At 33.3% G+C, this 72,089-nt stretch overlaps 3 long non-coding RNA genes across 4 annotated transcripts; all 3 read left to right on the forward strand.

Annotated features, from left to right (window-relative positions):
- The first annotated feature begins 7,165 nt into the window (after nt 1-7,165).
- Nucleotides 7,166-13,155, forward strand: LOC148781528 (uncharacterized). The gene is made up of 2 exons (XR_016057629.1): nt 7,166-11,053; nt 12,734-13,155. It is a non-coding gene; the product is annotated as an uncharacterized LOC148781528 (long non-coding RNA).
- A 10,320-nt stretch (nt 13,156-23,475) lies between these two features.
- On the forward strand, nt 23,476-29,363 carry LOC18435855 (uncharacterized). The gene is made up of 2 exons (XR_016057627.1): nt 23,476-25,668; nt 28,407-29,363. It is a non-coding gene; the product is annotated as an uncharacterized LOC18435855 (long non-coding RNA).
- Nucleotides 29,364-43,595: 14,232 nt separating this feature from the next.
- LOC148781529 (uncharacterized) lies at nt 43,596-52,431 on the forward strand. Of its 2 annotated transcripts, none has more exons than XR_016057630.1 (2): nt 43,596-46,375; nt 50,845-52,431. It is a non-coding gene; the product is annotated as an uncharacterized LOC148781529 (long non-coding RNA). The 2 variants fall into 2 exon arrangements; XR_016057631.1 differs by lacking the exon at nt 50,845-52,431 and adding an exon at nt 46,502-46,603.
- The last annotated feature ends 19,658 nt before the right edge of the window (nt 52,432-72,089 follow it).

Here is a 72,089-nt window from a genome sequence, read left to right on the forward strand (position 1 = left end):
TTATTTTTTATTTTTTATTTTTGTGGTTTTTTGGGCCATTGGTTTCCCTTGATAGCGTAATCAGATATTGGAAGCATAGGATGACCCATAGTGGATTATAGCTAATAGACCAGTCCAATGTTCCCAGCATTAGACTACTATTTCATCCTAGTTTTGATTATTTTGGTTTAAAACTTCAAATATGTAAAAAAGCTTACTATAATCACTTAACTCCTATTCATGTCGATTTATCAGTGTAATTAATAGGACCACCTGATCCATCCACTCTATATCATTTTAGGTAGGTTCCACCTTTTCTCTATTGTCACTGCAGAAAATCTTCCCTGAAAAATTTTCTTATGCATTTCATTAAAAATAAAAAATCACTAATATATGATTCATGTATGGGGTAATGATCTTATTCTATTTCTTATAATGAGAAATCTATGGTTAACAATGATGTAATATTCCACAGATTCTTTGACAATGGAAGCACAATTTGACCCATTATAGGGGGATATTTTTCCCATTTTTGTGTTTTCGAGAGTTATACAAATTTATGGTTTGCCTTATATAGTTGGTCCTACTTTGTTGAGCTTATGGAGCATGGACAAATTTCAATATTGAATATCTTAATGTATATCGTTGAAATATAGAATCAATGAAACAGAGATTATATCTTTGAAGCCAAACATAATTATACCAATAACCGTGGCCCTAAGTAGCGACCTTTCATTTGTCTAGTGGACCTTTTTTTTTGTATTGCATTATGGTATGTGATTATCAACACTTAATCTAATTAATCAAGCCCAAATATTTAATGTTTTTCATTGATAGAGGTAGATATCTCATTCTTCCATACAATGTAGAATATCAAGTTATTAGCATTTGATTTCTAATATTTCAGAGAGATTAAACCAGCAATGGTTAAGATACAATGTTTAAAAATGACTGACTATGTACAATACACTAAAAAATCAAACATATTGGAAGAATTAGTCAATCAAGTTATAGAAGCATTCAATTGCTATTATGATCTATGCATTAAATAAATTCTTACATGGTAAGAACAATAATAAAGAGGGAGCTAAGAAAAATAATAAAGAGGGAGCTGAATTACATGGGAAAACTGTTCCCAACGTGCGATGAAGTTTGGATGGTGATGAGGGTAGGCGAAATCACTGTTCATTTTCGCCTATAGGAGTTTTGCAGTATCTTTCAATTACATGTTCTATAAATTTTGTATGTGTGTTTACTGTGACATATTTTTTTTGAATTAATACAAAGCATTATGATCTCTTTTACTTATAACATGCATCACGATATGGTGATATTGAAAAAAAATGTCAAGTCACCCAAGTCAAAGATAACCACGACATAAAGTAAAGGGGGTTGTATACAATGAGACCATCCGATGTGAAATCCGATAGCTTGGGAGTGGCATGAAGTTTGAGAAAAATTCTTTTGAACTTTGAGCATGGTCAATAGAATAAATGCAACCACCCAATTTCACATCCAATGGTAAAAGATTATTTATGACCACCTTGTACCAAAGGTAAATGGTCTCATTATATTCTTTCCCAAAAGTAAAGTACGACTTGGCTGTATATAGACGAAAATCTTCCCCTCATGACGAATCTTTCTTTCATGACAAATTGAAGATGGATCGATTGCCTAAGGTAGGGCATAATTTGGGAAATTTTTTAAGGGGCCATTTTATGGGAATTTATAGCTGAAAAGGAATATGATGACTTTTGAGGGAAGTATCCCAGACTTTGAGCCTATTTTTTTTTATTTTTATTTTTGGAGAAGTTCAAAGATCTTATTAAAAGTTCAAAGGGGTTACAGGGAAATTATGGAAATACAACATCAAAAACTACTAAGTTGGTTAGGGATGTGCCATTCTTCGATAGAGTATGGGGAAACTATGGAAATACAACATCAGAAACCACTAAGTTGGTTAGGGATGTGCCATTCTTCGATAGAGTATCTATCAAAACATGGGCCTCCCGATACACTTGAGCAAAGGAAAAAGAAAAGGAAAGATAGAAAAAACTTGAAGCAAGAAGGAACGCAATTTCCAAAGAACCTTCTTCTCCCTCTTACACCAGTTGATAACATTTAAAGAGTCCCCTTCCCCAATACAAATTGTCCCAATGTGTTTCCCACCGAAGAGCTTAAGGCCCTGAAGAAGAGCAAAGAACTCAGCATAATTTGCAGATTTCTCCCCCGAAGGACCTGCATAAGTGAACATAATTTTGCCTTCCCAATCCCTCACAACACCTCCAAAACCCTCTGAGCCCAGATTCCCTAAGGAGCTACCATCAAAATTCAACTTAAAAGTTCCCCTAGGAGGGGAAGACCGTAAGCTTCTTGGCTTGCAATTGCAGACCCCCAAATGTAGGAGGTTAAAAAAATTACACCTCATATCAGTTTCAACAATATCTTTCTCCATTTTCGAGATCGATAAATACATCAATATAGCATGAAGAATTTTATCCAAGATTCTAATAGGAGGCAAACAAATAGTTTGGAGGTTATTAAGAGCAAGATCATGCATAAAGTTTGAATATGGTTTGAAATCACATAAGGAAGGTAGAGGAACTTCTAAGTTAGAGATCCCTTTGAATATGCATTATCTCATTAATCTGAATGTGGTTAACATAAGGCTGAAAGGAAGGTGGGTGTCTCTAATGGCTAGTTGTTTTCAATTAAACTTTGATAGTAGCTTTTGGGAAATCCAGGATTGATCGGTATTGGAGGAGCTCTTCATTAAAGTGTGATCTTTTGCTTTGTTCATCCAATTGGAAGAGTTGTTTGTATTAGTGATGGTCATGTGATCTTTTGCTTTGCTCGTCCATGTTGATGTGTCTCAACAAATCACGTTGAATTGACGACACTTGTGCAAAGACTTTAATTGATAGTGGACAAATTTGGTGGGGTTTTTTAAAAATCGAAGGGGACTCCCAAAAATATAATTACTTGCTGTAAAAGGAAGTGACGCCACCATGGGAATTGCGATCCATGTGATTATAGGTTATGGATCGTGCCAGAGGTCTCCTTAAAACATGGCTAATGATATGGCAGATGGATTAGCTAAGCTTGGGCTTCTCTTTTGTATTTATAAGTTTCTGATTCTTTGTTTATTTGAAGAGCTGTAACCTTTGATTGAGATTAATAAAATTATGTACTCTTGTTATTAAATAAAGAAAAATGAACACCCACACTTAATCATAATGAATGGGTGCATGCTTCTATGGCCAAACGTGGCGGACAAAATAAATACTTCCATGTTCACCCTGGAGGGGTGGGAAACGGGTCGGTTCGACCCGTGGACCCACTGGTTGGCCCGATTAGATCCAAGTCTAGCCTCACAAAATGGACTCGACGAGTTGGGGAAGGATCTATTTGACCTTGACCAGAACTAGGTTTGGTCCGGAGCTTATGCCCTATGGATCAAGTACAATCTAACCAGACTTACTCGGTATATATAAGATATTTTAAAATGGAAAAAGTTTATATAAAGATACAACCTTATAATGTAGAACTACGGATGCACCTCAAAAATCTGTTGGAAAAGGTAGTTTTAATGTTGAAAAACCCTTTGATTGATCATCTCGACATCGAGATCTATGACCATGAGAAATAAAAAGATTTTAAGTTTAAAAAATAATGCATTTTACAACATATTTTCTACACCATCCATTTTCAAGATTTTCATATGCTTATAGATCTACTTGATTTTAACCATTTTTGAAATTTAAAATTTTATAATTAGATATAAAAATAGATTTTGAGATAATCCTAAAGACATTTTACATCAAAATTATATACCATGACAAAATTTGAAAATCCACCTAACCTCTACATCTACGGATGCATTGATATGCCAACTGTACCCTTTTAAAATATGTATATAAACTTTATATTATATAAATAACCAATTTTTTATTATTCTACTTCTAGATTCATACTAGATGCAACCTGAGAAGTCAGGTCCAGGTCCAAATCACTTGGACTTGACTCCAACCCAGGACTAACATACACTTAGTCGGGTTGGGCCCGAGTTAGGATCGACCCAAATCCCTCCCAACCGTTTACAACCCTATCACCAATTGCATGTATCAATCCTTGAAGGCCACTTTTAATGCGCAGTTCTTGAATAGTCCTTCAATTTATGGGACAGTTGTCCGTTAAATTGAATTACTATTTAAATGGTGGTGGTGCATAGGACCATAACCCACAAGACTTTTAATTTTTTTTTTGCCAGTTTTGGGCTCCGCATTTGCCAAAGATATAATTTTTTTTGAGAAGATGACCGAATTTAACCTTTTCTTCACAACAATGGTTTCAATGTCCTGTATCATCGTCGTCATCTGAGCTTTATAAAAACTATTCAAACTATTTGAAGTGGACGAACCCATTTGTAACATTAAAAATTACAAATTCGGTTCAATACATCAAGTATCAAACAAGAGACTAATTGGTGATAATAGAAATCCAATGAGCACAAAATATAAAAATTATGGGACTATTTTTGGTTCAAAAAAATAAAATGGATAACTATGATAATTTCCCATATACATAATTATAGATCTCTATTATATATTTTATAAATATGTATACAATGAGACCCATTATTTTTATTACAAGATTGTATGAATTCCTACTCAATAGATGTCAAATTGGATGATTTGGCTTAGTCACGAAGTTGAAGATTTGTTTTTTTTTTTTAAACTTAAAGTCTTTTAAATGACACTCTTACCATTGCCAATTTGAAATCAAGACAAGAGTGATTATGTCCTCCTTATGCAAAAAATAAATGGTCTCTTTGTATACTTTTCTATATTTTATTCTATTATATTTTTATTACATGGGGTTGGTTCTAGATCTACGTCTGGTCCCCCATGTTAATATTGGGTTGGGTCCTAGTGAGGTCCGATGCGACTTGTGTACGCCCTATGTTAAATGAAATTTATCAAAATACACTTGAACTGTCTACATTTCACTTAAGGTGTGATAAATTTTAAAACTCGTTTTGATGTGTCATTTGTCATGCGATTTAAAATTAAAGAATAATGGGCAATTTGTAATAAGATAAATTAAAAAGAATAAGATGTTAAATAGTTCAAATGTGAGGAATAATTTGGTAAATTTCCCAAATAAGGACAATATGCAATTCACTTGCGTGCTATACATGGTTTATCAACAATCTTTTACCATGCAAGCTGGTTCTCTTCTAGTGTATAGAAGTCCCCCTTCTCTTATAGTTGATTAAACAATCTGAGTTTATTTTTCCAAAACCTTATTTCATTAATACTTTCTTTTATTTTTCCTTTTCAGTGATATGATTGGAGACCTAATTGAATGGAACATTTAGGGAAAAATATGGAGTAAGTTCAAGTCAATTTGCATATCATACAAGGTGGTTTCACTGCATACAAGTTTGTTATCTTTTTCGAAATAAAGAGGAAAAAAAAAAAAATGTACTTCATACGATGTGAAATTGTTTGTGGGAATAGGATGGCCTACTATTAGCAATTCCCTTTTATCTTATGGATAATTTCATTAATGAAATAATGGTCAAATAAAAAAGAAAGAAAATAATATGAATGAAAAATTAGGTAAAAGGGACAAATATTTTAGGGCCCTAAACAATCAAAGTAAGGCACGCCTTCAAATAGTGTTGAAAGATATGTTTTTTAGTACTGAAAATCTTTGTAATGACCTTAAAATTATTTTCATCTATAATTATAAGATTTAAAAATAGTATAGATCGAGTAGATCTACTTGAAAATCTTAAAATGTACGGTCCAAAAAATGCATTACAAGGCGCACTATTTCCAATTCTCAAAATCTATTTTTTCTTATGTCCAAACTTATTGAGATTGAGATGATCGACTTAAGAATTTTTTGGCATCAAAACAATCTCCCTAGTGAATTTTGAGCCGTCTTTAATTTGATTATTTAAGGCCTCACCCTTATATAAACTTTTTCGATTATTTTATAGCTCATAACTGTGTTCCCTTTAATTTGATACGGTGCTTCTATTTGATTCATTCGCTTTCATTTCTGAAATTCTACCTTATTTTCAGGTTAATGATATGAATGGAATATTAGGTTAGCGGAACACATTTAGGTGCCCATCTTATCCTATTGAAGCCTTATACTATACGAGTAAAGTGCACCTCTGAATTTTGCCCGAAGATGTAGTTTGTGTAGAAAACTTTGTGATGACATGAAAATCGACTATCAACCCTAATTATAAAATTTAAAATTTAAAAAATTATAAAATTTAAAATTTAAAAAATAGTGCAGATTATGAAAGTCCTACAAACACTTGGAAATCTTGAAAATAGAAGGTCAAGATAAATTATTACAAGTTACATCATTTTTATGACTTGAAATCTTTTTTTTTTGTGTGATATCCATATATCTTAAAATTGATAATATCAATTTGAGAATTTTCAAAAATCAAAACACTTTTTCTTAGTGGTTTTTTGAGGTGCGCCTTACTTTTTAAAAACCTTTATTTAAAGGAAAACGTTTATAGAGAGCCAAGGCTCTAAACAATCAAATTAGAGCCCACCTCAAAAATTTCACTAGATGAAGTTGTTTTGATGCCCAAATACTCTCAAGTTGATCATCTCGACATCAAGATACATGGACAAGAGAAAAAAATGGATTTCAAGTTTTGAAAATAGTGCATCTTGTAACCCATTTTTGGACCGTCAATTTTCAAGATTTTCAAAGATCTGTTCAATCTACACTGTTATTGAAACTTCAAATTTTATAATTAAATATGAAAATATATTTTAAATCTATCACAAAGATTTCCAGTATTGAAACCTTATTTCTCGATACTATTTGAAGGTGTGCTTTACTTTGATTGTTTAGAGCCTCAGATCTATACAAACGCCACCCCAAACCTTTTCCTCTGTGTAATATAGTGATTTAACAGTTCTGATACATTGGCTAAAGTAAACAAGCCCCTTAAACATCTGCTAATCACCATAACTGAAAAAGGAAACCACACCAAATGGACGTCTCTCCTTAAAGATTGTGATGTTAGTTTGGGCGTAGTTAACGAACTGCCAAGTGAGGCAGAATGGTTGAGAAGACCCGGTCATGCGTGTGAGGCCCCAAACATGTATAAAAGGGCCTCCATGCACCCTATCCATATCACCAATTATATCTCTCCTCCTTTTCTCATTCTTTTACTCAAAGTTGAAAGAATTTCTCTGCGAATATTGAAGATTTGATGTTTTCATGCTTTCCACAGGCTTTCTTGAACATGGTATTCAGACAGGCCCTCCTCGAGTTAGTTTACGGAGATGCATTGTTGAGTAACAGGTTTAAGAAAGCTGTGGAAAAAAATGAAAACGATCATGATACCGTGTTGCATATTTGAAAGTGAATGAAATTTTTTCGGAAGGTTGGCCTTTTCTCATTCTTCCCCTTATCCAACCCTCTATTTTTGATGGAGGGCTAAGATTACCCCAATCACAATGTCACGTCTCTACACTTTTATTTTTAATGTTTTTTCTATAAACTATCTTTCCACCTTATTTTGTATGTCCAATATTTTATTAAACACGCACTGGCGAAAAAAATAAAAAAATTATTTTCAATAAAATAAAATGACCAAAATACCCCTAAAAAATTCAAGGGGTATTTTGGTCATTATATGTTATCAAAAACTTATTTTTAATATGTTTTTTTTATAGGTGAGCTCCAATGAGAAGATGACAAGTACCAAATTTCATATTCATATAATTTGTATAAAAAAAAACTAAAAATAAAATACTTTGAGACGTTGGAGTTAAGATCAAACGATGATTGACTGTCTTGATCAAAATTGGACGGTGGGATGGTAGGGAAAGTATATGTCTTCTATGCTGTAGAAGAAGTATAGAAACATTTCTTATTAGAGATTACATATCCTTAAAAATTACGTCTAAAAATCCATCTCAAAAATAGATTTTTAAGAAAGGGACTCATTTTTACATGGGCTGTTGTTTTGCCAAATGATCGTGACGGGCATGCTCATGTAGAAGCATAGTGTGCATTAATTCCCTCGGGCAAAAGAGATATTTTGAAATATTTTTATACGAAAATTTGAGATCTACATGAGAATCATTAGATGGTTATTTTTAAAAGAAATTAAATTTGGAGTTCCTCATCACTCTTGCTCTCCAAAAGTTTCAATTCTTCTGTATTTAAGGTTGGTCTCTAGGCTCAAGAGGTCATGTCCCCGAAATTCAAGGTCTTAAAAATACTCATAATATGAGTTCTACCTGAGACCAAATGGACAATAAGCTCCTCCAGGACCAGCATATCTTTTATTTCCATCGGGAGCAAACTGTATATTAACTCGCTCGGGCAAAAGCCATTAAAGTTGGGCAAATATAAGAGCGATTTAAATTGAAGATCGAGGAAAAGAGTAAATTTCGAGGAATATGGGGATTCCATCCACCAAAAGGTTCCATTCATTGTTGTAAGATTATGTCTTTTGCCTTAAAAGGTTTTTATTTGTTAGACTAAATATGGGTTGGTTTCTTAACATGATTGGGGTTAACATATTCTATGACCTTCCTTTCATTTTCATTTTGTAAGTAAATTGGCATGGCTTCCATTTTGTAAGTAAATTGGCAGCACGCTGTCCCTCTAGATGGCCGGTCGATGCTCCCGACTTTCGGCGTGAAGTGGCGCTGGACTTGGTGTCCGAGTCCCACGCCCATGCGCTTGAGTCGAAGTACACCTTAGCTTTTGACATCTGAGAATGTTCTTTAATGTTGAAAAAAAAAAAAAAAAATATTTAATCTCATAAATAGTGCATTTTGCTACATATTATCTAGACAGTCCATTTTCAAGATTTTCATGCGTTTATAGATCTACCTGGTTTTAACCATTTGTAAGTTTAAAATGTTATAATTAGATACAAAAATACCTTTCAGATAATCCTAAAAACTCTTTATACCAAAATTACATGTTATGATAAAATTTAGCGCTATCACTTAATTGGATTATTTAAGGTTGCGACCTTAATAGAATGTCTTATCCCCTTCCATCACCGTCTAATACCTAACCTTAAACATTCCCCCCCTCCATCCCAACGACAGCGACCAGTTACACAAAAAATTACATGTTATGATAAAAACTCGTTGTCGTCGTCTTCACCCTTTCATCACTGTCCAGTAGCTGGGATGGACAATGAGTTGGAAAGTGATGGGGGAATGCTAGTCCCACAAAGCAAGTCATTAATCTGGAGGTCTTATCCCCTTCCATCACCGTCCAGTCGCTGGGATGGACAGTAATGACCCCTGTTAACAATATTGTTCCAAATGTTACAAAATAAAAATGAAAAAAAAGAAAGACAAGCATTAGATTATTACTAGGGAAAATTACAAAAAACTCCTCAAAAGATATTATCTATACAACTTACCCCCATCGAAACCTTTTCTCTCATTTTTTTTCCCACAATAAGCTTTCTATGCAAAATTCCCCCAAAATAAAAAGTACTTTTTTTAGATGAAAATGCCGTTCCCATATAAAAAAATCAATTTTGTGTGATTTGACGCCTCACAAGTTCTACTGCCGGAGCGCCTTTTGCCACTGTCAGAGAGATGTGTCTCACAAGTTCTATTGCCGGAGCATCCTTTGCAACTGTCGAAGCGGTATTGCTGGAGCGCCATTGGCTACTACCGAAACGCTGTGTCGCACAGGTTCTACTAACGGAGAGAGAGACGTGTGAGAGAGAGGCGTGTGCAATAGTATTAAGGGTAGTTTAGTCTTTTTATTTTATTTTATTTAGGTTGGGGGTTGTTTGCATAAAAAATTTGTTATAGGAAAAAAACTGAGAAAAAAAGTTAGATTGAGAGTAAGTTGCACAAATAGTGTAGTCTTCGGGTTTTTTTTGTAATTTTTCCTTATTGGGTTCAAATCCTATTGCCACTGCCCCATTCATACTAATACTAATACTAATACTGCCACTACCACTGCCCTTGTGTCCTCCGAAAGGTTACCGACTCTTATTGAATTCTCTTCGTTTCTCCTCCTCATTTCAGTTCCAGCCTTTCCAACCCCACCAGCTTTTGGTGGGGCGACATAAATGCCCTTCGTGGACCCATCTTGTGCAGGGAAGGTGGGTCCTTCGGTTGCTGAGACCTGTCAATGAAGGAGTTGGTAGGTGGGTTATTATACAAATCCTACTACTTCATGGAAGATATCATCCTTTCAGGAATTTGATGGAGGTAGGTTTAACTTTAAAAGAAAAAAAAAAAAAAAAGCAAACTTTATGGAGGATGCAAAACTACGAGCATTTTATTCAACGGTAGTTTAGAATTAATGCAAAAACAACAGAGTTATTCTATCATAAATGAAAAAAACCACAGTAGAAATAGGTTGCAGATCCCCATTTGCCACAGGCAATATTAATCCAGTAACATCAGCATGATACTATTTGTGAACTGCAACCAAAAGAACAAAAAAATCAATAGTTCCCACCAGAACTAGCACAATCTTCTCTTTCATGCTTTATTTGAAGTTTGTGATAACACCTTGTCATATGCATGGGAGGATTTAATCAATAAACATAACTTCTTTCTTGGTAGATATAATCTTAACTATCGCTAATAATGGAAATCACTTGGACCACCAAGTAGTAGCTCATCAATTTGTGTTTCCATCTCATTAATGTATATCCTCTCTTCCATTGCCTGCTAATCCTTCATAATGCCCAACGTTTAGGGCACGTTTGACGATTGGAACTTAAGTGAGAGGGCATCCCAACATCCAACCCACTCTTGTAGTTCTAAGTTCTGTTAGATTGTATTTTAAGGTGTGAGAAGTCCTTATCCCTCAACAATGGTGATCGCGGGGATCACACACCGCAAGAATATATATATATATATATATATATATATATATATTTTCCATCAATTCACGCACTCACATCATCCTTCTTATTTTGTTTTCCCTCTCTTGCCTCTCCAACGTCACCCTACGTCCCTCTTTCTCTGTGCCTCTCATTGAAGATCATTCTCCTCACTCGAGGGTTTCTTGCCTTCATCAGGTATTGATTTCTTGCCTTTATCTTCCCCGTTATTGTGTTGAAGCTACGAATACATTGAGTTTCTTTTATTTTTTTTTAGGGTTACTCCCATAACCCCAAATCTACAAAAAAATATTTTATTTTTGATTTGTCTATTTTTTTTCTGATTAAGCTCAGAGAAGATTAATCATAAATCTACAAAGAGCATTTATAGTTGATTTTTCTTTTTTTTTTTCTTTCCCAGTTGTTCAATTTTGATTTGTCTTTTTTTTTTTTTTTGATTAACCTCAGAGAAGATTAATCCTTATCTTTACCCCTCATGTTGCTGGTTCAAACTCTTACGAAGTTATGGTGAGTGCTTGGTGTAAGATGTAAAAACTATGTAACCTCAATATGAAAATCCGTTTTGGGACTCAGGACTTCCCCAAGTTGATTAAGCTTGGCTCGTTCAGGGGTCATGTTAGTGGATTTATAGGCTTCTTTATTTTGCTTATTTGTTTCTTCTTTTAATTAGCCACTCATGGCTCATCTATTTATTTGAATTCAATCGATTTATTGTTAGTATTTAGGAATTAGTAGATTTATTGGCTTCTTCTTATGGTTACATAGATATTTTCAATGGTTTTTATGGTATTTTAATGTTGTGGATTCATAAATTTTTTAATTTATTTTATGATCCTCTATATTTCTTATCTTTGATGCCATGCAATTGTTTTGGTTGATTATTTTGCTAGAGGTGATGGATATAAAAGTCTATCAAAAATTGTTTGACAATGTTTAAATCTTAATAAATTATCTACAAATTACGTTAACCTAAATTTTTTTGGTGTGTGCCCCTTAGTGGGTCGTTCCTAAATAAAATACAAAAGAATAAAAATGACCAAATTTTCCATATAAAATTTTCATGAGTATTTAAACATTTTTTATTTTTTTTAGAAATACTTCATTTATATGTGAGTTGGATTGATGTTCACATGCTCCAAAATTCAAATGAAGATGATTTGTAGAAAAATTCTTAAATTTCAAATATTATTAGATAACAGTGACCAAGATAGACTTTGGATAGTGATAAGCCATGAGCAAAATGCTGTAGAAATTCACTTGTAAGTATTTGTAAGTATTTTCTATGTACGCATGGTAAAAATATTAAGGGAAACTTAGATTACTTTCTTTAGAAATTTAAAATTAGCTCCAATATTCCATATTTTTGTTTATGTTCTGCCTTTTTAGGAGCTCGTCTAGTATTTCAGTTTTGTCTTTTTTTCTATATAACATATTGAGATCAAATTTTTGTGTTTTTTATTACCATAAAGCATCTCTAAAAAATAATTAAACTAAGATAAAATGACCTAAATATATGTACAAACTGTAGGGGCATTTTAGTTATTTTAGTTTTTTATTTATTTAGAGTTACTAATTTTATATTTTCTATAAGTGTGGATTGGTGAGAAGCATAGACATTCAAAATTCAAGATTAATTTTATAAATAAAAAAATAAAATCAAAATATCCAAAAAAAGTGGGTTGTGAGTGTAGCATATGAAATAGTGAGGGCAATATTTAAAGAGGAAAATTTATCTAAGGTTGGTGCACCTCTAAAATACAGTCCGAAAAGAGTGTTATGAAATTGAAAAACGTTTCAATTGATCATTTTCATCGTTAAAGCCTTACCAGTGGTAAACATTTGCCTAATGTTTTGAAGGAGCTAAAATTTTCTAAATGACTATCGAGACTCGGCCCAGCTGCAGTTGGAATCATGTTCGATACTGGCTCATGGTGCAGACAACATCCTAGGTGTAGGGGAGATCGGAGCAAGAGGTCACGCCTTGAAGATGCCCGTCCTAGGCTGCAGACGCTGCAACAAACACACCATTGCAATCTCTGTTGACACCATCAACTCCTGTTAGACCTGGGTTCTGCAAAGAAGCCTCCCTAATTAATCATAACCTGAGTCCGAATTTTCAATTGTAGGCTTTCAAATAAACTATAGCACAAGAATGGCCGAAGTTGTAAAGGTGAGTAGGTGCCATAACGTTTAGAGTTCTATTTCTATCGACTTCTAGAGTTAAACATTATTATTTTGTCAAAAATAATAATAACTACTATAGGTTGTGATTTTGTGCTCATGCTTACTGTAACAGGTATGCTAATGAGAAAAAATAACTGCAAGGAATCCATTAATCCCTAGGAAATTAGAATGTAACATGCAAACAAAGGAGCAATCATATGAGTCAAATATTTGATAAGTAATTTCTAATTTTGCCCCTTCATCAAAATTAAAGTAGTTTTTTAAAAAACACTTATGTGATAAACCAGAACTTTCAAATACCAATATTGCTCTTTAAACACTTCACAAGACATTCACTTACATAGATTCCAATGTTTCGCGAGTGAATTGTTTAATGAGATGGCGTGAAAACATACAAATTTCATATAAGTGTTTAAAGTGAAATATTGGTATTTGAAATCACCGTTATCTTTTGAAAATTAAACGCCATCGACATAGTGGAATTCAAACGTTTAACATGGTGATTTAGGGAGTTATTAGTGTTTGAAAATACCAATACTGGTAATTCATTTAGTGGAATACTATTATTTGAAAATCCCAAGACTCTAATAATCTATTTAGTGAGATATTGGCGTCAAAAAATACCAATATATTTAGACAGACGTAATAATAGTAACTGCATATATTTGCACCATTCATTATCAGAATTGAAGGTGGATACTCTGAGTTACATGGAACACACAAAGTCCATTGTGGTGCACCATATAGCTAAATGCGCATCTTGAGTATTAGTGTTTTAAAACCTGGCAATTTCCAATTCAAATCGTTGATTTGGGTGGAAATTAGTCGGAATGAAACTAGTTTTTGGGATAGCATGGGTTCAGGCCTCACTTTCCCTAAATCCCTTATATATTATTTTTTAATATTTTATTTAGGTGTAATTTGGTCATATGTACACACACTTCAAATTTTAGATAAATATGATTAGTACAATAATTATAAAAATTCAAATACTACCGGACAACTGTGACAATATGATTAACTTTGGACGGTGATGAGGTATTAGTGAAGTACTGTAGAACTTCACTTATAGGCGTTTTGTAGTGTCTTCCTATATAGTGCCAAGGCCCTAAACAATCAAATTAGAACCTACCTAAAAAATTTCACTAGAAGAGGTTGTTTTGATGCTCAAATATCTTCAAATTGATTTATCTCAAAATCAAGATGCACGGACATAAGAAAAAATTGTATTTCAAATTTTGGAAATAGTGTATTTTGTAACTCATTTTTAAACTATCAATTTTCAAGATTTTCATAGATCTGTCGATATACACCATTTTTTAAGATTTAAAATTTATAAATAAAGGTGAAAATATATATTAAGGCTATCACAAAGATTCCCAGTATTAAATAACATTTCTCGACACCATTTGAAGGTAGGCTTTAATTTGATTGTTTTAGAGCCTAGACTCTATATAAACCGCACCCAAAAAAAAAAAAAAATTTTTATATATATATATTTATATATATATATGAGCAATGATTTAATGTAATGGTTGTATCATAGTATAATGCAACGACACTTCTAGAAAACCATGTTTGTGGTATTTGTATGACCTCAAATTTTGCACACACTCTCTCTTCATCTCAATAATCAATCTCCAAAAAACAAAGAGTTCAATTTGGACCATTCATTTTGTGAATTTCAAGATCTTAGCCTTTATAGACTCAAAATCATTTTTAATTTTTAGCATTGTTCATCTAATGATAATAAAATCATCCAAAAAAATTGGAAATGAAGAAATCCTTCTAAGGCCTAGATCTAAGCATCTCACCAAAATGAACAGCCTATGTTAATTGGGATAAAAAAATACTTTCTAGGTTGTGTTTTGAATTTTTTCTTTTTTTGTGATTGTTCATTAGAATGAAAAGAGTGTATATTTCAAAAGTTGGCATAGGCAAATCCATAGGGAAAATGTTTTGATAGGTCTGCAACCCTATCAAAATAAGTAAAGCTTAATCTCAAAACTTATTTAAAATTCCAATTTTTGTCAGAAAACCTTCAAAATCGATAATCTTGGCCTTGATCATTTGGTTGTAAAAAAATTAGGATATTAAGCCTTAAAAATAGTATATATTGTAACACACTATTTAGGCTTTTCATTTTATCCTAAAAATAAATGTTCATAGATCTGCAAGATCCCTCCATTTTTTAAGCTCCAAATTTCACAATCAGTAGTGAAAATTGATTTTAGACCCATGATAGAGATTTCTCATGCTCGAAGTATGTTTTGAACAAAGTTTTGAGGTGGGGCATCACCTTTTTTTCGGCTCAGGCCTTGTAGAAACTCCAGTGTTCCATGGAGAAACTTGTTCAACGCAATGTGTGATGAAACCTTTAACATTTTCTCTAAGTTTGAAAATTGCCCTTACAAACTGCAAAATATCCACGTTTTTCAAAGCACTCTCACTCAAAGTTAAAACTAATGAGCTCATAATGGAGCTTTCACGTTCTACTATTGAGCAGATTGGTTTTTTTTTTTGGTAGATAGGTGGGGATTTTAGGCCCCTGCCCGTTTTAAGAAATAACTTTTCAAGGACAGCCTTATCAAGCCGGGTTTAGTGACCCGACTCATTGGGTCTATGGTCTGGGTTCCTCTCTTGGAACTAGTTAGGTCTAAGCACATAAGTACGACTTTATAGTTTCTTGACATAGTTTTTAGGAACCGGCAGGGCTAGGGCACCCAGTATGTTGCTAGCTTTAGTTTGGGGATTTGGATCCTCTCCTGAACTAGTTGGGTCCAAATAGATAAGTATCGACTTCATAGTTTCATTGGTCGAGTCTGGTTCTAGGTCAGTTAGTCCCATCCTCCCGCCAAAGGTGTGTTGGGTTTATGTGGCCTTTAAAGGCCTTATAAGTGTGTAATGAAAAATATTTACTATAGTAGAACATAAATTCAGTGGGAGTGTGGTCCCTCGAAGACCATACTAAGCAAATGATATTTGAGGATAATGGACTGTGCTTGACGATCTAAGCTAGTCGGTTGGAGAACCCAAAGTACCTGGGCATAAAAAATAAATCGATAAGGGTTTTTGGGTTAACCCTTGATGATGTCAGAGCCTATGCCTAGATGAGTGAGCCGAGAGATTGTATGTGTGATGGTAGGCTTACAGAGATGGTGGCCAAAACCTCATCCTTGTTCCATCACACGGTATGCATATAGATAGATCGTTCGGAAAAGCTAGATATCCACTTTTGGGTGAAGCATAAGCACGTGCGAGAGATACCCCTATGCGCCATAGAGCTGTGGTCGCATCAGGTCGTGGTGACCTTGACTTGTCTCTAGGGGAAGACCTGTAATCCACAAACTAGGATTGCGACTCTTTGGCTCATCTACCAGACTTTGGTAACCCACTAATGAGCCCCTATTTGAACTGTGGGTCATGGGAAACACTGAGTTGGTTAGATAAAACAAGTGTGGTCTGTAGTCCACAGTTGAAGGTGGAGTACCCCGTGATCGTTGATTGAATTTCTGAACCATATAGATCCACTTTCCATCATATAAATTTAATTGCATTTCCTCGAGAAAAGATTACATAGCGCTTTCTTTCATTGATATCAGATCTAATTTTACTTGATTGGCATTAGGAGTCTTTTCTTATTTTTTTTTGAGAATATAAAATAATGGCTGCTCGTACCTTCATCTCTGAAATCCTGAAAATCGAAAGGTTTGATGGGACCAACTTTGCTTCGTGGAAAAGAAAAATCAAATTTGTGCTCTATGAAGAAAACTTGTATGAGGTACTCTTTAATGACCGATCTCATCGTCCAACTGACGACTCATCTCAAATAATAAAAAATGAGTACGCCAACTGGAAGAGGAGGAACTTGAGATGCAAACAAATTATTTTATGTGCCATGACTGACTCGTATGCTTTTGAGTACGAGTCAATCTATATTGCAAGTGAGATTTTTGATAAACTTGAAATAGAGTATGATGAACCCTCTCTCATGAAGCAAACTATGGTTATGAGAAGGTACAATGATTTAAAAATGGTAGAAGGTACCAAGTTTGTAGATCATGCGCAAGTGTTTTATGCGCTAGTAAGAGATTTGGAAGATATAGTCAAGAAGCCGAATGAATCTATCATTTAATGAATTCTCTTCTTAATTCATGGGAGACATTCGTATCTTCCATCTCTGCTAGAAGAAAGGCCCTAAAATTGGAGGAACTCATCACGACCATTAAATCTGAAGAAGAAATGAGGAGTTCAAGGCAAACCCCAAGGGATGCTGTGCATATGGTAAAATATCAACCATCTTTTAAATTTAAGAAAGGAAAGGGAAGAAATACTTTTGAGAAGAAAAGATATTTTAAGAGAAGAGATTTTGAAAATAAGGGAGCAAATAGAGAGACTCTAACTTGTTTTATTTGCAAGAAGGTGGGCCACATAGCCAATAATTGTCGGTCCAACAAATCTAGTGGAACTAACAAGGAATTGGCATGTGTGGTTTTCAAGTCCATGCTAGTTGACCCCAAGGAAGCTTCTTAGTGTCTTGACGGGGGCTACGGCTCATGTCACAAACACCAAGGAAGGTTACCGTTCTTTCACTCACATGGCGCCATGACAACAGCTTATTTATATGGGAGGAAATCAGAAGACTAATGTACTTGGAGTTGAAGATTTTGAGGTGAAACTAAATAGTGGGAGTACCTTGATCCTGAAACAAGCACTTTATGCTCCTGATATGATAGTATTTGGTTTCAATTCCTAAGATGTCTATGGCTGGACTCATAACCACTTTCATTGGGGAGAAATTGGTGGTCAAGAAGGAGAAAGATGTGATCATGACTGGATGACTTGTGGACGGGCTATTTACCGTTGAAATATAAAAGAATGTTACCTATGTCTAGTCCCGTAATGAATTAGATGCTACCCTATGGCATATGAGGTTAGGATGCATTAATATCAAACGAATGGAAAGATTAAAAAGAGACGGGATTCTTCATAATTATAAGGGAGATTTATCGAAAGTGTGCGAGTCTTGTGTGCAAAAAAAACTATTAAGAAAAAATACCACCAGGGCAAAAAGAGCTACCAGCGTATTGAAAATCATTCATAGTGACATATGTGGACCTATGAATGTGACCACCAAAAGTGGAAAAAGATATTTTATCTCTTCTATAGATGACCACTCACGATATGGCCATGTGTACCTTATTCATGTAAAATCAGAAGCCCTAGAAAAATTCAAAGAATATGAAGCCCAAGTAGAGAATCAAACCAACCTGAAAATTAAAGTCTTTAGAGCCGATAGAAAGGAGAATATTCATCTAACATTTTCAAAGAATTGTGCATTGAAAATGGGATCATCCATTAGTGCATCATGCCTTACACTCCTGAACAAAATGGAGTAGCTGAGAGAAAGAATATGACCTTAGTGTAAATGGTAACGAGTATGATGGGGATGCAAATCTCTCATGGGAGTTTTGGGGAGAAGCCGTATTAACAGCATGTTACATCCTTAACCGGACTCCCACAAAAGCTGACCCACTTACTCCTCATAAAATTTTCACAAGATGTACTCCTTGCCTAGAACACCTGAAAGTTTGGGGTTGCTCCGCCCATATCCTTATCTCACATCAAATTAGAACCAAATTGCAATCCAAAACTATCAAATCTATTTTCATTGGTTACCCAGATCATGGTAAGGGGTATCGATTCTACAATTTTAAAACTGATACGGTTGTTGAAAGCCGCGATGCTTACTTCTTTGAAGAAGGGTCAATAGAAAACAAACCAACTTTTATGAGGAGGCAAAAAACAAGGATGTAGTTCGAGACTTTGAACCTGAAACTTCTAAACCAATCTAACCTGTTTCTGAACTCCGTAAAGAAAGTGAACCTTTACCTGAATCAAGACGAAGTAACCGAGTCAGTAGACCATCTTTTTACTTAGAACATTTTGTCTACCTTGGAGAACGTTTTGATAAGATTGGGGAAGATCCAGATTCAGAACCTAGAACTCACCGTGAAGCCTTGACCTGTCTTGAGAGGGAATATTGGGTAGAAGCCATGAAAGATGCGTATGCTTCCATTAACCAAAACAATGCATGAGAATTAGTACCCTTATTTGAAAAAAGTAAGGCCATTGGTTGTATGTGGATTTTCAAGAAAAAGTTCAACTCTAAAGGGAAAATAGAAAAATACAAAGCTAGGTTGGTTGCAAAGGGTTTCACCTAGAAAGAAGGGATAGATTATGAGGAAACGTTTTCCCCTATTGCCAAATTTCCATCTATTCGAATCCTTATAACTGTAGTAGCCCATTTTGACTTTGAGGTTCATCAAATGGATGTTAAAACAATCTTTCTAAATAGGGATTTAGAAGAAGAAATTTACATGACCCAACATGAGAGAAAGTGAGGAAGAGAGAATGTAAGGCCTTCAAAGGCCAAGTGGAAGATGTTGGGTTTATGTGGCCTTTAAAGGCCTTATAAGTGTGTAATGAAAAACATTTATTATAGTAGAACATAAATTTAATGGGAGTGTGGTCCCTCGAAGACCATACTAAGCAAATGATATTTACAGATAACGAGTTGTGTTTGACGATCTAGGCTAGTCGGTTGGAAGCATAAAAAATAAACCAAGAAGGGTTTTTGGGTTAGCCCTTGATGATGTCAGAGCTTATACCTAGATGAGTGAGTTGAGCGTCAGTATGACCCTTATGTGTGATGGTAGGCCTACAGAGACGCGGGCCAAAACCTCATCCTTGTTCCATTACATGGCATGCATATAGATAGATCGTTCAGGAACGCTAGATATTCACCTTTGGGTGAAGCATATGCATGTGCAAGAGATACCCCTATGCGCCATAGAGCTGTAGTCACATCAAATTGTAGTGACCTTGACTTGTCTCCAGGGGTGGACCTGTAATCCACAGACTGAGATTGTGACTCCTTGGCTCATCGACCAGACTTTGGTAACTCGCTAATGAGTCCTTGCTTGGATTGTGGGTCATGAGAAACACTGAGTCGGTTCGATAAAGCAAATGTGGTATGTAGTCCACAGTTGAAGGTAGAATACCCCTTGATCGTTGAATGAATTCTTGAACCATATGGGTCCACTTCTCATCATAATAGTTTAATTGTATTTTCTAGGCAAAAGATTACATAGGTCTTTCTTTCAAGGTGCACACACATATATATAATTTTTTTTAATGTTACCTTGGGACCTAGCGAGAATGAAACTATAGATGTCAATATTGTGGTGTGCTCCACACTGACGCCTCTGCCTAGAGCCCATTCCATACGTTTATTTTATAATTTTAATTATGGAAAATTATAGAATGAGACCATTTACCTTTGATACATGGTGGTCACATTAATCTTGATCATTAATCTTGATCATTGGATGTAAAATTGGGCAGCCGCAATTATTTCATTGACGAAACTCAAACTTTGTGACACATCCAAGCTCTCAAATTCACATCAAATGGTTCTTAAGAATTGCGACCACCTTGTATAAAAGGTAAATGGTCACATTGTATACAATTCCTTTTGCCATACAATCCCATCCTCCTTTATACTAGATTAGAAGAATATGATGCTTCTTCAATCAGGAGCATACTTTTGCATGATGTGAAATTGTTCACAGGAATAAGACATCCATAGTATGATCAATGTTGTCAACACTTGGCTTCGGCCGAAGAGGCTGAAGCCTTCGGATTTTAAGCTTAAATCAAAGGGAAGCGAAGCTTGGTGCTATCGCTTCAGTCAGATTCAGGTTGCTTCGGCTGGATTTAGGTGTGCTTTAGGCCAATTCGGCCAAAGCAAAGAAAAATCTATATAAACGTGTATATATATATATATATATATATATATATATATATATATATATATATATATATATATATATATATATATATATATATATATATATATATATATACATATATATATATATATATATACATATATATATATATATATATATATATATATATATATATATATGTATATATATATATATATGTAAATATATATATATATATATATATATATATATATATGTATATGTATATATATATATATATATATGTATTTATTTATTTAAAAAGTCAGAAGTCTTCTCCCAAATCGGCCGAAGAACCGAATTGCTTCTTTTTTCTGACCAAACCAAAAAAAGCTCTGAAGCGAATATGATAACATTCACCATACTATCATGACTTCTATTTTTTCTTTTTTTGTATAGAGATATTACTGAAAAATAGATGAAGGATACGATATTTATGAGTCCTAGGATGTATATGTTGATATGGATCCTCTCTTTATGATCTATTTTTTAGATGAATTTTAGACTTAATTTTTTAGATATATAAAATCTCTAACATGAAGATCATTAATATGTAAAATAAATAAATAAATTGATAAATAAATAATTTTGAAGGCTGAGTTTTTTTGAAGAAAATTTAAGGGGCCGCTGATTTTTATATTTTTTGAAGGTCCACCATTTTATCTCCATTTTTTGAGATGGATGTATGATGCGTCGGGGAGATGCAAATGTAGGAGTGCGTCCCCCGCGCATAAAATTCCTCTCCATATATGAACAGGATATTCAAGGAAAACTGAGAAATATGGAGTAAGATCAAGTTATTTGCATGTGATAAGAGGGCGTTTGTCGACATACAAGGCTGCTGTCTTTTGTAGTGATTGGAAGCCCTTCCTCTTTTATAGTTTTTCACAAGCTGGTGATTACTAATTAAATTTCAAATTGGATGATTTTGGGTGAGTAATAAAATCTGATAACTTTTTTTTTAAACTTTGTGTGTATTCAATGACATTCTTATAACTACCCATTTGAAATTTAAGGGACATGTATGATTGTGACCTCCATTTACAAAAGATAAATGATCTCTTTGTTCATGGGCATACTTCATATGATGGTCGTAAAATCATTAATGGGGATAGGACTCCATACCATGTCATTGACACTACTCTTTTAATTTTTGGATGATGATGTGAATGGAAACATTAGTGAACAAGTCAATTTCTTTTGGGTGTGGTTTCTATAAGGTTACAACATTAAACAATCCAATTAAGGCGCACCTCCAAATTTTATCATAACATGTAATTTTGGAGTAAAAACTTCTTAGGACTATCTCAAAATCTATTTTCATATCTAATTATAAAATTTTAAACTCTAAAAATGGTTAAAATCAAGTAGATCTATAAACATATGAAAATCTTGAAAATGGACGGTCTAGATAATGTGTAGCAAGGTGCACGATTTCTGGGACCCAAAATATTATTATTATTATTATTTTTATATTCATACATCTTGTTATTGCGATGATCAATTAAAGGGTTTTTCAACATTAAAATAATATTTTCCGATATATTTTTGAGGTGCATCTGTAATTCTACATTTTAAGGTTGCAACCTTATATAAACTTTATCCATTTCTTTTTACAGATAATCACAATATTCTTTTATTTATTAAGCGCTTTTATTTGATGCTCGACCCTTGCTCGAGCCGAGTTACTCGGGCGAGCTCGTGTAACTTGCCTGAGTACAATTCAAGTTAAAAAAATAAAAAAACAACACAAAACATATTTTATATGTATTATAGCCTTCGCTTTATGACATTGAGTGTTAAACGACCTTATGGTCAGGTCCGCTGCCCTCCTCGATTTTTAACACCAATTTTTCTTTAAAAAAATAAAAAGAAAATGAAAAGGTTAACAAAAGAAAGTAAAAAATAAACACAAAACATATTTTATATGGTATTATTGCCTTCGCTTTTATGACATTGAGTGTTAAATGATCTGATGGCCACGTCCGCTGCCCTCCCCGACTTTTAATACTCATTTTTCTTTAAAAAAATAAAAAGGTTAACAAAAGAACGCAGATGACTAAGGAATGATTCAAACCCTCACCGTCATGGGGTATAAGAATACACACAAACCAATATTTATTTGAATGTTCATGTAAAAAATTGGCACATTATTACATATAACATATTAATAATGTGTGTGCACTGTGCAGTGTACTTGGAGCAAACTCGCCTAGTCCATAGGGCGAGGCTGAGTTATCAGCCGAGTCTGAGTAGTCCTGACCGAGTCTCGAAACAACGTGCTTTAATCTAATACATTCACCATGATAAATTAGTTAGCATTTGACAACTTACAAAGCTACATCCTAGACTCAATGCCTACCGAGAGTAAGGTCCTCTTCGTGATGACTCCCCCCAAATTAAAAGAAAAAGAAAAAAACAAAAAAAAACAACTAAAGAAAGACTTCCCTCCATATAGGGGCCCTCAAATATGTGGCTAATTCACAAAACCGAAAGAAGCGGCTTCAAATGGACTTCCCTCCCTAAAAATGGTGATGTTTGTTTGGGGGCAGTTTTGAAAACTGCCACGCGAGGAGGAATGAATGAGTTTGAGTTAGGAGTAGGCCGGGTCATGGGGCTGCTTATTGCTTAATTCCACCCCAAAACATTTATAAAAGGCCCCTCTCTGCACCCTCTTCATCTCCCCTCCTTTTCTCATTCTTTCTTTTCATCCCTTTCTCTCTTTGTTTTCTTTCTATATCTCTGTTCTCTATCTCCATTTCATTTCAGGGTCCAGGTTTTGTTTTGGAAATTTAGGAATGTGGAAGACTTGATGTTTTCATGCTTTCCACAGGCTTTCTTGAAGATGGTACTCAGACGACCCCTCTTCGAGTTAGTTCTCAAAGTTGCGATGTTGAGCAACAGGTTCAAGAAATCTGTGGAAAAACATGGAAACAATCATAATGTTGCCTTCATGTGTTCAAAAGCACATATAATTTAATTGGGTTTTGGCATTCAATTATTCATAACTCAAAGGTTATTGTCAATGGTGTGATTGCATAATCGCCCCGTTTGGATCTATAAATGGAAAAGGCAATCCATGTGCCTTTGCATGCCATCCATTCAGCCCAAATCTAAGGCAGTTCTATAATTGCAGCTAAATTTTGGGACTTCCAAATGAATCCTTATATAAAATACAAATATGTGTGTGTTAGAGAGAGGACCCATTGTGATAATTCAATTATTGTTTGAATGTGAGGTTATGGTAATCTCTACTATCTATCTTATTTGAATAGTGTAGATTTACACATTGATCTAGTAAAATAATATAAATTTTACCTTTTTATGTTTATTTTTTTATATAACTGAATTTGTACCTGGAAATTAGACTTAACAAGGGGCGAGTTTAAATAACGCAGTCAAGTACCAGTAGACTCAAATCAAGTTTTCAAACCATGATGTAGCCAAAAATCCCAACTTTCATCAAGGGAAATAAGACTTCCTAATAGCATTTTAATGTCCTTTAATTTAGGTATGCACTTCATTTTATAATGGTGCTGTACTTAATATTTAATCTAAAATTAAAGGGTGGGACGCATTATTGTTGTGCTTAATGTTCGTTAATTGGATACTATGTTTAATCTCCACAATCCTTCTTGAAAATGTTAGGTGGATGTCCATTGTGCATCGCATAGCATATACTATGCAAATTCTATTTTTTGCTCTCTTTTTGGGAGTTCTTTCAAGATAATACGCTTAGGGTGCAGTTGGCATACGGACGTATCCGTAGCTGTAGAGGTAAGGTGCACTTATCCGTAGCTGTAGAGGTAAGGTGCACTTTCAAATTTTATCATGGTATATAATTTTGATGTAAAATGTTATTAGGATTATCTCAAAATCTATTTTTATATCTAATTTTACAGTTTTAAAATTTAAAAACGGTTAAAATCAAGTAGATGTATAAACATACGAAAATCTTAAAAATGGACGGCGTAGATAATATGTTGTAAAATGCACTATTTTTGAGACTTAAAATCTTTTTTTTTTTAGTCATACATGTCCATGTCGAGATGATCAATCAAAAGGTTTTTCAACATTAAAACTATGTTTTCTGATGGATTTTTGAGGTGCGTATATAGTTCTACATTATAAGGTTGCATCCTTATGTAAACTTTTTCCTTTTTGAAATATAATTTCTTGAAACTGACCAATGCAATTTTTTGGAATATCGTGTTAACAAATACCCCTATTCTCTAGGTCTAGATATGCATCGTGATCTCTATCTTTTAAGGAAATTTGAATCTTCTACCATTGGGTAACCAGTGGCCCGCATAAATCGGTATAGAAAGACTTGCCCTTTCCTCATCTCTCATCGACATTATCTACCTCATCCAAATGCATATATCCTTATTTAACCGACTTTTCATCTCTTTCTCCACATGTATTTAATTTTGAATTTTTTTTTTCTAAAAGGTTTTCTATCTAGTATACATTCCTTATCATATAAGCCTCGACTGTGCAGTTTCCATTGTTACATCCAGTCTTGAATCGATTTTTTTTCTCCATCTTAAGTTGGATTTGGGCTGTACCCGAATCGAGCTCTCTTTGATATTACCACCAAGGCTTCAACTCATTCTCCTAAGTATTATGTGGGGATTTTGATTTAACTCTTTGGTGACAATGGAAACACCTTATCCAATGGAGATAATGAAGTCCAAGACCTCATCATGGGGCTCGGCAATACTACCAAGGCCCCAAAGTGAAGAAGAAGAAAAATTGCAGTCTTATTACTCCGAGGTACAATTTCTGTCTCTGTATATATCAATGGAAAAAAGTAAAATAACAGAAGTAAAAGTCAAACAAAACAAAAAGCAGCATAAAAAGTTCAGCTGATAAAATATAGATTTAGAAAAATTTGATTGACAATTAGAAGTATTTTAGAAAAAACCCTAGAAAAATAAAATGATTAAAATAGGGAAAATGATAAGAAAAGCTCACAAATCATTGTATAAAAAAAAAAAAAAAAATTTCTCCATGATTTTATTTTTGAAGTTTTTAAATGCCTCGAGTTTTGCATAATACACTTCAAGAGAGGTTGATGGTGTTTTTGTTTTTGATTTCTCTTATTAAAATAATCATTGAATCTCTACTTTCTTAATATGTGAAATCTTGTTTATACATCAATTTTTTACTCTATAGATAGCTATCATGAATGATCTTGATTTTCGATACTGCTTAAAACCATGAGATGGTCTGAGCCTTTTTTTAATGTCCCAATCCCGAGTCACACAGTCCGACTCGGGGTATTTCCCAGGTTTTTCCTCCGGAATAGCTAAGGTACAGACCAAGCCAGTAGGTGCAATTATACCTTGGCTTGAGTTCGAGGAAAATAATTAATATTAAGGATTGTATATTATGAGACTATTTATTTTTGTTACAAAGAGGTTACAATTACTTTTAATATTAGTTATAAAATGAGATGTGATGTTGATTACTTGGGCCGAGTCCAAGTAACTCATATTAGTGCAAAGTAGTAAAGAAATAGATTTTTAAAAAAATCAACTTGTGACGGGGGTATTCTTGAAATAATCTAAAAAAATATGAGAAAAATATAAAAATGAATATTTATAGTCAAACCATTTTTCAATCTTTTCCAAAATAATAGAAAACATATCCTAAATGAATTCCCTATTTTTTAAGTTTATTTATGATTTTTTATTGAATTTGTTTTAATATCTCCCTGAGTTGTGGGCTCAGCAAGTGCTTGAGCCCGAGTAACTAGGCCAAGTGGTTTCTACTCGGGTGATTTTTCAATCGCTGCTTATAACTACCACTTTTAAAATTAGCCCTAATTTAAAATTTGACGGATACAGATTTAAAACTTGACTTAATTTGAAATCTCACGGTAGAATTTCACGGATAAAAAAGTGTTCAAAAAATCAACTCAGCTAAAGTATGACTCGTACTCTATAGTCTGGATTTGGCTGAGGCGATTTAATCGGGTGACTTGCCTGAGTCTAGCTCTTCTTTTTTCTTAAAAGAAAATAGAGAAAAAATGTTGTTAGATATATATATATATCCGTTATAGTTTCTATCGAATAGTTTATGTTATTACCACCATATCCGTTTTTTTTTTATGTCAAAATCACGGTATCCATTTTTTCATGTCAAAACAAAAATTTTAAAAAAAGATAACTTCACCTTTTTTCAACAACCAAATTCAAAATATTAAAAAACACCAATTTTGGTTCTTGAAAATTCAAAATATTAAAAAAACACCAATTTTGGTTCTTGAAAATTTAAAATCAATTTGAGACCCTAAATTTAGGAAAAATCTCAAGGATTATGAACTTATCAAAACAACCCTTAAAAAAATCTAAGGGATTATGAACTTATCAAAAAGTAAAATACCTTAGCAGGAACCCTGGCAGGGGAAGAGAGAGAGTTAAAAAAAAATAAAAACCAATTTTACCCATCTAATGTAGAGATAGAGGTAGACAGAGAGGGAGAGAGTTAAAAAAAACTATTTTTACCCATATAATGTTGAGAGAGAGGTAGAGAGAGGAAGGTGGAGAGAGGAACCATTTTTACATGTTGAAATAGAGAGAGAGAGGTAGAGAGAGGAAGGTGGAGAGAGGATTTTGGTTATTCAAAAATTGAAATTGGCACTGTTGAAATACTTTGAAAAAAGTCATATTTTTTTAAAATTTCTATTTTGACATGAAAAAAAATGGACACGGTGATAATAACCGAAACTATGTGGTAAAAAGCCATAATAAGGAGCCATAATAACAAAAACTATAAAGGTAGAGAGAGGAAGGTGGAGAGAGGAACCATTTTTACCTGTTGAAATAGAGAGAGAGAGGTAGAAAGAGGACGGGGATATTGGTTATTCAAAAATCGAAATTGGCACCGTTGAAATACTTTGAAAAAAGTCATATTTTTTTAAAATTTCTATTTTGACAGGAAAAAAAATGGACACGGTGATAATAATCGAAACTATTTGATAAAAAACCATAATAAGGAGCCATAATAACAAAAACTATAACGTGTATATATATATATAATTTTCCATATCATGAGTGCCATATCCATATTGAAGCTTGCGAGCGGGCGTGTTGAATAGTATCATTTTCTAGTATACCGTCCATAAAGGAACCTATTTCGAAGAGGTCTCGACATCCATTCTCGGGGCCGACATTTTATTTTGAACTAAAAAAAAGACTTTGGAACTATTAAAAAATGATGGCTTTAAAAAGTGACAGGCGTAGGCATTCGAACCCTCAACCAGGTTTAAAAAATGATGTACAACCTTTGGCCCGGCCAAGTTTTGGAACCATAGATATGATATCTTGGTACAGTTGTCTTTAATATTATATTTTTAATGTGTTGTTTACAATCCCAAATTTCAATGCTCCTTACAATTTTGAAATATAGCGTGACTATGAAACCAGCATATCATGATGAGATACAATCACAAATATGGAAATTCTGCAAAACCTTATATTGAAATTTGTGTTTTCTTGATTTAACAGATCCTAAGGAATTTAATCATGCCATGTTGGGGAAATAAAGAAATGGCATGTTCAAGATACATGGTTAGTATTAGGTCTGACCCAATATTCAGACTCTTCCCACGTCATTCTCTCACGAATGATTGTGTATTGATGAACATAGTCTTTAAAGTGAAGACATATGTGGGTCGAGGAGGTATCGGTTCTGAAACTCGAGACGGTAAGAGATCGAACCGAGTGTGGCCATGGAAGATCGCCATCCCTTTGGATGTTCTAGTTCTGAGAGACTCTGCTAAAGGATTCATCTATTTCTTAATTGACAAGTTCATATACATGGACATTCTCCAGAAGATCATAGCCTCCCTAGTATGTCAAGTCATGGTTCAACTGAGGGTGACCTCGAAGGACTTCTCCTGTTCGCACCTTGAACCAGCCATTGATGTAGCATTGGAGGTATTTCTGTCTGTAGAGATTGAATAATCTGAGGACCCAGAGGAGAAAGATTGAGAGGGAGATTGAAGAATCTGAGGATCCAGAGGAGAAAGATAATGTGTGTGTGCCTGTCTGAGGTTGGTGTTCAGTATGATGATGATGCATGGGAGGTGCCATGTAACCATATTTATCACATTGATTGCATTTTGCATTTTGAAGTGGCGAGACTCCCATGATTTATGTCCAGTGTGCCGATCTTTGTGATAAATGATTGCATTTTGAAGTGGTTAGAGTCCCATGATTTATGTCCACTGTGCCGATCTTTATTTATTAAATAACAAGTCAAGGTAAGAGCAAATACTTGTATATACTGATGAAACTTTCTGAATTTGTTTTTGAGCAAATACTGTCCTATAATTATAAGAATTGTCCCTTAGGACTTGTTTTTAACGGTTAGAAAATCTGAGTCAAGCGCCCGATTTTGTACAGGAAACAAACTTGAATAAATAATTTTTTATTCTTTTCCATTATTTCTATGTTTTTTCCTACCTGTGGTATTCTTCCTTTGCTTTTCGATAATATGTCAGAGGCAATTTTATGCTTTATTTCTCATACTCATAGGATGTTCACGCTACTTTACTTGTTTACGAGTCGATGAAGTACACAATCAGTGGATTCCATATATGGAAATCATGTTTGCCACAACTGTGGACATGACTTTCGTTTTTAGAACTCAGAAGTTCAAAAGAAACCAGTTGCAACCCAATCTCTTGAAAAATTGTGACTGATAAAACTGGTGATAATAGAATTGTGTTAGTCTGTTAACAGTGATACATGTTAACAAAATTGTGTTGAGAAGAAGCAGATTCTTCTATGAATAGTGACATTGAAGTAACCAATTTCCAAGGCTCTTTAGATTTCTTATAAAAGACTCGAATATCTTGTTCAATTACACTATATTTGTAATTGTCTTTCTCACTTTCTCTCTCAAATCTATGCTTGTAAATATAAAAGTTAATTCTCTAATACTCTTTGGTTGTTGCTGTTCGAGTGCATTTAAAAACAAGTGAAATAAATTAGATCTCCTATTGTTTTGTGTACCAGGGATAAATCTGCCGTAAAGCTTGGTTGGTCACCGAGATCAATCTAATAAAGGGGCAAATATTATTTTGGGATAGTGTCATTCACTGATTAGGGGGGAAATGTTATTTTGGGAGTGTAATAATCCTTCACTTCTTCATTTTTTTCTCGGCAATTCAGCTCTAGTTCACTCACCTTTCAATGGAGCAAATATGATTATATTTTGGAACAAATGGGCACATATATGATTATATTTTGGAATTATTTGGTTTATAGATCTGGGAATGACTATTGACTTTATATGCTCTAATCTAAGAGCAAAGCTGGCAATGGCCGGTCAGTCTAGCCCGGCCCTAACAAATTATGACTTAGGACAAAATATGGCCTGAGAGGGCCAAGCCAGGCCCGGCCCTCCAAGATCATGGGTTTTGGCTGGGCCTAGGCCATGGCCGACCAAATTCAGCCTGGCCCAGACCTTTCTTTGTTTCTTCTATTTTTTCGGGCCGGTTGGGCTCCAGCTGCCCCCGTGGGGACCATGGCCGGGCTGGAGCCAGGACTAGCTGTCCCCGGGCCTGGCTCATTGCAAGCCCCTATCTAATAGTTATCAAATTAATCGAGAGAACGATAAAACCGTAAACATTTCTCATGAGTGGAGAATAATATCTCTCTTATCTCACCAAAGCATATGGTTTACAAACTGGGAGCTACGCTCCTCTCATCTCATCAAACCATATGGGTTGCAAACTGGGAGCTATGTTAGCCAGAATTCAGGATATTCACATGTTACCAAAAGCATGCGAGCCTAGTGTAATATGACAAACAAGTGTGGTGCAACCTAGTGTTTAAAACATCGGACTAGAGGGTTAGACCGGTTACCCACCAGTTCCAAGTTTAAATTGGCTAACTCTGTGAACCAGATCAAGAGTTCATGGTGTTATAAAAAGCATTGAATGTTGATGGAGGAAAAATGGATAATTAAAGTAAAACACTTACAATCAAAATCAAACATTTGATATCATATCTATAAGCTATAGATCAAAATAAAAAATTAAAATTAAAATAAAACGATAAATTCAAAGTCAAAATGGAAAAGAAAACTCAATTGTTCATCTTTGAATTCCATGTCATAGGAGCTATGGATCCCAAAAATGATTTATATCTTATAGAGTGTTTGAAAATATCAAAATCATGATATCTAGAGAGAAAACGATAAAAATAATTGGAAATGGTAAAAAAAAGAAAAGAAGAAGAAGCAAAAGGCAATCATGTAGTTTGATGTTTAGGAACATTCTGGGGCAAATTTGGACAAATTTGGTGAAACATTGAGGAAGAAATTGATGGTTTTTTTTCTCAATTTTAAAAGTCTTAGGGAACTTGTACCTTTGATTTCTTCTATTTTGCTCTCTACATGGGAAAAAGTAATCGCATATATAGCAAAGGGCTCAAACCTAATATTTTGACACTAATTTCACAATTTTTGATGAAAAAAAAAGAGAGAACCATTGAAAATGATAAATTTTTGCCTCTCTTTCTCTCTTCTTTTTTTTTTTTTTTTGTTTTAATCACCCAATTCATGAGGAACTTGGGCGGGTTGGAACTGAATGAGATTTTTTAACAATTGATGCAACGAAAGAACAAACGTTATAAGTACCGTGCTTTCTATAGTAGTACAAGATTCAAAACCTACCATTTGCAAAAAGATTCAAAACCCACAATATGCAATTATTTTTCCTTTTTCGGTTTTTTTAATGAAAAATAACCTCCCCCCATTTGCAATTATCTTCCGTCTCGTTTAAACTTTAAGACTAATAGCAAGTAGAGAGGGTGCTTGTACTACTAAAGTAGTATCTATATTTGTTATTGATATCCCGTTAAAATTCGGTTAAACCTCATAACCAAACAGGCTCTAAAGTGACTTCTATCATATTATAGCCACTTCTCATATATCATAACGGAAAAGAATTAGTTTCTTTGGGCACTTGGCAAAATTGGCCCACCTATGGGAGTGATTCTGTTAGGTAACCCGGGTCAACTGTGAGAACTGGGGTGATTAAGCCTAACCTGGACCTTTATAAAGAGGGGCTCCATGTGCTCTCTCCATACAACCATCCCTCTTCATTTTGTTATGAAGTTCGAAGTTTTTTACTTGAAAGTTTTGAAGATAGAAGATTTGATGTTTTCATGCTTTTTACAGGCTTTCTTGAACATGGTACACAGACAGGCCCTCTTCGTCGAGGTTGGCTCTCGAAGATGTGATGCTGAGTAACAGGTTCAAGAAATCCGTGGAGAAACATGGAAACAATCATAATGCTGCAGCGCTCGTTCGATGGTGATTTTATAAGAACGTCGGCATGGTTGATGGGGTGCATGAAATATGTCTCATTTTAGTAAATTTTGGTTGGTTGCTAAGAGAGATTCATATAGGATAAAGATGTCAAATTCCCACATATTTACCCAACTCTCGGTATTTTCATTTCCACTATGTACATTGGATTTCAAAATTAGTTGTGAAATTTATGAAGGTACATGCAGGAGTGGATCTTCATAAATTTGGGTGGGTGTTTACACAAAAGCCATTAGTGGAGAAAATATAGTAGCGAGTTTATTTCAAGAATATATAGGGAATGGCGTTTTATTTCTCGGGATATATTTGGTCATAATAAAGTTATAAGGCGTTATTGTAAATGTTTTTCCTCTCCTTCGTATTTTTATATCTAAATATTTAAGGGAAAGTATAGAATTAGATCATTACCATTGATACAATTGGTCACATTAATCTTGACCATTGGATGTGAAATTGGGTGGCTGCAATTATTCCACTTACTAAGCTCAAATTTCAAACGAAGTTTCTCAAACTTTGTGATGCATTCAAGCTATCAATTTCACATCAAATAGTTGTAAGGAATTGTGACCACCTTGTATCAAAAGTAAATAGCCTCATTGAATATGAAATATAATTGTTATTGATGTGATCTTGATTTTGAGAAATATACTTAATGTTCATTTTTCATATAAGATAATTATCGATGGGGTTTGTTTTTAGGGCTTGCTTTCTATACTTCTCCTCCCTATTCAACTATTTATTTTGAATGGACAGTTGAGCTGACCCCAATCACAATGTCACACTTCTACACAGATTTAATTTTAATTTTTTTCTACAAAATATTTTGATATTAAATTTGAACTTTCACTCATCTCTTAAATCTCTTAAAATCGCACTTTTAAAAAGTATAAAAAAATATTCTCAATAAAAAAAATGACCAAAACTCTTTCAGGATATTTTGGTTATTATAATTTATTGAAGATATTTTTTTAATATTGCTTTCAAGTGCTCCATTGCAATGATGGTACAACTAAAACTAAAATACTCTAAGGCATTGCAATAATGCTACAACTAAAACTAAAATACCCTGAGGCATCGGTCAGTGGCTCACTTCATCCAAATTGAACGGTTGGATAGGAGGAAATATATAACACACTTCTAGTAGAAGAAGTATAAAAACTCACTTAGTCCAAATTGATCGGCTGGATGGGAGGAAGTATATAACATACATCTAGTAGAAGAAGTATAAAAGCCTTTCCTAGAATTATGTATTTTTTGTCCCCCTTATTGATACGGTAGAAATAGTATACTATTCCGATCTTTTATTTGATGGCTTTGGGGTTTTGTTTGGTGTATTTTTTGCCCCCCCTTATTGATAAGGTAAACATAGTATACTATTCCACTCTTTCATTTGATGTCTTTGGGCGTTTTTGTTTATGTTTGAATTGTTTCTTTCTAACATAGGAAATTTTTAAAAACAAAATAGCGAAGATTTATATACGGTCTAGAAATCATTTTTGGTATTACAAAATGGACCATATTTTATGCAATGTTACACAGAGATCCTGACTTTTGTGATTTACTTTTATTCTCCAATTTTGCACTCATTGGACCACGGGTTTTTATTTTTTATTTTTTATTTTTGTGGTTTTTTGGGCCATTGGTTTCCCTTGATAGCGTAATCAGATATTGGAAGCATAGGATGACCCATAGTTGATTATAGCTAATAGACCAGTCCAATGTTCCCAGCATTAGACTATTATTTCATCCTAGTTTTGATTATTTTGGTTTAAAACGTCAAATAAGTAAAAAAGCATACTATAATCACTTAACTCCTATTCATGTCGATTTATCAGTGTAATTAATAGGACCACCTGATCTATCCACTCTATATCATTTTAGGTAGGTTCCACCCTTTCTCTATTGTCACTGCAGAAAATCTTCCCTGAAAAATTTTCTTATGCAGTTCATTAAAAATAAAAAATCACTAATATGTGATTCATGTATGGGGTAATGATCTTATTCAATTTCTTATAATGAGAAATTTATGGTTAACAATGATGTAATATTCCACAGATTCTTTGACAATGGAAGCACAATTTGATCCATTTTAGGGGGATATTTTTCCCATTTTTGTGTTTTTGAGAGTTATACAAGTTTTTGGTTTGCCTTATATAGTTGGTCCTACTTTGTTGAGCTTATGGTGCATGGACAAATTTCAATATTGAATATCTTAATGTATATCGTTGAAATATAGAATCATGGAACCAGAGATTATATCTTTGAAGCCAAACATAATTATACCAATTACCGTGGTCCTAAGCAGCGACCTTTCATTTGTCTGATGGACCTTTTTTTTTGTGTTGCATTATGGTATGTGATTATCAACATTTAATCTAATTAATCAAGCCCAAATATTTAATGTTTTTCATTGATAGAGGTAGATATCTCATTCTTCCATACAATGTAGAATATCAAGTTATTAGCATTTGATTTCTAATATTTCAGAGAGATTAAACCAGCAATGGTTAATATACATTGTTTAAAAATGACTGACTATGTGCAATACACTAAAAAAGCAAACATATTGGAAGAATTAGTCAATCAAGTTATAGAAGCATTCAATTGCTATTATGATCTATGCATTAAATAAATTCTTACGCGGTAAGAACAATAATAAAGAAGGAGCTAAGAACAATAATAAAGAGGGAGCTCATGGGAAAACTGTTTCCAACGCCTATAGGCGAAACTGAACAGTAATTTTGTCTATCTTCATCACCATCCAAATTTCATCGCATGGTCACAGTTGTCCGATATTATTTCAATTTTCATTTTTTTTTTTACAAATCCAAATTACTTGAAATTTGGAGCGTGTGTATATCTTAGTGAGATGTACCTAATAAAAATATGGAAAACATAATTCACAAAATATAAATTGACCAAAATACTTCTGAAAATTAACAAGGGTATTTTGATCAATTTATATTTTTTGAATTATTTTTTTCTTGTTTTTATTAGCTGAGCTTCACTTAGATATACACACGCTCCAAATCTCAGATTATTCCAAGAAGTAAAAATAAAATTAAAATTAAAATACTACCAGATAACACCGTACGATGAAGTTTGGATGGTGATGAGGGTAAGCGAAATCACTGTTCATTTTCGCCTATAGGAGTTTTGTAGTATCTTTCAATTACATGTTCTATAAATTTTGTATGTGTGTTTACTGTGACGTATATTTTTTGAATTAATACAAAGCATTATGATCTCTTTTACTTATAACATGCATCACGATATGGTGATATTGAAAAAAAATGTCAAGTCACCCAAGTCAAAGATAACCACGACATAAAGTAAAGGGGGTTGTATACAATGAGACCATCCGATGTGAAATCCGATAGTTTGGGAGTGTCATGAAGTTTGAGAAAAATTCTTTTGAACTTTGAGCATGGTCAATAGAACAAATGCGCCACCCAATTTCACATCCAATGGTAAAAGATTATTTATGACCACCTTGTACCAAAGGTAAATGGTCTCATTATATTCTTTCCCCAAAGTAAAGTATGGCTTGGCTGTATATAGACGAAAATCTTCCTCTCATGACGATCTTTCTTTCATGACAAATTGAAGATGGATCGATTGCCGAAGGTAGGGCATAATTTGGGAAATTTTTCGAGTGGCCATTTTATGGGAATTTATAGCTGGAAAGGAATATGATGACTTTTGAGGGAAGTATCCCAGACTTTGAGGTTATTTTTTTTTATTTTTATTTTTGGAGAAGTTCAACGATCTTATTAAAAGGTCAAAGGGGTTACAGGGAAATTATGGAAATACAACATCAAAAACCACTAAGTTGGTAAGGGATGTGCCATTATTCGATAGAGTATCTATCAAAACATTGGCCTCCAGATACACATGAGCAAAGGAAAAAGAAAAGGAAAGAGAGAAAAAACTTGAAGCAAGAAGGAACACAATTCCCAAGGAACCTTCTTCTCCCTCTTACACCAGTTGATAACATTTAAAGAATCCCCTTCCCCAATACAAATTGTCCCAATGTGTTTCCCACCGAAGAGCTTAAGACCCTGAAGAAGAGCAAAGAACTCAGTATAATTTACAGATTTCCCCCCCTAAGGACCTGCATAAGTGAACATAATTTTGCCTGCCCAATCCCTCACAACACCTCCAAAACCCGCCGAGTCCAAATTCCCTAAGGAGCTAAAGTTCCCCTAGGAGGAGAAGACCCTAAGCTTCTTGGCCTACAGTTGCAGACCCCCAAATGTAGGAGGTTAAAAAAATTACACCTCATATCAGTTTCAACAATATCTTTCCCCATTTTTGAGATCGATAAATACATCCATATAGCATGAAGAATTTTATTCAAGATTCTAATAGGAGGCAAACAAATAGTTTGGAGGTTATTAAGAGCAAGATCATGCATAAAGTTTGGATATGGTTTGAAATCACTTAAGGAAGGTAGAGGAACTTCTAAGTTAGATATCCCTTTGAATATGCATTATCTCGCTAATCTGAATGTGGTTAACATAAGGTTGAAAGGAAAGTGGGTGTCTCTAATGGCTAGTTGTTTTCAATTAAACTTTGATGGTAGCTCTTTGGGGAATCCAAGATTGATTGGTATTGGAGGAGCTCTTCATAAAAGTGTGATCTTTTGCTTTGTTCATCCAATTGGAGGAGTTGTTTGTAATAGTGATGGTCATGTGATCTTTTGCTTTGCTCGTCCATGTTGATGTGTCTCAACAAATCACATTGAATTGACGACACTTGTACAAGGACTTCAATTGATAGTGGACCAATTTGGTGGGGTTTTCTTAAGATCGAAGGGGACGCTCAAAATATAATTACTTGGTGTAAAAAGGAAGTGATGCCACCATGGAAATTGCGATCCATGTGATTACAGGTTATGGATCGTGCCAGAGGTCTCCTTAAAACATGGCTAATGATATGGCAGATGGATTAGCCAAGCTTGGGTTTCTCTTTTGTATTTATAAGTTTCTGATTCTTTGTTTATTTGAAGAGCTGTAACCTTTGATTGATATTAATAAAATTATGTACTCTTGTTATTAAATAAAGAAAAATGAAAACCCACACTTATCATAATGAATGGGTGCATGCTTCTATGGCCAAATGTGGCGGACAAAATAAATACTTCCATGTTCACCTTGGAGGGGTGGGAAATGGGTCGGTTCGACCCGTGGACCCACTGGTTGGCCTGATTAGATCCAAGTCTAGCCTCATAAAATGGACCCGATGAGTTGGGGAAGGATCTATTTGACCTTGACCAGAACTAGGTTTGGTCCGGAGCTTATGCCCTATGGATCAAGTACAATCTAACCAGAGCTACTTGGTGTATATAGGATATTTTAAAATGGAAAAATTTATATAAAGATGCAACCTTATAATGTAGAACTACGGATGCACCTCAAAAATTTGTTGGAAAAGGTAGTTTTAATGTTGAAAAACCCTTTGATTGATCATCTCGACATCGAGATGTATGATCATGAAAAATAAAAAGATTTTAAGTTTAAAAAATAGTGCATTTTACAACATATTTTCTTCACCGTCCATTTTCAAGATTTTCATATGTTTATAGATCTACTTGATTTTAATCATTTTTGAAATTTAAAATTTTATAATTAGATATAAAAATATATTTTGAGATAATCCTAGAAACATTTTACATCAAAATTATATACCATGATAAAATTTGAAGTTGCACCTAACATCTACAGCTACGGATGCATTCATATGCCAACTGCACCCGTTTAAAATATGTATATAAACTTTATATTATATAAATAACCAATTTTTTTATTATTCTATTTCTAGATTCATACTAGATGCAGCCTGATAAGTCAGGTCCAGCCCCAAATCTCTTGGACTTGGCTCCAACGCAGGACTAACATACACTTAGTCGGGTTGGGCCCGAGTTAGGATTGACCCAAATCCCTCCCAACCATTTACAATCCTATCAGCAATTGCCTGTATCAATCCTTGAAGGCCACTTTTAATGCGCAATTCTTGAAAAGTCCTTCAATTTATGGGACAGTTGTCCGTTAAATTGAATTACCATTTAAATGGTGGTCGTGCGTAGGACCATAACCCATAAGACTTCTAATTTCTTTTTTGCGAGTTTTGGGCTCCGCACTTGCCAAAAATATACTTTTGTTTAAGAAGATGACCGAATTTAACCTTTTCTTTACAACAATGGTTTCAATGTCCTGTATCATCATTATCATCTGAGTCTTATACAAACTATTCAAACTATTTGAAGTGGACGAACCCATTTGTAACATTAAACAAAACAAATTCGGTTCAATACATCAAGTATCAAACAAGAGACTAATTGGTGATAATAGAAATCCAATGAGCACAAAATATAAAAATTATGGGACTATTTTTGGTTCGAAAAAATCAAATGGATAACTATGATAATTTCCCATATACATAATTATAGATTTCTATTATATATTTTATAAGAATGTATACAATGAGACCCATTATTTTTATAACAAGATCCCATGAATTCCTACTCAATAGATGTCAAATTGGATGACTTGGCTTAGTCACGAAGTTGAAGATTTTTTTTTTTTTTTTTGAACTTTAAGTCTTTTAAATGACACTCTTACAATTGCCAATTTGAAATCAAGACAAGAGTGATTATGTCCTCCTTATGCAAAAAATAAATGGTCTCTTTGTATACTTTTCTATATTTTATTCTATTATATTTTTACTACATGGGGTTGGTTCTAGATCTATGTCTGGTCCCCCATGTTACTATTGGGTTGGGTCTTAGTGAGGTCCAATATGTTGAATGAAACTTATCAAAATACACTTGAACTGTCTACATTTCACTTAAGGTGTCATAAATTTTAAAACTCGTTTGATGTGTCATTTGCCAAGCGATTTTAAATTAATGAATGATGGGCAATTTGTAATATGATAAATAAAAAAGAATAAGATGTTAAATAATTCAAATGTGAGGAATAATTTGGTAAATTTTCCAAATAAGGACAATATGCAATTCACTTCCGTGCCATACATGGTTTATCAACAATTTTTTACCATGCAAGCTGGTTCTCTTCTAGTGTATAGAAGTGCCCCTTCTCTTATGGTTGATTAAACAATATGAGTTTGTTTTTCCAAAACCTTATTTCATTAACACTTTCTTTTATTTTTCTTTTTGAGTGATATGATTGGAGACCTAATTGAATGGCACATTTAGGGAAAAATATGGAGTAAGTTCAAGTCAATTTGCATATCATACAAGGTGGTTTCACTGCATACAAGTTTGTTATCTTCTCGAAATAAAGAGGAAAAAAAAAAATGTACTTCATACGATGTGAAATTGTTTGTGGGAATAGGATGGCCTACTATTAGCATTTCGCTTCTATCTTATGGATAATTTCATTAATGAAATAATGGTCAAAGAAAAAAGAAAGAAAATAATATGTATGAAAAATTAGGTAAAAGGGACAAATATTTTAAGGGCGCGGTTTGTATAAGGCTGAGGCCCTAAACAATCAAAGTAAGGCACGCCTTTAAATAGTGTTGAAAGATATGTTTTTCAGTACTGAAAATCTTTGTGATGACCTGAAAATTATTTTCATCTATAATTATAATATTTAAAAATAGTATAGATCGAGTAGATCTATGAAGACTTGAAAATCTTAAAAATGTATGGTCCAAAAAATGCATTACAAAGCGCACTATTTCCAATTCTCAAAATATATTTTTTCTTATGTCCAAACATATTTAGAATGAGATGATCGACTTGAGGATTTTTTGGCATCGAAACAATCTCTCTTGTGAATTTTGAGCTGTATTTAATTTGATTATTTAGGGCCTCACCCTTATATAAACTTTTTCGATTATTTTATACCTCATAACTGTGTTCTCTTTAATTTGATACGGTGCTTCTATTTGATTCATTCGCTTTCATTTATGAAATTCTACCTTATTTTCAGGTTAATGATATGAATGGAATATTAGGTTAGCGGAACACATTTGGGTGCCCATCTTATACTATTGAAGCCTTATACTATACGAGTAAAGTGCACCTCTGAATTTTGCCCGAAGATGTAGTTTGTGTAGAAAACATTGTGATGACCTGAAAATCGACTTTCAACCCTAATTATAAAATTTAAAATTTAAAAAATAGTGCAGATTGAATAAGACCTACAAACACTTGGAAATCTTGAAAATAGAAGGTCAAGATAAATTATTACAAGTTAATTCATTTTTATGACTTGAAATCTTTTTTTTGTGTGTGATATCCATATATCTTAAGGTTGATAATATCAATTTGAGAATTTTCAAAAATAAAAACACTTTTTCTTAGTGGTTTTTTCAGGTGCACCTTACTTTTTAAAACATGAAAACCTTTATTTAAAGGAAAAAGTTTATATAGAGCCGAGGCTCTAAACAATCAAATTAGAGCCCACCTCAAAAATTTCACTAGACGAGGTTGTTTTGATGGCCAAATACTCTCAAGTTGATCATCTCGACATCAAGATACATGGACAAGAGAAAAAAATGGATTTCAAGTTTTGAAAATAGTGCATCTTGTAACACATTTTTGGACCGTCATTTTTCAAGATTTCAAAGATCTATTCAATCTACACTGTTATTGAAACTTTAAATTTTGTAATTAAAGATGAAAATATATTTTAAATCTATCACAAAGATTTCCAGTATTGAAACCTTATTTCTAGATACTATTTGAAGGTGCGCTTTACTTTGATTGTTTAGAGCCTCAGATCTATACAAACCCCACCCCAAACCTTTTCCTCTGTGTAATATAGTGATTTAACAGTTCTGATACATTGGCTAAAGTAAACAAGCCCCTTAAACATCTGCTAATCACCATAACTGAAAAAGGAAACCACTCCAAATGGACATCTCTCCTTAAAGATTGTGATGTTAGTTTGGGCATCGTTAACGAACTGCCAAGTGAGACAGAATGGTTGAGAAGACCCGGTCATGCGTGTGAGGCCCCAAACATATATAAAAGGGCCTCCATGCACCCTATCCATATCACCAATTATATCTCTCCTCCTTTTCTCATTCTTTTACTCAAAGTTGAAAGAATTTCTCTGCGAATATTGAAGATTTGATGTTTTCATGCTTTCCACAGGCTTTCTTGAACATGGTATTCAGACAGGCCCTCCTCGAGTTAGTTCTCGGAGATGCATTGTTGAGTAACAGGTTCAAGAAAGCTGTGGAAAAACATGAAAACGATCATGATACCATGTTGCATACTTGAAAGTGAATGCAATTTTTTCGGAAGGTTGGCCTTTTCTCATCCTTCCCCTTATCCAACCCTCTATTCTTGATGGAGGGCTAAGATTGCCCCAATCACAATGTCACGTCTCTACACTTTTATTTTTAATGTTTTTTCTATAAACTATCTTGCCACCTTATTTTGTATGTCCAATATTTTATTAAACACGCACTAGCAAACAATATAAAAAAAATATTTTCAATAAAATAAAATGACCAAAATACCCCTAAAAAATTCAAGGGGTATTTTGGTCATTATATGTTATCAAAAACTTATTTTTAATATGTTTTTTTTATAGGTGAGCTCCAATGAGAAGATGACAAGTACCAAATTTCATATTCATATAATTTGTATAAAAAAAAACTAAAAAAAAAATACTTTGAGACGTAGGATTTAAGATCAAACGATGATTGACTGTCTTGATCAAAATTGGACGGTGGGATGGTAGGGAAAGTATATATCTTCTATGCTGTAGAAGAAGTATAGAAACATTTCTTATTAGAGATTACATATCCTTAAAAATTACGTCTAAAAGTCCGTCTCAAAAATAGATTTTTAAGAAAGGGACTCATTTTTACATGGGCTGTTGTTTTGCCTGATGATCGTGACGAGCATGCTCATGTAGAAGCATAGTGTGCATTAATTCCCTTGGGCAAAAGAGATATTTTGAAATATTTTTATACGAAAATTTGAGATCTACATGAGAATCATTAGATGGTTATTTTAAAAGAAATTGAATTTGGAGTTCCTCATCACTCTTGCTCTCCAAAAGTTTGAATTCTTCTGTATTTAAGGTTGGTCTCTAGGCTCAAGAGGTCATGTCCGCAAAATTCAAGGTCGTAAAAATACTCATAGTATGAGTTCTACCTGAGACCAAATGGACAATAAGCTCCTCCAGGACCCGCATATCTTTTACATGTACAACAATTTCCATCGGGAGCAAACTGTATATTAACTCGCTCGGGCAAAAGCAATTAAAGTTGGGCAAATATATGAGCGATTTAAATTGAAAATCGAGGAAAGAGTAAATTTCGAGGAATATGGGGATTCCATCCACCAAAAGGTTCCAAGGCATTGTTGTAAGATTATGTCTTTTGCCTTAAAAGGTTTTTATTTGTTAGACTAAATATGGGTTGGTTTCTTAACATGATTGGGGTTAACATATTCTATGACATTCCTTTCATTTTCATTTTGTAAGTAAATTGGCATGGCTTCCATTTTGTAAGTAAATTGGCAGCACGCTGTCCCTCTAGATGGCCGGTGGATGCTCCCGACTTTCGGCGTGAAGTGGCGGTGGACTTGGTGTCCGAGTCCCACGCCCATGCGCTTGGGTCGAAGTACACCTTAGCTTTTGACATCTGAGAATGTTCTTTAATGTTGAAAAAAAAAAAAAAAATATTTAATCTCATAAATAGTGTATCTTGCTACATATTATCTAGACAGTCCATTTTCCATCTTGGCTACTACCGAAACGCTGTGTCGCACAGGTTCTACTACCGGAGAGAGAGGCGTGTGAGAGAGAGGCGTGTGCAATAGTATTGAGGGTAGTTTAGTCTTTTTATTTTATTTTATTTAGGTTGGGGGTTATTTGCATAAAAAATTTGTTGTAGGGAAAAAACTGAGAAAAAAAGTTAGATTGAGAGTAAGTTGCAAATAGTGTAGTTTTCGAGTTTTTTTTGTAGTTTTTCCTTATTGGGTTCAAATCCTATTGCTACTGCCCCACTCATACTAATACTAATACTAATACTAATACTGCCACTACCACTGCCCTTGTGTCCTCCGAAAGGTTACCGACTCTTATTGAATTCTCTTCGTTTCTTCTCCTCATTTCAGTTCCAGCCTTTCCAACCCCACCAGCTCTTGGTGGGGCGACATAAATGCCCTTCGTGGACCCATCTTGGGCAGGGACGGTGGGTCCTTCGGTTGCTGAGGCCTATCAATGAAGGAGTTGGTAGGTGGGTTATTATACAAATCCAACTACTTCATGGAAGATATCATCCTTTCAGGAATTTCATGGAAGTAGGTTTAACTTTAAAAAAAAAAAAAAAAAAAAAGCAAACTTAATGGAGGATGCAAAACTACAAGCATTTTATTCAACGGTAGTTTAGAATTAATGCAAAAACAACAGAGTTATTCTATCATAAATGAAAAAAGCCACAGTAGAAATAGGTTGCGGATCTCCATTTGCCACAGGCAATATTAATCCAGTAACATCAGCATGATATTATTTGTGAACTGCAACCAAAAGAACAAAAAAAGAAATAGTTCCCACCAGAACTAGCACAATCTTCTCTTTCATGCTTTATTTGAAGTTTGTGATAACACCTTGTCATATGCATGGGAGGATTTAATCAATAAACATAACTTCTTTCTTGGTAGATATAATCTTAACTATCGCTAATAATGGAAATCACTTGGACCACCAAGTAGTAGCTCATCAATTTGTGTTTCCATCTCATTAATGTATATCCTCTCTTCCATTGCCTGCTAATCCTTCATAATGCCAAACGTTTAGGGCACGTTTGACAATTGGAACTTAAGTGAGAGGGCATCCCAACTTCCAACCCACTCTTGTAGTTCTAAGTTCAGTTAGATTGTATTTTAAGGTGTGAGAAGTCCTTATCCCTCAACAATGGTGATCGTGGCCCTGCAACCCTCCCTATGGAGAACGAAGCTTCAGGAGCGTGGATCACACACCGCAAGAATATATAAAAATATATATATATATATTTTCCATCAATTCACGCACTCACATCATCCTTCTTATTTTGTTTTCCCTCTCTTGCCTCTCCAACGTCACCCTACGTCCCTCTTTCTCTGTGCCTCTCATTGAAGATCATTCTCCTCACTCGAGGGTTTCTTGCCTTCATCAGGTGTTGATTTCAGTCCTTTATCTTCCCTGTTATTGTGTTGAAGCTACGAATACATTGAGTTTCTTTTATTTTTTTTTAGGGTTACTCCCATAACCCCAAATCTACAAAAAAATATTTTATTTTTGATTTGTCTATTTTTTTTCTGATTAAGCTCAGAGAAGATTAATCATAAATCTACAAAGACCATTTATAGTTGATTTTTCTTTTTTTTTTTTTTTCCCAGTTGTTCAATTTTGATTTGTCTTTCTTTTTTTTTTTGATTAAGCTCAGAGAAGATTAATCCTTATCTTTACCCCTCATGTTGCTGGTTCAAACTCTTACGAAGTTATGGTGAGTGCTTGGTGTAAGATGTAAAAACTATGTAACCTCATTATGAAAATCAGTTTTGGGACTCAGGACTTCCCCAAGGTTATTAAGCTTGGCTCGTTCAGGGGTCATATTAATTGATTTATATGCTTCTTTATTTTGCTTATTTGTTTCTTCTTTTAATTAGCCACTCATGGCTCATCTATTTATTTGAATTCAATCGATTTATTGTTAGTATTTAGGAATTAGTAGATTTATTGGCTTCTTCTTATGGTTACATAGATATTTTCATTGGTTTTTATGGTATTTTGATGTTGTGGATTCATAAATTTTGTAATTTACTTTATGATCCTCTATATTTCTTATCTTTGATGCCATGCAATTATTTTGGTTGATTATTTTGCTAGAGGTGATGGATATAAAAGTCTATCAAAAATTGTTCGACAATGTTTAAATCTTAATAAATTATCTACAAATTTCGTTAACCTAAATTTTTTTGGTGTGTGCCCCTTAGTGGGTCGTTCCTAAATAAAATACAAAAGAATAAAAATGACCAAATTTTCCATATAAAATTTTCATGAGTATTTTAAAAGTTTTTTATTTTTTTTAGAAATACTTCATTTATATGTGAGTTGGATTGATGTTCACATGCTCCAAAATTCAAATGAAGATGATTTGTAGAAAAATTCTTAAATTTCAAATATTATTAGATAACCGTGACCAAGATAGACTTTGGATAGTGATAAGCTATGAGCAAAATGCTGTAGAAATTCACTCGTAAGTATTTGTAAGTATTTTCTATGTATGCATGGTAAAAATACTAAGGGAAACTTACATTACTTTCTTTAGAAATTTAAAATTAGCTCCAATATTCCATATTTTTGTTTATGTTCTGCCTTTTTAGGAGCGCGTCTAGTATTTCAGTTTTGTCTTTTTTTCTATATAACATATTGAGATCAAATTTTTGTGTTTTTATTACCATAAAGCATCTTTAAAAAATTATTAAACTAAGATAAAATGACCTAAATATATGTACAAACTGTAGGGGCATTTTAGTTTTTTATTTATTTAGAGTTATTAATTTTATATTTTCTATAAGTGTGGATTGGTGAGAAGCATAGATATTCAAAATTTGAGATTAATTTTATAAATAAAAAAATAAAATCAAAATATCCAAAAAAAGTGGGTTGTGAGTGTAACATATGAAATAGTGAGGGCAACATGTAAAGAGGAAAATTTATCTAAGGTTGGTGCACCTCTAAAATACAGTCGAAAAAGAGTGTTATGAAATTGAAAAACCTTTCAATTGATCATTTTCATCGTTAAAGCCTTATCAGTGGTAAACATTTGCCTAATGTTTTGAAAGAGCTAAAATTTTCTAAATGACTATGGAGACTCGGCCCAGCTGCAGTTGGAATCAAGTTCGATATTGGCTCTTGGTGCAGACAACATCCTAGGTGTAGGGGAGATCGGAGCAAGAGGTCACGCCTTGAAGATGCCCGTCCTAGGCTGCAGACGCCGCAACAAACACACCATTGCAATCTCTGTTGACACCATCAACTCCTGTTAGACCTGGGTTCTGCAAAGGAGCCTCCCTAATTAATCATAACCTGAGTCCGAATTTTCAATTGTAGGCTTTCAAATAAACTATAGCACAAGAATGGCCGAAGTTGTAAAGGTGAGTAGGTGCCATGACGTTTAGAGTTCTATTTCTATCGACTTCTAGAGTTAAACATTATTATTTTTTCAAAAATAATAATAACTACTATAGGTTGTGATTTTGTGCTCATGCTTACTGTAACAGGTATGCTAATGAGAAAAAATAACTGCAAGGAATCCATGAATCCCTAGGAAATTAGAATGTAACATGCTAACAAAGGAGCAATCATATGAGTCAAATATTTGATAAGTAATTTCTAATTTTGCCCCTTCTTCAAAATTAAAGTAGTTTTTTAAAAAACACTTATGTGATAAACCAGAACTTCACAAGCCATTCATTTATATATATTCCAATGTTTCGCGAGTGAATTGTTTAATGAGATGGCGTGAAAACATACAAATTTCATATAAGTGTTTAAAGTGAAATATTGGTATTTGAAATCACCGTTATCTTTTGAAAATTAAACGCCATCGACATAGTGGAATTCAAACGTTTAACATGGTGATTTAGGGAGTTATTAGTGTTCGAAAATACCAATACTGGTAACTCATTTTGTGGAATACTATCATTTGAAAATCCCAAGACTCTAATAATCTATTTAGTGAGATATTGGCGACAAAAAATACCAATATATTTAGACAGACGTAATAATAGTAACTGCATATATTTGCACCATTCATTATCAGAATTGAAGGTGGATACTCTGAGTTTCATGCAACACACAAAGTCGATTGTGGTGCACCATATAGCTAAATGCGCATCTTGAGTATTAGTGTTTTAAAACCTGGCAATTTCCAATTCAAATCGTTGATTTGGGTGGAAATTAGTCGGAATGAAACTAGTTTTTGGGATAGTATGGGTTCAGGCATCACTTCCCTAAATCCCTTATATATTATTTTTTAATATTTTATTTTGGTGTAATTTGGTCATATGTACACACACTTCAAATTTTAGATAAATATGATTAGTACAATAATTATAAAAATTCAAAATACTACCGGACAACTGTGACAATGTGATTAACTTTGGACGGTGATGAGGTATTAGTGAAGTACTGTAGAACTTCACCTATAGGCGTTTTGTAGTGTCTTCCTATATAGTGCCAAGGCCCTAAACAATCAAATTAGAACCTACCTAAAAAATTTCACTAGAAGAGGTTGTTTTGATGCTCAAATATCTTCAAATTGATTTATCTCAACATCAAGATGCACGGACATAAGAACAAGTTGTATTTCAAATTTTGAAAATAGTGTATTTTGTAACACATTTTTGAACTGTCAATTTTCAAGATTTTCATAGATCTGTCGATCTACACCATTTTTTAAGATTTAAAATTTATAAATAAAGGTGAAAATATATTTTAAGGCTATCACAAAGATTTCCAGTATTAAAGTAACATTTCTCGACACTATTTGAAGGTAGGCTCTAATTTGATTGTTTTAGAGCCTAGACTCTATATAAACCGCACCCAAAAAAAAAAAAAAAAAATATATATATATATATATATATATATGAGCAATGATTTAATGCAATGGTTGTATCATAGTATAATGCAACGACACTTCCAGAAAACCATGTTTGTGGTATTTGTATGACCTCAAATTTTGCACACTCTTTCTCTTCATCTCAATAATCAATCTTCAAAAAACAAAGAGTTCAATTTGAACCCTAGATATGTTCAAAATGAGTCACCTCCAAAAACAAATCTAGACCATTCATTTTGTGAATTTCAAGATCTTAGCCTTTATAGACTCAAAATCATTTTTTTTTTTTAGCATTGTTCATCTAATGATAATAAAATCATCCAAAAAAATTGGAAATGAAGAAATCCTTCTAAGTCCTAGATCTAAGCATCTCACCAAAATGAACAGCCTATGTTAATTGGGATAAAGAAATACTTTCTAGGTTGTGTTTTGAATTTTTTCTCTTTTTGTGATTGTTCATTAGAATGAAAAAGAGTGTATATTTCAAAAGTTGGATAAAACAAATGGCCATAAGATGGTTTTTTAAGGTTGTTGCATCATATTACTATACAATAGTTGCATGAAATCATTGTATATATATATATATATATATAGAAAAAGTCTTCCCAACGCCTATAGGTAAAAATGAATAGTGATTTTGCCTACCCTCATCACCATCAAAAGTTCATCGTACGGTCACGATTGTCCGGTAGTGTTTCATTTTTTACTTTTTTCTAAAAATCAGAATGACCTGAAATTTGGAGTGTATGTACATATTAGTGGGGCACACCAAATAAAAATATAAAAATAATAATTCGCAAAAACAATATTGATGAAAATACCCCCGAAATATTTCGGGGGTATTTTGGTAAAATATTTGTATTTAAAATATTTTTTTGATATTTTTTGTATATTTAAATATTGTGATAAACACATATTCCAAATTTTAAGTCATTCCGATCTTTAGAAAAAAAATGACAAATAAAACCCTACCAGATAATCGTGAACTTTGAAAAGTGATGAGGGTAGACGAAATCACTGTTCATTTTCACCTATAGGCGTTTTGTAGTATCTTCCATATATATATGTATACGAGAAAAGTTTTAATAAGGTTGCAACCTTAAAATGTAGAATCACAGATGCATCTCAAAATCTATTGAAAATGTTGTTTTAATGTTGACAAAATCCTTTAATCGATCATCTCGACATCGAGATATATGAATATGAAAAAAAAATGTTGTTGAGTCCCGAAAATAGTGCATCTTGCGACATATTATCTAGACCGTCAATTTTCAAGATTTTCATATATTTATAGATCTACTTGATTTTAACCATTTTTAGATTTTAAAATTTTCTACTTAGGTATGAAAATAGATTTTAAGATAATAGTAAGAATTTTTTGCAGCAAACTTACACGTAATGATAAAATTCTAAGGTGCGCCTTCATTGCATTGTTTAAGGTTGCAACCTTATAGAAACCGCACCCTATATATATAACGACCGAGAGAAACCGCACCTTATAGAAATTGCACCTTATAGAAACCTTATAGAAACTGCACCCTAGGGTGAGCCCACTAGCTCACAGAATAGTATAAGCCCAATAGCCCAGATTGAATCTCGGGTGATTTGACAATTGAGAGTATTTTAATTTTAATTTGTTTTTTCTACAAATTCAAATCACTTGAAATTTTAGGTGAATATTCTTTTCATCAAGCCGCACCTAATAAAAATATAAAAAAAATAATCTGCAAAATTAAGATGATAAAAATACCCCCCAAAATTTATGGGGGTATTTTGATCATTTTTTTCATGTAAATTTTTTTTTTTAATATTTTTCGAATATTCATCTATTTTTTATCAACACACAGATAAAATTTCAAGTGATTTAGATTTATAGAAAAAAAATTAAAATTCAAACACTATCGGGCATTGGGCCTTTGGGCTCATTTTTTCTTGTGAGCCCATTGGGTCACAGAAGCAAATTCCATATATATATATATATATATATATATATATATATGTTACAAATCCAAATCACTTAAAATTTTAAGCGTGTATTCTTCTCATCAAGCCGTGAATCAATTTGAGAATTTTCCAACATCAAAACACTTTTTCTTAGTGGTATTTTGTGGTGCGCCTTACTTGAACAGTATAGGTTGACAACTATCTTTAAACTTTTTCCTCCATGTACATCGGCTAAGGTAAACATGCCCCTCAAACATGCGCCAATAACTTTGAACCATTGTGTCATGCGGGCTGTACTGCATTTGTACATTATGCGATCATGGCTGCAAACAAGTGGTCCATCTAAAAACAATTGTAATTAACAATCCAAATATTTTTTTAATATAATTATTATTTTTAGTTTTTAAATTTTATTTATCTTTTTATATTCATGTTCTCTATGTTAAAGATTATATTTTATCTAAAACATATATTTTATTGCCCAGCCTGCATTTGTACATGTGCGGTCTAGGCGGCATGCTAAAAAAACATGTGCTAATGACCGTAATTGAAAAAGGAAACTACTCCAAATGGACGTACCTCCTTAAAGATTGTGATGGTAATTTGAGGACACTTTATAAAACTGTTCTCATGCTAAAAAAAACATTTGTACATGTGCGGTATTCGTCGCACATGCTAAAAAAACATTTGTACATGTGGGGTCTTGGCCGCATGCTAAAAACACATGTGCTAATCACAATAACTGAAAGGAAACCACTCCAAATGGACGTCCCTCCCTAAAGATTGTGATGTTAGTTTACAAAACTGCCAAGTAGGGTAGAATGGTTGAGAAGCCCGGGTCATGCTCTGATAGGGGGTTAGTTATTTCCATCACAGAACGTGCATAAAATGGCCTCCATGCACCCTCCCCATATCACCAATTACATCTCTCCTCTTCTTCTCATTCTTTTAACCAGCTGAAGATTTGATGTTTTCATGCTTTCCACAGGCTTTCTTGAACATGGTTCCCTTCTTATTCTTTTAACCAGCTGAAGATTTGATGTTTCATGCTTTCCACAGGCTTTCTTGAACATGGTATCCAGACGGTTCCTCTTCGAGTTAGTTCTCGGAGATGCAATGTTGAGTAACAGGTTCAAAAAAGCTGTGGAGAAACATGGAAACGATTATTACGCTGTATTGCTGGCTCGAAGGCGATTTTATAAGAATGTTGGCCGTGGTTAATTTTCCGGTTGATGATCTGAAGATATTTGTCACTGGTGCTAAATTTTTCTTGGTTACTAAGAGAGAGCCATATAGGATTAATTTTTCAAATTCCAACATATTTACCCTACTTTGATATTTTCATTTCTGCTTGCTATATTGGTTTTCAAAGAAATTTCATGAAGGTACATGCATGAGTGGGTCTTCATAAATTTGGGTGGGGGTTCCGTTTACACAAAACACTAGTGGAGAAAATATAGCAATGAGTTTATGTCAAGAATGTTTAGGGAAAGGAATTTATTTCAAAGAATATGGGAATCTATTTAGTCATAATAAAGTTACAAGGCGTTATTGCAAAAATATTTCATCTCCTTCATATTTTTATATCTAATAATTTAAATTTCATATGGATTTCAAACATGGAGGGATTAAAATATATTTGTAATCCCTGTGATCTTGTTTTCCAGAAAGATACTTAATTGGAATAGCTTCCATTTTTCTTATATGATAATTATTGATTGGGTTTGTTTTTGATGGACTAGTTTCTTGATGTATTTTTTTGCCCCAGTTACTGATAGTGGAAAAATGGTACATTTCAAATTCTTACATGGTAAAAAAAATAAAAAAAAGGGAGCTAAATTACATGTTACATAAAATCTGTATGTGTGTCCTGTGAAGTATATTTTTCGAATTACCAAAGCATTGTGATATATGGTGGTATTGAAAAAAAATGTAAAAAATCACCCAAATCAGAGAAAGCCACGACGTAAAACAAATGGGAGAAATTTAAAAAATGCATTAGCATCTACTGCAAAAACACATTGTAGAATGACAAACTCCATGATATCCCACTCTCATTTGCTTTAAAACATCATCCTAGGGATACTTACGAAGCATAGAAACCATATTTCTAGTAATGTCGATGAATATGCGTTATCTCATTAATTTGATAGTCGTTAAAGTGACACAGAAAGGAAGATGGAGGAATATTTGTTATCTCATTAATTTGAATGTGGTTAAAGTGATGCAAAAAGGAAGAAGGGTGTCTCCAAGATTGGCTTAAAATAAATTTTGATGGCTCTTTGGGGAACTTGGGTTTTGCTAGAATTGGAGTTCTTCACTAATAGTGATAGTTGTGTCATCTTTTGCTTTGCTCGTCCACGTGGATGGTTTTTTTACTCTCAAAATGTAATTATTTGGTGTAAGGAGGAGGCGAGGCCACCATGGAAATTATGGTCCATGTGATTACAGGTTATGGATCTTGTCAGGGCTCTCTTTAAAACATGCTTATAGTGAGGCTAATGATACTGTGGATGGATTAATAAAGTTTGGGGTTCTCTTTTGCATTTACATGTTTCCGATTCTTTGTTTATTTGAAGAGTTGTGTAACCTTTGATTGAGATTTTAATAAAATTACGTGCTTTCGCTATTGAAAAAAAAGAAAAACCATACTGATAGTATCGAATGGGTGGATACCTGACGAGTTGGGGAAGGATCTATTTGTACCAGAACTAGGTCTGGTTCATACTTGGGTCTAGCTTAGGCCCTATTGGATCGAGTACAATCTGACCAGACTTAGTATATAAAAGATATATTAAAAGGGTGCGGCTTCTATAAGGTTACAACCTTAAACAATCCAATTAAAACGCACCTTAAAATTTTATTATAACATGTACTTTTATTAGAGGGTGTTTTTTCTATATTAAAACAACATTTTTAATAGATTTTTAAAGTGCATATGGGATTCTACATTTGAAGGTTGCAACCTTATATAAACTTTTTCATATTAAAATAGGTATATACATTTTACATTATAAAAAAATAATTTTTATATTATTTTATTTCTAGATTCGGACCAGATGCAACTTGATAGGTCGAGTCTAGGACCAAGTGACTTGGACTTGACTCCAGTCAGATTGGGCCAGTGTCAAGATCAACCCGGATCACTCCCAACCCATTTACATCACTATAACCAATGGCCTGCCAGAAGGCGACTTAATGCGCAGTTTTGACTCGAATCTAAGACTCAAGATTTGTTATCAAATGATCAGGCTTAATTGGTTAATTGGTTAGCACTTGATGATTTGCAATGCTACGTCCTAAACTCAATTCCTATGAAGTTATGTGCCCTCTCCACTGACTCATCCAAAAAAAATGACTTACATGCTAGTTGACTTTGGCTTTTTTTAAGTTGTAATGAGCAACGGCTCGTTTCATAATCATTGCAGGTAACAAATTGTGCCACGGGCGCATGTCATGCATCTTAGGTTTCCCTCGAACAAGGATTGAGAAACAGCACATCCATCTAGCCAAGATGGCATAAGAAGTTTTGCAGTTCGATAAATTGAATTACCATTTAAATAGTGTTTGTGCAAAGATTCATAATCCACAAGACTTGAATTTTTTTTTGAGTTTTGGGCTCGGTACTTGCCGAATCCAATACAATATATATTTTCATTTTAAATTTATTTTCAAAGAAGATGGCCGAATCCATCTTTTTCTTCACAACTATGGTTTCAGCCGGTGGTTTAAAAAACGGATCGGTACCTCGGATCGGGCACACAAAAAACTCATCCGGATCGAGAACCGTCGATCCGGATTGGAAATCGGCCGAATCAGTTGGATTAAGCCTTAAAAAAATCTAAAAGAATTATTAAAATTCATTCTAAATGTTGTTTTTTAGGAATCCAATAGATTGTTTTTTAGGAATCCAATAAAAAATGAGGGTACTCCATTAAGAACTTTTATTTTTGGATCAATATGTTAATATTGAGATTTTTTTCTTGCATGAACTACTGTTAACCATTATTACTAATTATAATTAGGGTTTTAAAAATGGGAGAGTCGCAACAGACTCGCCCAAATCGACACGGGAATCGGGCACCCTGTGTCGATTCTTTTGCAAAATCGAGAATCGGGCGGCGATTTTGAACAGTGAATCGCCGCTATTCCAGCAGCTTAGTGACGTCACTGGGAAAATCTATTCCAACTATCAACGAATTCCTAGGATTTCTGGTGGAATGGGGGTTGTAATTCTTTCTACTTCTTCGAGGTATAATGATAGATCGAGAGGCTCGACGAGAAAGAATTGGAGGAGAGATTTTATGTTATATATGGTGATCCTTCTGGTATACAAATTTTATCCGCAACTTCCTATTTATTTTATGAAAAAGAGAGGAGAGACAAGTTGGCCAATACCGCTTATCCTCGACTAGTTGATACTTCAAGGAAGGGAGTTACCTGGAATGAAAGAACAAAAATTAATTCATGAAGGTTTAATTATTGAATCACTTCCCAATGGCATGTTCCAAGTTCGCTTCGATAATGGAGACCTGGTTCTAGGTTATGTTTTAGGAAGGATCCGACATAGTTTTATACAGATATTACCAGGTGAAAGAGTGAAAATTGAAGTAAGTCGTTATGATTCAACCAGGGGACGTATTATTTATAGGCTTCGCAACAAAGATTCGAATAATTAGACGGCTTCTTAAAAATTCCTTTTATTTCTTCCATAAGGATATCGAGGCTCAAAAGTTCAAGAAACTTCTTTTTTTCTTCCAAGGAAGAAATTCAGAATTTAATTAAGTAAGGAGCGACACATATGAAAATATGAGTACATTTTGGTAATTGTTTTCCAAAATATCATTTCAGGTTACCCTTTCTCTCCATCATGCTGGCATTAAAGTTTTTGTAAAGGTATTTATATCTTATAGACTTTCTCCAATTCTTCGATGTGGGACTCGCACTAAGCGATATTATATTGAAAATTCATACAATATAAGTAAATATTGTACAAAACGCTTTAGTAGTGTGCGAAGGGTTTCCGTGGTTAGCAACAAAGGTTTTATGTGTGACGTTCCAAGTTCGAATCCTAGTTGGGACGCTTATAGTATAAAATTCACTTTTTGTCTTCACAAAAAAATTTTAAAAAAATAATATCATAAAAAAAGAAGAAGATAGGTTTTTACTTTTGTCTTTAAAAAAAAACTAAAATTTGTCTTCATAAAAAAAGAAAGAAAGATAGGTTTTTACTTTTGTCATTAAAAAAAACTAAAATGAAGAAAATAATATGATAAAAGAAATAAAAAAATAAAAAGTAATACAACAAGGGAAAAAAAAAGAGGTAATATAATATCTTCTTTTTTTTCTTGTCAAAAAAAAAAAAAGTAATACAAGAAATATCATATTTTCTTGTAAAAAAAAATACAACAAGTATTTCTTGTCAAAAAAAATAAAAGATATTTCTTAATGCAACAAATATTTTTTTAATAAAAACTAAGAATAACTGATCTAATTATAATTTTTATTTTTATAATATGGTAAGCTTTAACATAAATTAGGAATATTAATTTTAAGATATGATTCAAAGATATTTGAAATATTTCTCCGTCTCTAACATTCTCTTCCCTTAAATTTATTCTAAAATTCAAAAAATTATATTTTTAAAAATATGAAGTGTTATTTCGAAAATTGATGCCCATTCGAATAATTTCTATATCGATAATCAAATATTTTATTTACTTACATTATAAATCTTGTAATGTATTATTTTTCTTACAGTTGTCAATAATACATTTTAAATTAAATGATATTATAAAATATTTTAAATTTGCTATTATTTATATAATAAAATATAAACGAACAATTTTCATTGCAATATATAATATTATAGTTAGATAGGTTGTAATAATTTTGGATTATAGTTAGTTAGGTTGTAATAGTTTGGTTTTTTTTTTTTTTAGTGGATTAGGATGTTCCACCAATTCGAGATTTTAGTGGCCATTTTTTTATTGATTTAATCCATTATTTATGTAGTCTATGTATGATTATATACTATATCCATAGTAATTCTATGTTTTTTTATTTTATGTGATGCAAATTTAATGGTTAACATAAGTTCATACAGGAAAAGAACATTTTAATTATTCACAAATTGATTAAAAATGAAAGTTAGTAATGCAATACCCATATTTATTATTGGATTCTTAAAAAATAACATTTATAATGAATTTTCATAATTTTTTTGGATTTTTTTTAAGGCTTAATTGGACCGATACGGCCGATTCCGGATCCGGATTGCCGATTCACCGATCTGGATGGGTTTTTGAGGTGCCCGATCTGGGGGTACCGATCCGTTTTTTAAACCACTAATTATAATATTATAGTAAACATGATTAAAAAAGTATCAGAAAATGTTTCCATATCATATGATGAAAAATAAAAATAAACCCCCAATAGACTCTAATGTTATGATATTAAACAATTCAAAAATAAATTATCCAAAAAAAATGAAAATAGATTTATAAAAATTTAAAAAAAAAAAAAAAAAAGCCTATCGACAACATGCACGATAGTTACAAAAAAATAAAAATAAAAATCAATATGGAAATAAATTTACCAAAAAACAACTTTAATAATTATTTGGCACTCCAATTAAGTCATTTAATTAGAAAAATATGCAGATGAGGCTCATTGAATATGACACGCTAATTTGGAAACATGATATCCTAATATTTATAAAGTAATTGACACACTCATTAATAACATTAAACTAATTGATATGCTCATTAATTCATTTTTTAGAACATAATTAAAAAAACTAACCCTTTATATATTTTAATATTTTGATACTAAAACAAAACTAAAAAGATATTAAATTCAAAAAATAAAAAAATGACGTATTCACTTCCCTAAGTTGTCACTCCATTTATTGTTATAAAGGAAAAAAGTTTTGCTTTTAATAAGTAGCATGTTAATGCATTTAGAAATGGGAGTGCCATAACATTTAATAATTAGTGTTTAACGAGTAGCGTATTAATACATTTAGAAATGGGAGTAGCATTTAATAAGTAGCGTATTAATACTTAGAAATGAGAGTGCCGCAATATATTTTTAGAGGTGCTTGCATTTAATAAGTAGCACTTAAAAAAATGTTAAGGGTGCTTGGTTTAAAAAAATAGGAGTGCAGCCTAGAGTACTAATGTTGTGAATAGGTTAGGGGGAATTTTCTCACATCTAAAAGTGGGAGTACTAATGTTGTGAATAGGTTAGGGGGAATTTTCTCACATCTAAAAGTGGGAGAGTAAATTGATGATATAAAAGCCACAATTTTATATATGTCAACAGCAAAATAAAGAGGACGTGGGATGCATCAGTTGCCTTCCACAATGCCTCTAGAGAGAACCGACGACACTTGGTAAGTTAGGTAGTAGTGGGCAACGTGTGGCGGGTAGGGTATACTCGATTCACTGTAGTAGAATCCGACCCAATTGTGGGCCACCCGGTTCATTGTAGTGGAATTCGGCCCAGTCGTGGGCAATGTGTGGCGGGTAACCCGGTTCACTGTAGTAGAATCCGACCTAGTAGTGGGCTGATTCACTGTAGTACAATCCGACGCAGAAGACCCAGAATCGACCGATTCGCTGTTGTGTATGAATCAGAACGGGGTGGCCATCAACGCAGAATCGATGATTTTGCCTGATTCACTGCTGTGGTTGTGTAAAGTCGAGAATCAACGATTCTACTCTAAACACGCTCGACTTCTGATATTCTACGGGAACTTTTGATATTGTGTGGGTTCTCGACGATTCTACTCTAAACACGCCCCACTTCCGACATTGTGCAGGAATTGGAACGGGGTGGCCGTTATCTTCAACTATTTGGGCTTAGGAAACCCATTTGTGACATTAAAAAAAAAAAAATTGGTTCAATACATCAAAGTATCAAACAATAGACCATTTAGTGAAAATAGAAACCGAATGAGCGCAAACTATATAAATCATGGGACTATTTTTTGTTCGAAAAATGAAATAGATCTCTATTTTAATTTCCCATATACACAATTACAAATTTTCTATTATATTTTATTCTACTATATTTTTAGTGCATGGAGTTGATTCTAGTTCTCCGCCTGCCCCGATGTAACTATTGGGTTGAGTCTTAGTGAGGTTCAACGCGACTTGTGTACGCCCTATATTAAAATGAAATTTATCAAAACACACTTCAAAGTTGCACCATCTAACATTTCACTTTGTTGGCTCTGTGTGGTCATTAAAGGCCTTCTAAATGCTTGTAAAATGAAATTATATAGTAGAACATGAACTCAATGAGAGTGTGGTCCCATGTGGATCATACTAAGTAAACGATGTTTATTGATACTTGACTGTATTTAACGTGCTAGGTCAGTCTAGTTGGAAAAAACCCATGTTACATGAACATAGAAAAACAAACCGATGAGGTTTAGATATGTTATCCTTTGATGAGGTCGGAGTATGCCCGAAAGAGTGAGCCGATGGATTGTGTGACCCTTGTATGTGATGGAAGCCTTTAGAGATAGAGCCAAAGCCCCATCATTTGTACCATCACAGTATGCACATTGATAGCCATTTTTCAGGAAAGTGAACCGTCTTTCAAGATGAAAGGTGTGCATGTGCGAGAGATACCCCCTGTGCACGATTGAGTAATGAATTGCATCAGGTCAAGATGACCTTGGTTTCGTCTCCAGCGTTCATGAAATCCATATGCTGGGATTGCAACCTCTTGTCCATTGGATAAACTTTTGGTGACCCACTAATGATCTCCTATATGGACTGTAGGTCATGGGCAATGTTGGGTTGGTTTGAGCAAGCATGTGTAGTCCATAGTCCGCAGTTGGAGATGGAGTGTCCTTGTGCATGTTGATTCCTAAACCGTATAGATCATTTTTCTATCAAAGTATTTAATTTTGTTTATTTTAATAATATATAAATTTTTTTTTAGAATTTTTATTTGAAATTTTCTAAGTCTCTATATATTTTATTTATCAAATTTAGATTTATGAAAACAGATATATTGATTTAAATATTCAAATAAAAAATTTATATTTTTTAAAAAATAGAAAAAAATGATATAATTGTATGGGAGGTCCAATAGGACTTTTGGGCCCACCATAGCGAAATAGGTGGGGCCTATTATGTGCCACAATAGGTGGCATGCCCCACCTAGGTAACCTTCTATTTTATTTGATCAAGCTCTAAAATTTGAGAGATAAGCTTGTGTTGTTTGAAAAGAGCTTAAATCCTTGAAAAAATTTTGAATGAAATTTTTGTATGTATGAGAAGACTGATGCATAAAAGAAGAAATGATAATATTATCATATATTAATTTTTTCTTTGACTTAATTGATAAAAAAATTATTTAGGAAGTGAGGAATAATGGTTCTAACACCTTTTATAGAATGTTGATAGTCCATATAGAATTGAGAGCTCATATCTCTCATTCCACAAGTCACCCAAATCAATTGTGCATATTCAATCTCACATGAGTGGCAAGTCATAAAAAGCCTTAATTCTCTTCAAACACTATAAAAATGGGAGTACCCTACCCAAAATCTCTACACCATATTGCTTACACCTAAAATCTCTCTCTTCTCTCTCCCATAAAAAAAGAAGGGGTACGTCCCATCTCTTGAGTTTTCTCTCTCTCTTGACCAAAGAAGGGGGCTTGCCCCACTCTAGAAAGTCTCTTTCTCTCTCTCTCATCTTGGAAACTCTCTCTCCTCTCAAAGAAATCCTAAAAGGGGGCACACCCCTCTCTCTCTCTCTCTCATGGTGTCTCTCGTGTCTCTCATCATCTCTCATATTATATTGGCGTTAAGTCTATAGGGGTGAGGTAGAAAGAGAAGTATCTCTCTCAAATTAGGTTATCAAGGGGGTTCACCTAGCTATTGAATTTGTGATCAATGAGGTTTAAGTTCTATTGGTGTGGCTTGTCCAAATCTTGCTTTCCTCGTTGAGATTGATAGTTGACAATTAGATCCTGCATCATCAGAAGGTGGTGACTCGGTGTGGGGTGTAAGAAGGCCAATTGAAGTAATATCTGACACCCTCTTTTATTTCTTACTTATTTACTTATTGTCTTCTCCATTCCAAAGCATAGGTTCTTTTTTCTTTGTTATCGAAAGAAATGTTTTGAATGGCTTCAAGTTCTTGAGATCCTAGTTTTATTCTTTTATTTTATTTTATTTTATTTTATTTGAAGTTGTTTTATTGTAAAATGACTACTTGTAAGTGGTCTAAGTCAAGAAGAAAAAAAAATAATTTAAAATAAAATAAAATTAAAAGAGCATATACTCCGGTTAGATCACACGAGTCATTCTTTCACACTTAAGAGGTGTGTTTTGATAAATTTAAAAACTCAATTTGATCTGTTATTTGACAAGCATTCAAAATTAAAGAATGACATGATATTTGTAATTAGATAAATATAGATGAATAAGATGCTAAATAATTCTAATGTAAGGATTAATTTTGTAAATTTCCCAAATAAGGTGTACATACCATACATGGTTTTTCAACGATCTTTTACCCTACAAGGTGGCTCTATTTTATAGTGTATCCTCTTTTAACTTTGTTTTTCCCCAAAGGCAATTTATATAATGAGATTTTTCGTTTGATACAAGATGGTCACACTTAATCTTTACCATTGGATGTGAAATTGGGTGGATGCATTTTTTTAATTGACCAAGCTCAAAGTTCAAAAGAAATTTTTGCAAACTTTGTGACACACCCAAGCTTTCAGATTTCACATCAGATGGTTATGAATAATTGTGACCTCCATAAACTAAAGGTAAATGGTCCCATGGTATACAATCCCTTATTTTATACCTCATAACTCTATGTTTTCTTTGGTTTGATACGGTGTTTGAAAATCTTGCAAAATAGAAGGTTCAGATAAATTATTACAATATACATTATTTTTAAGATTTCAAATATATATATATATATATATATATATTTTGTCACGATCCATATATCTTAAGGTCGATAAGATCAATTTGAGAATTTTCCAAAATCAAAACACTTTTTCGTACTGGTTTTTTGAGGTGCACCTTACTTGAACAGTGTTTACTTGAACAGTGTAAGGTTGACTCCTTTATTTAAACCTTTTCGTCTAATATAAGGTAAACAAGCCACTCAAATATGTGCTAATCACCATAACTGAAAAAAGAAAACACTCCAAATGGACGTCCCTCCTTAATGATTGTGAGGTTAGTTTACAAAACTGCCAAGTGAAGCAGAATGGTTGAGAAGGCCGGGTCATGCGTGTCAGATGAGGTTGGTTATTTTCACCCCCAAACATGTATAAAAGGACCTCCATGCACCCTCCCCATATCACCAATTATATCTCTCCTCTGAAAGAAATTTCTCTAGAAACTTCAAATGATTGAAGATTTGATGTTTTCATGCTTTCCATAGGCTTTCTTGAACATGGTATTCAGACGAGCCATCATCGAGTTAGTTCTCGGAGATGTAATGTTGAGTAACAGGTTCAATAAAGCTGTGGATAAACATGGAAACAATCATGATGCTTCATTGCATAATTGAAGGTGATTACAATTTTATCCGAATGTTGGCCACAGAGAATTTTTCAGATCATTATCTGTAGGTATTTGTCAATGGCGCCAATGCCAAATTAGTTTTAAAGGGAAAATGAAATGGTTGTGGTTGTGGGCATGTGTATTTGTGTGTGTTCGTCGAGAAGACTAAGATCAATGAGTCATATGGAGGATAGTTTTGTAGTTTGAACCAAGTGAGGGACGCTGGTTTTCTACTGTTCAAATGAAAACAAAGGGAAGGGTAGAATTATGGGTTTTTATTTATTTATGTCAAATATGAATTAGAGACTGCTAACTATTTGTATTTGTTTTCTAGTAGGTACATTTCCTTTTTGAGGGTGGGATTTAAGCGTCCATGGGTCTTGATCACTTGACATTTGATGAGGGTGAGATAGTTTGGGTTGTAAATATCCGATGAAATTAATGGAAAATTTCTAGTCAATACATAAAAAAGAGAGACTGGGTTCGATTTTTATGGATCATGAGTAAATGATATGGTGATGTCAAAAAGATGTTTAATTTTAGGAAATTTTAATGGGATTGTATTCTATGAGACCATTTAATTTTGGCATGAGATCACAATCAATTTTTAGGCATTAGATGTGAAATCCAATAGATAAAAATGCATCACAATATTAGAGAAATTTTATTTTGGACTTTGTGTCCTGACACATCATCAACCAATTTGTTTCGAATACAATGTCATAATTGATTGTAAGCTCCTTGAATTAAAAATAATTATTATTGTAAATTCATTGTATTAAAAATAAATGGTCTCATTGTATGCATTTCCAATTTTAATTGGATATTAAGAGAACTAAATGGGCTCAGTGTATTGTAGGATATTGTTGTTTTGCCAAATAAGCATGCAAACCATCCTCATGTGGGAGCATACAGTACATTAAGTCCCTCGGACTAAAGATATATTTTGAAATTTCTTTGTTTGAAAATTTGAGATCCACCTATGAATCATAGCATAGATGATTATTTTTTAAAAGAAATTAGACTTTCGCAACACTCAAATCTTGCCCTCCAAAAATTTGAATTTTTATTTTTTTTTGAGATTGGCCTCTAGTTTCAAGGGGTTATGTCTCTAAAATTTGAGGTCTTAAAAATACCCTTAGTCTGAGTTTTACCTGAGATCAAATGGACAATATGCTCTTAAAAGAGCAGCATATATTTTAACACATACAATATATGCTCGATCGAGTGCAAGCTGTATAGTAACTCCCTCGGGCAAATGCCAAAAACTTGGGGAAATATATGAGCGATTTAATTAGAAAAATTAGGAAAAGTTAAATTTCGAGGAATATAGGGATTCCGTCCACACAAGGCTCCAACGCATTATTGTAAGATTATATCTTTTGCTTTAAAAAATTTTATTTGATAAACTAAATATGTGTCGGATTCTAAACATGGGGTTAACATATTCTACGAAGTTCTTGTCATTTACATTTCGTAAGTAAATAAAAAATATACATAAATTGGCATGGCAACGGGTCGGGTCGGGTCTCGGTCTGGGTTTGGCCGGACCTGGACCCAGATCTAAAAAAATGATATGGACCCAAACCCGGTCCGTCCCAAAAATTAAAATATCTATGCACTAAACTGTATTTAAATATATTTCATATATTGAGACCCGAAAAGTATTACTAAACCCGAACCCAGACCCGACTGGATCTGGACTTGAATAATATTCGGGTCCAAACTTTAGACCTTCAACTGACCCACCGAGTCCAATTTTTTAACCCCTACCTTAGATTAGGTCTACCCTTGTATCCCGAGTTGGGCCCGGGTCTATTGCCACTCCTAGCTTCCAAGTTGGGCCCAGGTCTATTGCCACCCCTAGCTTCCATGTTTCCTCTGACATGATTATACTTGGGCCCAGTTTGGAGGGACTTGTCAAGCCCAACTCTAGTTTCCGCAACTTTTAAACAATTAATGTAGGATGCCTTGAATTTTATCCTCTCTGTTAGGAGATTGATTTAAAGCTTTAAAAATGGTACAAAAGCAAGACGCAAATCTTTCAATACTAAAAACTCTTGTTCCCTTTTTCATAGTGATACATCTCGAGGTTAAAATAGTTATGTGAAGGTTTTCAAGCAATACAACATTTTTTTTTATGGGTGAGGTTTGTATAGAGCCGATGCTATAAACAATCAAAGTAAAGTGCACATTCAAATAATATCTAGAAATATGGTTGCAATATTGTAAATCATTGTGATAGCTTGAAAATATATTTTCAACTCTAATTATAAAAGTTCAAGCGTGAAAAATAGTGTAGATCTATGAAAACTTGAAAATCTTTAGAATTGACTGTCCAAAACTGTATTACAAGATGCACTATTTCCAAAACTTGAAATCTATTTTTTCTCATGTCCATGCATCTTAATGTCGAGATGATCAATTTAAGGATATTTGGGCATCAAAACAACCTCTTCTAATGAAATTTTTGAGGCGCACTCTAATTTGATTGTTTAGAGCCTTGGATCTATATACACTTTCTCCTTTTAGAATTTGATATTAATTCAATTGATGGAATTACAAAGTCCAACTAAAAATGGCTAGTAGTAATGCATTTGGATGTTGATGATGTTTTGAAAGGCATTAGATGCCACTAGGATGAGGTTTTGGAGTCACAATAATTTTTGGGATGTGTTCTGGTTTCGGAAGTATATCAAAAACCAGATGCCTGAGTTGGCCAATTCACCAAATGCTATTGCTCTATGTGAAGGCTTGACAATTTTGGTTCTTAGATATCTTTGTCCATTTTTTAACATATCTTACCATTGTACACCTATATATCACATACAATAATGCCCACATTAATACATTACACACCACATGTATGACAAGATACTGTTTATGCTCTTAGAAAACAAAGGTGCATTCTTCCACATGCATAGATAGACATGCCTAGTTAGATACATGTACATTTGAACATACATGACTGCAAATGCACTGCTGCCAAACCAAGAGTAGTTTGATATCAAATAGCCAATTAATGGATATAAAAGTTGAATGAACTAAAAAATATTCACAGAACCTATGCATTCCCATAGCAGTCTTAATTCGATGAACCCCATGATAATAAAGTACAAAAAAATAACAATATTTTTAAAAATAAAACGAAAGCACTTTCATATATCATTATAGAGGTCAAGTCTCTTGTAGCTTAGAACCCCAAGTTAATAAAGAACAACAAAAAAAACCTTTATAAGTAAAACATCAAACACTGAGTGTGTTAATTATTGACACTGATGTCTAGTGTTAAATCTTTTAAAAATCCCAAAGAACTGTAAAAACCCACCAGTTTCGAATTCAAGTGACTAAGTGATTTTTCCATTGTGGAAACTGAATAATGTTTGAGCAAAATAATTATATTTTTAGCAAAACAAAGTGGGAAACAAATACTCGAGCAACTAAAAAATCATGTTAAAAAAAATACTACATGAAACGTCACGTGAAATTCATACATGTGATCTCAGTTGTAAAAATCGATCATCAAATTGAGCAGTTGGCAGATGATTTTCAGCTCAGTTGAAAAAAAATGAATAGATGTTGTAATATGTCAAAATCGATCACCAAATATCGGATTTTCAATGAAATTAGGACTTGAATCTTGTGACTTAACTCCATGATCTACAAAAGCCCTAGATTTTGATTGAAACCAAAATTGAATAAAAAACCTGGAGTATGCCAGATTTGTTCAACTCAGTTCTCAAAAATTGAGTCGATATCGGATTTTTAGAGAAAATAGGAATTGAATCTTGCGACAAACTCCATCATCTACAAAAGCCCTAGATTTTGATTGAAAAAAAAAAAAATTGAATAAACAATCTAGAGTATGGCAGACTTTTTCAAAAACAAGCTATAAAATTGAGTTGATGCCCTAGTTGCTCAAAATGGAGCTCCAAATCTAGTGTTTTCAATGAAATTCAGAGAAGAATTTATTGACTAAATCTGTTATCTACAAAATTCCTAGATTTTCCTTCATAAAAAAATCCAAAAACAAGGCCACAATATGCATTATGGTGATTTTTTTTTAATACGCAAAGAACACGAAAAACAGGCAAAACATCAAATTTCTGTGTGTTTTCGGTTCCAATACTTCATTTTATACTGTTAAAACAATAATTTCAATTATTAATTGACTGAAAAACCCTAAAAAGGCTGAAAAGGCAAGAACATTTCAATCAAATATTCAATAAGACAAAAAGTCATGGGTTCTGTCAAATATAACGGCTTTGTTAAAAATAACGGCAAAAGCGTGGCATTAGAAGCATTATAGAGGTTTTTTTCAGAACCGATCCGGTGCGGTTAAAAAATCGTTCGGTTAACTATAAAACGAACCGGGTTGGGTGCATTCTAGCTGGTTTTGGTCCAGATTCTTTTTTGTGGTGTTATATATATATATATATATATATTAAAACACCAAAACCGGTCGTTAGGCTCATATATAGCTATGAGCTAGTGGGCTAACCTCAGTCTTTATATATATATATATATATATATATATATATATATATATATATATATATATATTTATATATATATATATATATATATATATATATATATATATATATATATATATATATATATATATATATATATATATATATATATATATATATATATATATATATATATTAAAACACCAAAATCGGCCCTAACTGGTTCCGATCTAACATGCTGGTTCTAGTTCTAACCGGATGGTTCTGATTCTAACCAGCTGGTATTTGTAACACTAGACTTGACTGCATATGGATGAAATCTTCCTCTCGTAACAGATGAGATAAATCTAGAAAAAGCATTAGCATCTAATGCTATAAAGCACTGCAGAAGAACAATAAAAATTGCAATCGTTCTCTCATATTTTTGGTGAAGCCAATGATTTAGTGTATCGACTTGCTAAATATGGAGTTTCTTTTATTTTCTTTTCTTTTTTTTTTTTGACCAAGATCATTGATATTATTAGAAGTTACTCAAAAAAAAAATTACATCGTCAGAAACAAGAACAGAAGAACAAGAAGTACCCCCCTTAGCAAGAAGGTCGGCTACCCCATTAGCCTCCCTATAAACATGTGTGAAAGACGCCACACCGATTAAAGGACATTTACGAAATACGGATTCCAAACCGATCATAATGAACGGGCGACTGCTTGTATGTGCGAATGTGAAGATCAAAAGAAATACTTTCATGTTCAACATCTACGCGTTGGAAATGGGTTGGGACGACCAATGGACCCACCGGTTGTTCAGAGTGGATCCAGGTCTAGACGTAGACAATGGATCCAACAAGTCAGGTAATGATCCATTTCACATTGATCCAAACAAGGTCAAAACCTAGTTCTGACTTGGTTTGACCAAACATTCTCGATATGTATAAGTAAAAAAAGCATATAAAAATATCATTTATATTTGGAAAAGTTTATATAAGGTTACATCCTTAAAATGTAGAAATACAAATGCTCCTAAAAAATTCATCAGAGAATATTGTTTAATGTTGAAAAACCCTCCAATTGATCATCTCGACATAAAGATGTAGGAATATGACAAAAAGAAAGATTTTGAGTCCTGAAAATGGCGCATCTTACAACACATTACCTAGATCGTCCACTTTCAAGATTTTCATATGTTTGTAGATCTACTTGATTTTAACTATTTTTGGAGCTTATAATGTTCTAATTAGATATAAAAATAGATATTTAGATAATCCTAATTATTTTTTACACCATAATTACATGTTATAATAAAATTTGAAGGTGATTGTTTAAGGTTGCAACCTTATAGAAACCATATCCTGTATTTTTTAAGTACAAGGTGGTCACAAGAACTCTTGTTCGGATTTCAAATGAGGTGAATGTGAGTGTGTCATTGACTAAACTCGAATTTTTAAAAAATGTTTCTCAAATTTCAGGACACACTCCAAGCCATCCAATTGACATCGGATGACTAAAAGTAATTGTAACCTCAGCGCAACAAAGATAAATGATATATATATATATATATATATATATATATATTAAAAATAAAATTTTAGAATCTTTTATTTCTAGACTCGGATTGGATGCAACCCGATAGGTTGGGTTGATATTCAAGTGACTTGGACATGACTCTAGTCTAAATCTGACTTAGACATAGTCAGGTTGGGTCGGGAGCGCGGTCGACAAGCATCCCTCTCAGCCCATTTGCAACCCTCTCGTCAATGGATGGCATGTATCATACATGAATTCAAAACGGTCATTTTTAATGTGGAGTTAGACTCAAATCAAAGGAAAAATGTTTTTTTTCTCAAAAATCCGACTAACTTCCTACTTGACTTTGGCATCTAAAACATTGTACTGAACAAGGGTTTGTTTCACACTCATTACAGGCAACGAACTATGCCATGGGTGCATATCATGCATCTTAGATTTCCCTCCTCGAATAAGGATTGAAAAATGCACATAGGTGTTGCCAAGATAACCTTGGCCTGGGCCCAGCTCTTGTTCCCAAGTGTCCCAGGCCTTATTAAGGTTAGGCCAAAAACAAATGAAGCAAAAATGAAAAAAAAACACCGGAAAAGGAGGGCCTGGCCAAGCTGAAGCGGGTGTTGTGCTTTGATACCACTTGTTGTGTGCGGAAGCTCTAACCCGATGGGTTGATTTTCGGCAAATAAAGTACAATAAATAAAACATGAAATACATACTACAAGAACATAAAGCTTTACGTGGTTCACCTAAGAGAGCTACATCCACGGGCATGGCACACTGAAATCCACCATACCAATGAAAGTTACATCAAAGATTTTGGATCAAACCTCGACAAAATATCCAGTCGAGCAAACTCTTTTAAATCTGCTCTCCCAAACGGTGCCATGCCGATTCTCTCATCTCTATTCCATAACTAAACCACTATCTAAGAAGATAATAATTTTGAGAACAAACAAGACTTTATCTCATTAAAAATGGAAACAACCAAAAATCTCCATGAGAACCGTTTCTCTACAAGAAACCAACCTCTCACTTCTGCGAGAGTCTTCAGGAGGCATCATCAATGTTTCTCTTCATATGAAGCTCTCTTCCCTCTAAGAGGAAATGTAATGTTTCTCTTCATAGGAAACTCTCTTCTTTCTAAGAGGAAATTACATCTTACGTACAAGAGACTTTATTTCTCTCTTTAGAAGAACCATCATTCCCATATGGTGACGCAAATAGGGCACACAAAATTCTCTACACTTTGATCCCATATATATAAGATTAGAAGTCTATGCTATATCACATATATCTCAAAAGACCAAAAGATATATCCAAGAGTTTATATTTCTCTTAGGAAACTTATCAAATATCAGTCTCAATCCCACATGAATATCTCAATCCCACATAATACGAAAATATCTCAATCAATCCCACAAAATTTGCGATTTATTTATGTAGGTTATTTTGGATAGTACCAAATCCAACAACAGGCAGCGTAGCCTTAGGGGAACAATTTATGGCAGAGGCTATACGTTTTTTGGGCCAAGCTGGCCGGCCCCTCTGTCCATCGCTAGTCCTAGGCAGAAGAAGTCTTAGAGCGTCAAATGGACCATTGAAGCTTAAATGGTCCTTCAATTTATGGGAAATTGAATTAGCATTTAAACAGTGGTGGTCAAAAGGACAATAACCCACAAGACTTAAACTTTTTGTAAGTTTTGGCTTGGGATAATTTTGGGTCGAGTCCTTGTGAGGGTTGATGCAACTAGTCTATGTGCCGGGGTTAATAGTAAAATTTATCAACAGATTTAAAAATTGAACCGTCTAAAGTTTTACTTAAGGAGTATTTGATAAATTTAAAAACTCATTTTGATACGTCATTTGAGAGCAACTTGATATTTCATGAAAACAATGATAGGCTATTTGTAAAGATAAATAAACAAGAGTAAGATGTTAAATAGTTCACATGTGATGAGTAATTTAGTAAATTTCCCAAATGAGGTACAGATGCAAGTAACTTCGGTGCCATACATGGTTTGTAAACAATCTTTTATTATATAAGGAATTGAGATTGGGTCAAGATGGTGTAGTTAGGTTTTCATAGCACAACGTCGCAGTTCCATTCCTATGTAACTTTGTAAAAAAAAAGAAAAAAAAACATTCTTTTATTTTATACATGCTCGTTCTATTTATAGTGCATAGAAATCCCTCCTATCTTATAGTTGATTAAATAATATGATTGTTTGTTTTTTTAAACCGAACTTCAATGGCACTATTTTTTGTTTTTCTTCTAATATGATTATAAACTTAGCTGTATCTTTTGTTTTTCTTCTAATATGATTATAAACTTAGCTGTATCTTTTGTTTTTCTTCTAATATGATTATAAACTTGGTTGACATGGAATACCTACTCTTTTTAGCTCCCCCTTCCTTCCTCTTTCTCTCTTTCCCTTCATGTCTTCCCCTTACCGTTGTTTTTCTTTTTCTTTTTCTTTTTTCTTTGTTTCTCTATTCTCTTATCCTCTTTGTTTTTTTCATTCACTCAATGAAAATTTATTTTAACATTAAAGCAAATATTTATTATATATTAAGCAAGATTATAACCTTAGTTGATGCGGAATACCTATTATTTTTATCTCCCCCTCCTTTCCTCTTTCTCTCTTTCCCTCCATATCTTCCCCTTACCGCTCTTTTTCTTTTCCATTTTCTTTTTTCTTTTTCTCTCTATTCTCTTATCTTCTTTGTGTTTTTCATTCACTCAATGAAAATATATTTTAACATTAAAAAAAATATTTATTATATATTAAGCAAGAGCAACACCCTTTCTATTTTTGTGTCACATGTCCCTGTTTTTTCTTTCCTAATAAATCTCCTCTATTTTACAAAACTCAGATCCCTCTCTCTATCAATGTTTTCAAAACTCTTTCCCTAAAATCCTCTTTATTCCCCTCTTGCTCTCTTTTCCGACTACAGTCACGATGCTTCTTTCAAATCTAGGTATGCTTTGGTTATTATTTTTTATGGATCTTATTTTTTCTCTTTCCTCTCATGGTTTTTCCATGCATTTTTTTCCCTTTTTTGAGGAGAGTTATTTTTAAAGCTATTGAAGTCCAAAATATAAGATAACAAAAATTCTTTGGATTTATCATTCTTCTTCATATTAATTGCAACATGTTTTAAAAAAATTATTATATATATATATATATATATATATATATATATCTATGGAGAGAGAGAGAGAGTTTAGCATACTGAAACCAGAGAGATAGTTATTTGAAGTAAATAAATTTTAATGAAGGTTATTTGAAGTTACATATGTTTTGGTCATTGTTTTTATGGATCTTATTTTTTTCTCTTTCATCTAATGTTCTTTCCATGCAATATATATATATATATATATATATTGGGTGGATAGTAATTCTTAAAACAATTAAAATCCAAAAAATTAATGGTTTGAATATAATATGTTATGAACAGAATAATGGTTTGAATATGAATATTGGTTATTAATTCTTTAGCTCATACCTAATCTATGGAGGTCAATTTAGAAGAGTTGAATTTAGAAGGTGCTAACATGAAGGTAAATTTGTTGGTTGTTCCAAAGCAAAGTACACAAATTTGTTGCAAGCCTTTTTACTAAAAGACAAAGTTCATTGCCAGCATTTCATATGCTTTGGATTTGTTAGAAATCATGTATTAATAAAATTGTGATTAAAACCTTTCTTTTTGACTCAGGTGCAAAAGTACATGATACAAACTTATAGGGGGGCTAATCTTCAGAGGGCACAATAGATCTGTGAGATAATGTGAGTGTTACCCTCATGGGTGGCATAATATATTTAATCAGTCTTTTTATCTTCACAAATTTAGTCATCTTACTTCTATTATTATAGACTAGCATACGTTTACCCCTTTGCATGCATGTGTCTTCATAAAAAAATCATTGGGATTTATCATTTTTCTTTCATACTAAATGCAAACATGCCCAACGTGTATTATTGGAATATTTGTCTTTAAAAATAGATAAAAAAAAACAATGAGAGTGAGAAAGCATGATTTGTCGTAGGCAAATATGGATAGGAAGGTATTTACCAAAAACAATGGATAGGAAGGCGCAATGAGATAGAGTTTCTTCATTTTGAGAACGGAAATTCGTTATTTGGTCAAATGATGCATGGTAAATAAATTTCCATGAAGCGCATTTGAAGTTATATTTGTTTTGGTTATTGTTTTTTATGGATCTTATTTTTTTCTTTCCTCTAATGTTGTTTCCATGCAATATATATTTATTTTTATTTTTTATTTTTTTACAGAGGTCGAATTTAGAAGGGTCGAATTTAGAAGGTGCTTATTTGAAGGTAAATTTGTTAGTTTTTCCAAAGAAAACTGTACAAGTTTATTGCAAGCCTTTAACTTAATAAAATTGTGACCCAAAACTTTCTTTTTGACTTAGGGTGGTGCAAAACTAAGTGGCACAAACTTGTAGAGGGTCTAATCTTCAAAGGGAATAGTAGATCTACGAGATACTGTAAGTATTACTTTCGTGGGTGATATAATATATTTAATCAATCTTTTTATCTTTACAACTTTAGTCATGTTACTTTTTATATTACAATCTCATAAGCTAGCATACTTTTACCCCTTCCCATGCATATCCACAATCATCATTTTTGTCTTCATAAAAATTCCTTGGGATTTATCATTCTTCTTTCGTAGTAAATGCAACATGCCCAACATGTATTAGAGGAATATTTGTATTTAAAAATACC

The sequence above is a fragment of the Amborella trichopoda genome, chromosome 6, assembly GCF_054954075.1.
Source record: "Amborella trichopoda isolate Santa Cruz 75 chromosome 6, AtrichopodaSantaCruz75HAP2 v2.0, whole genome shotgun sequence".
NCBI lineage: Eukaryota > Viridiplantae > Streptophyta > Magnoliopsida > Amborellales > Amborellaceae > Amborella > Amborella trichopoda.